We start from the raw sequence: 71,854 nt of genomic DNA on the forward strand, positions 1-71,854 counted from the left end.
GTTTTTCAGCCTGGAGAAGAGGAGGCTCAGGGGTGACCTTATCACACTCCAAAGATACCTGAAGGGAGGCTGTAGCAAGGTGGCGGTTGGTCTGTTCTCCCACGTGCCTGGTGACAGGACAAGGGGGAATGGGCTAAGGTTGCGCCAGGGGAGGTTTAGGTTGGATATTAGGAAGAACTTCTTTACTGAACGGGCTGTTAGTCACTGGAATGGGCTGCCCAGGGAAGTGGTTGAGTCACCATCCCTGGAGGTCTTTAACAGACGTTTAGATGTAGAGCTTAGGGATATGGTTTAGTGGAGGACTTGTTAGTGTTAGGTCAGAGGTTGGACTCGGTGATCTTGGAGGTCTCTTCCAACCTAGATGATTCTGTCATTCTGTGCTTCCCGCTCTCCCCCCGGCGCTCCGGGCCGCGGAGGCCCCGCCGTCCCCCCCCCCCCCCCCCCCCCCCCCAGCGCCTCTCCCCGCTCCGGAGGCGGCGCCACGCCGCAGGGCAGGCGGAAGGAAAGGGCTCGGCGGTGCGGCCTCGGGCTCAGCCTCTCCCCGCCCCGGGGCCCAGCTCCCCCCGCCCCGGCGACGAGCGGCTGCGGCCGGGGCCGCCGGGTGGCTGCCGGGGCCGCCCAGCGCGGCGCAGCCAATGGTGGGCGGTGGGGCGGGCTGCGAGGCGCCGGGCCGCCCGCTGCAGGAGCCCAGCGGCCGGGGGAAGGCAGCCCTCACTCGGCCGCTGCCGCGGAGGGGGGAGCCGGGCACCGGCAGAGCCATGAAGGACCGCCGGGGGGATCCGCGCCGCCGGGCGTGAACCGCAAGCTCGGCTGGCGGAGCCTCGGAGGAGGAGGGGGGGGGGGGAGGAAGGATGAGCCGCATGCTGCAGGAGGCGGCCCGGAGGGTGCAGTGGAGCCGGTCGAGCTCTGCGAAGAGGGCTGCGTGCCTGGTGGCCGCCGCCTACGGGCTCCGGCTCCTCTACCCCGTCATCCGGCGGCGCCTGAGGCGGGCGGGCGGCGGGGCGGGCAAGCAAGATGCCGGCCGGGGGGAGCCGCGGGGCGCCGGCTGCCCGGGCAGAGCCCCCCCGGCGGTGAACGCGGAGTTCTTCAAGCAGCTGTTGGAGCTCCGCAAGCTGTTCTTCCCCAAGCTCGTGAGCGCCGAGCTGGGCTTGCTGTGCCTCCACTCCGTTGCGCTGGTTTCCAGGACCTTCCTCTCCATCTATGTGGCAGCGCTGGATGGGAAGATCGTGAAGAGCATCGTGGAGAAGGAGCCGAAGAGCTTTGTGGTCAAGTTGATCAAATGGCTGATGATCGCCATCCCGGCCACTTTTGTCAACAGCACCATACGGTACCTGGAGTGCAAGCTGGCCCTCGCCTTCCGCACGCGCCTGGTGCACCATGCCTACGAGACCTACTTCACCAACCAGACCTACTACAAGGTGATCAGCATGGACGGGCGGCTGGCCAACCCCGACCAGTCCCTCACCGAGGACATCATGATGTTCTCACAGTCGGTGGCGCATCTCTACTCCAACCTCACCAAGCCCATCCTGGATGTCATGCTCACCTCCTACACCCTCATCCGCACGGCGCGGTCCCGGGGCGCCAACCCCATTGGGCCCACGGTCTTGGCCGGGCTCGTCGTCTATGCCACGGCCCGCGTGCTCAAAGCCTGCTCGCCCAAGTTTGGCAAGCTGGTGGCTGAGGAGGCGCACAAGAAGGGCTACCTGCGCTTCATGCACTCACGCATCATTGCCAATGTGGAAGAGATTGCCTTTTACCGGGGGCACAAGGTAAGGAGGACAGAAATCCAAGGGTGCTGGGCTGACCTGCAGTGCCCGAGCTGACCTGCACTTCCCCTGCCGCCCTATCCAAGCACTTGGAGTCCCTCTGACATTTAAACCTGTTTACAGCTAGCACTTCCCGTTTCCTAGGAAAATGCAGTCTCACAGGCAGTGTCTGGGGGGAGCAGAGCGTAGTTCCCTTATGCTCTGACAGTGTTCCTGTTTTGCAGCTGTACCCTATGTCTTTCTAGAAAGTTGTTAATTGTTTTTCCCCCACCCAGTGCATTCCGCTTAACTCTTCCAGGCTTTTTTTTTTTTTTTTCTTCCCTTCCTTGTTTATGAGCTACCAGATTTAATGCTGCCAAAATCAAAACCAAACCACACCAGAAAGTCTAGGGGAAAACTCTGTGATAGTAGAGATCGCTACAACCTTTGACACTCTTTTACATAGCTAAGCAAAGATGTAGTCATCAGAGTCTTAAAATAGCTTAAGTACAGTACTTCAGCAGTCGCAGTTACATAAACTAGTGGCCTTTTTTAAAGCCACCTTACTAAGAAATTCTTCGTATTTTATTGGAAGTGAATCTTGGCTGTAACAGCTTTCAAACATGATTTGGAAAAACAAGTGGTATCATGTAAAGTGAAAATGAAAACTGGAAACTAGCCTGACGTATTACTAACACTTTCAGTCCTAGCAATGATTATATAATGCAAATGATTTGTTTTGGTAGAAGCAATCATTCTCTAAAGCTGCCCGTAGTAGTGTTTGAAGTGCAGCTAAATTAAACAGTTTCTTCTATTCCCATGTATACTGGCTCAAACAGAACGCATTATGTCACACTGACTTGGAACTATCTTTGACTTGTTAAACCTCTTGGGATAATTCTCTCTTCCTCTAGACTGCTCACAAAAACAAGAAGCATTGCATTTCAGTGATGAGCCCTGCAAGTCAGAGATAATTGATCCCCAAATGCTTTCCAATTTGAGAAGTTTCAGTTGCTGTGAAACTCTACAGCTGCATCTTCATTAAAAGGATGTAGAATCAATCTTAGATTGCTAGAATCAGCTATAGTGACTGCCTGGTATATTGTTCCTGTATATATCAGAGATCTTAAAAGAACTGAAAACTTGCCAGTGGGCCATCCAGGGACAATGATGTAAATAAGAGCCAGGTCTGCTGACTTCCCAGAGCTGTGTACTTTTGCTGTGAGACTGCAGCACTGTGAAGATGAAGTACCACACTGTAGAGGGGATTAAGAAGCCACAGCTCTGGATAATTGATTACTTTGTGCACGTATGTGAATGTACTTGTATGGCACATATGTCTTTGTTGCATTGTATAAATGTTTTATTTATTTATTTTTAACTGTAGGTAGAACTGAAACAACTGCAAAAAAGCTACAAGGCTTTGACAGATCAAATGAATCTCATTTTATCCAAACGCTTGTGGTACATCATGATAGAGCAGTTCCTGATGAAATATGTCTGGAGTAGCTGTGGTATGATTATGGTCGCTGTGCCCATCATCACTGCAACGGGATTTGCGGATGGCGGTAATAGCATTTTTACTTATTTCCAAATGTTTCTTTGATACTTCCTCAAAAGACTATTCTTTCCTTAAACGTTGTTCAGATTTATATACTGTTCACAGACTTTATTACCAGATCCATGTCTCGTGGGTAACTTTCAGGCATAGGAAGTCAGCTGAGGAAGGAGCAATGCAAAAGATACAGCTTCAAACACAGACCCGATAAACAGCATGAATTCAGGACTTAATGGGTGCTGGTGTGACATGAGATTGTAATGACACTTGCAGTCCTATTCAGTAGTTGTTGGGATGGCATGCTGATTCCTGCAACATCTCCCACTATTTTACAAACTGATACTTACTAACATTCCTAGAGAGCTTATCTCCTCATCCCACAAGCCATACTGTAATTACAATTAGTTATTCTATTACACGTTGGCCTGTTAGCAACCACTGTTTTCCCCTGACTCACTGAAGGAAGAGGGATGATGTTCATATTTCAGGCTGGCATGGCATCATTTTTGACATGCTGTCACAACTTTCCAGGAAGTGATACAAGACTCAAGTAATTTGTTATTGCAGATGGTCTAAGAGAAAGATTGCAGAAAAAAGGGTAATTAGGGAGTGGTAATGAAAGACCATTCAGGGAGTTTGTTTCAACAGGTTTCCTTATGCACAACTGGAACCACAGAATATATTACAAATTTTCTGGGATTCATTAAGTGTAGATGATACAGTGTAAGCAGAAGGATGCATTCTGTGTTTGGTACGTTTAACCAGGAATGAATGGATTGTTTTCAGTGGAGGTCTTGGTAATTACATTCCAAATCAGGGCTGTCCAACTGGATAAGCTTGGTTCAGCCTGCCCACTCTTTATTTAGCTGGCTTGCAGTTGTGCCTGCATGTGGCTGGGTGTTCAGCTGCCTGAGCCACTGGCCATCACACGGCTCAGGAGGGCACTATACCAGGACCAAGGCTGGCATCCAGGTAACAGCTTCAAAAATACCAGGAGGTCCTATTCCAAAATAGACCAATTCGTACCAAGGCATTTCACCTCATGCAGCTAGTGAAGGTTTTCAGCACAACAGAGAAGTGATTAATCAGTTTAAGTCTGTCTGCTAGTATGAGAATGAGTACAGTCAAGACCACACATTGTAAGTATCTCCCTGGTATTAACAGCATGAATTGAAAAATGAAAAAGAACGTCCTTTGCAGGGATTAATTCACAGTGAAAATGTATGGAACAAATGAGTGATAATTGATTTGTGTGCATGCTAAACTAAATAACATTCCTGTTACTCGTGGATATTCTTTTGATAAATACTTTTCAAATGTGGGAGAAGAAAAAAGACACAGAGATAGCTCACGTTGTAAAGCAGCAGAATATTTGCTACCAGCAACATGAAATTGTTAAAGGGCAGAACTTATTATCGAGCCCTGAGGCATATCATAACGATGCTTCATAAACACATTATTAATAATGACAAATCAACATTGTCAAGATCAACTAGAAGTATAACAGCTATTCAAATAATTGAGCAGACTTGAACTTTGAACGAACATTGATCTAGCTGGCAAAACAGTGCTTAACGTCTCAGCAGGTCGGAAGCAAGTTGGTTCAAATCTGAAGGACTACATGGGCCGGGTTCATTACTTTAGGACATTCATTACTTTAGAATTGCTATCAAAATACCAATACCAAATATCAAAACCACTATCATGATCAGACCTGAGATTTCAGGTATATATAACCCCTCTGCCCTGTTACAGTGCCCCACTTTTAACACAGGAGGCAAGCCGTATGAAAAATGTCTGGGGAAAAAAGTTAGAGAAAAGTAGTCTCGGTGGGTTAGGCATATAATATTAGAGATTGTATTTGCAGTGAAATGCTTATAAATTCCATGTAGTTTTAATTTGTCAAATACCCCCAGAATTATGCCTGAAATAACTGATGCAGTGGTTTGTAGAGATCTCCAACCTATTGGGAAATGAGCTAGCCTGGGTGCTGGAAGCAGTGTTAAATAAATTCATCCAAGAGGAATACAGCATAAATGTAGTCAAGACATGGACAGTTCCTATATCACGTATTTTTGGTAGTTCTGCATACCTTGCATGGGCTGTGCTCCCAACAAGACCAGTAAAATTTGGTTCTCTGAGAAGGAAGAAACAAATTTCAACTTAGTTTATAGTAATGAATTAACTAAAGGTTACTCTTCTTGGAGTGAAAATGACGTTCCAAATAAGTGAGAACTACATGAGCAAGAAGCAAGAGTTTTGTAATACCTCCTTTCTTTGCAAGAGGTTTCCTGTTTGTTTGTTTGTTTGTTTGTTTTAAAAAACATACCTCTCATTGTGTTCCAGGTGGCTAGATTACATGCAACTAGTTGATGGTGTACTGTTGCTGTATAATTTAATCTAGAAAATAGGAACACATATCTCAGTTACTAAAAAGTTATAAGACCATCTGAGGACAAAAAAGGGAATATATAGTGTATATGAACAAATTAATTAAATGAGAAGTTACAAAGTTTTCCCTAAATGATCTATAGTTTATTTAAGTGATTCAGATGTAATTATGTAGGGATACCTTTTTGAAGTGTGAATGAAAAACAGCAAAACACATTTAGATTGAAATATCTAACGAGGACAGAAAGACACATCTGGCTTTGATACTGCATGCAGATTTCTGGACAGTAGATTTCTATAACCTGATCTTGTCAGTGAAATGAGGCAGTTACCAAGAAAAAGCTATTGTTTGCTATACTCTTGTTCTTGGGTCAGATGAACAGAGAAGCTGTGTTGTTAGAAATACCTTATTTAAACACATGCCTTTAATAATAAAATAAATTACTGCATTCTTAGAGAAATGTTACCAAGTTTGCATCAATATGAATGTTTCTTTTTAAGTGAGTAAACAAGTAAGGCTGAAAAGAAATAATTGCAAAACCAGTAAATGTTCTATCAGAAATCTGCTTCAGATTAGATTTCACTTTTTCATATTTTGAAAAATTTCAGTTGCATCATTATGTATTAAAAGGAAATTATCTAGGTAGACAAACAGTATAAAAAAATAGGATGTTTTGCATAAGAAGATGAATTCCTTATATTCCCACTTAGTTATTGTTCCCAAGCTATCTATGCTAATTGCATTCACCAAATCTTCCCAAAGGGTAGTTTTTGTGGAGTTAGATTTTTCTTAATTTAAAAGCTGCTTTATAATGACTCACATTTTAATCATAATTTATTTTGTAGCGATAATTTTCGGAAGAATATGTAACATAATTTTTTATTTTTTTCCTTTTAGAGATTGAAGATGGCCAGAAACAGGCAGTGGTTAGTGAAAGAACAGAAACTTTTACTACGTCACGAAACCTGCTGATCTCTGCAGCAGATGCTATTGAAAGGATCATGTCTTCATACAAAGAGGTATCATACATCAGTCAAATGCAAACCAGCAAGGAAATTAAACAGGATTTACATCTAATGTAAAATGCAACTAAATCCATGGAGAGCTTTGAAATGATTAAAGTTTGGTATTTAGATTTAGGTCCACAAAAAGTCAAAAGTGCACAGCTGCCAGTATGATGCAACATATAAACGTAACTTGTTGTACCTGTCTTCAGGTGTCATCAGAGTACAGTAGAAGTTCCTGGAATCAGAGTGATAAGGGTTCAGATTCCTCCTCTGTTTGGAGCACAGGCCTGTATTCAGGTTGTCCTCCTCCCAGTGGACAGTGTATTGGGACTCGCATGTAGAAAAATACATGAAATACAAAAAGAATTGAATGCTTGGTTCCTGGCCACCTAAACCATAGAATATTTTTAGTATTTTCTGAACCTGTTAAAATGTATATAATTTTTCAAAGTAGAGAAATTTTAGCAGGAAAAAAATTCCGCCCTAGGAGTGCAGGTAGCCCAGAAATACAGGATTTTCACCTGGAGGATCAGAGATGTTTCAGGACCTCACCCCAACTCTAGTTAAGTTGGACTTTCATCTGTGTTCTCTCTGGGGGATTTCTCTAGGTGCAGACCGTTAAGCAGAGGAAAAGCTCTGTTATTCTCCTAAACATTCCCTTCTAAATTTGGTTCTGTGTTTGTTCAGCTAGTTTTTGCTCATCCTTTTGGTGGGGACCCCTTTTCTGGAAGGAGGCACACATTAGCTGGGCAGCTAATCAAAGACTATGGATTCCATTACTTGGAATCCAGCCATAATAGCTACAGCTTTTTAAATTGGGAGAGGAGAGGTAGTTTGGTGCCTTCAAATACAGTCTCTGAAAAAGCCAGAGCCTGTCTTTTTTTTCTTTTTTTCTTTTTTTTTTTTTCCACAAAGTGTTCTTCTCTAATGGACTGTGATTTTGACCTATGCTGCTTTAGCTGTTTCCCTTCTTGACCTCTGCTCTTATGAGACTGCCAGATAACCTATTATGCACTGATGTTATTCTAATTTATTTTCAATAATTTAGTCATTTATATAATGTACATGGGGACTTACAAACATTGTGGTTACATTTTTTGGAAACAAAAATCCTTGCAAAGTAGTAGCAACAGCTGAACAAACTCATTTGTTTTATCATGTGGTGAAATTTTAATCCAGGCAGTATGTGATCAAAGATCACTTCTTAGAACTTCCATCAGAATTTTACATTAATACTTTTCTTCAAGAAATATTGCAGAAATTTAGGCAGTTTCCAAAAAATGACAGTATACTTCATTCCACTAAAAGTGGTAGTGTAGCTCCAGTTCTTGCCCACCTCATCCACCAGAGCAGCCTTCTTCCAGGCAATGTTGCTCAGTTTGCAGGTGAGGTTGGCTCAGCTTTTGTTTGCAGGTCAATAGTTTTGGTAGTACTTCATGTTTTGACAAAGTGAGTTTGTAGAGTCATGGTTTAGAAACCTACTACAAGTTATATTTCTTCTGGGGTGCTGTTGGTGCACGTTTCATTCATCATATGCAGGATTTTCTCCATCAAGCGTCCCTGCTATTTGCTAGAAGGGTTACCGCTGAATTTGCTAGAAGGGCTGCAGTGTGGAGAACAATGTTACAGCTCCTACAGCCTCAGGTGCTGTTAGCCCAGTACTTTTCCCAGCTGTAAATGCAATTACCAGTAGGGCAAGACAACATCCCCCTGATGGAGTTGAAACACTGGCTGATTACTCTCTTGAAACTGAATTTTTTGAGATATTGTAGCTAGTTAACCTCCAGTGGAGTGATGGCCCTGCCTAGTACTCCTGAATCTTGCACAAACAGTGAAATTTGCACAGGATTGTATCTTGCTCTTCCTATCTTGCTCTTTGCATTTAGTATAAAAATCTGTATGTTTAAAAACATCTAATTGTACCTACATGATAAGATGCTGAGGCCTAATTCTTTGCTGCCGGCAGATGGAGGCAGCTCTTTGGGAGTTCTTGGCGGTGTCAGTGCCTGTGAATAGGAAACCACCAGGACCAGAGATCTGTTCTTTCTGTATTCACCAGGTGGTAACTGAGAAAAAAGGATTTTAAAAATGAGAAAGCCCTTTAAGAGACCTCACAATTTTAAAAATTCCCAGTTGTAATCCAGGGTCTCAGGTTCAGCTCTGGTGCTCTGTTGATAGGAGAGTCATTTCTTTTCTGTACCGTATTTTACATTAGCATGTGCACTGGTGCTACCTGTTTTACACAGGAAAAGCACACCTGTCCCACAGAAGGTTTAGGGAACATAGGGAAATGAATAATTATGGGTGTATATTTTTCTCACTGCTGTTGGCCTTTATTTTCCTGGGAAATGCAGGTATTTTGTTTTTCTTTTGTATGATAGGCTATTTTCAGCTATCTGACATAGCTATTCTCCACAGGCTGAAGACTCTACTGATCAGTGGAAAAGAGCAGTCCCTGCAACCTCCTCATTTACTGGAGCTATAGTAAATTACACTGGCTGAAATCCGTCCCCCTCAAACCATCTGTGTTTGGCTTGTAGGAGCTGTGGTGGCATTTGGGTTACCACAGAATCGCAATGGATGAAAACTGATAGGTGATGAAAGATGCATCATTGATCCTTCCAGAGTAACATCTGAGAAGCAGGGACTTAGAGTAGCTGGAAATGGTTTTCATGAGTCTTTGGATAAGCATCTAATTTACTGAATTTGTGACGTGTAACTGAAATGAGGTATTAATTGTTTTGCAGGTTACTGAGTTAGCAGGATACACAGCCCGTGTCTACAACATGTTTGCTGTTTTCGATGAGGTGAAGAGAGGCATCTACAAAAGAACTGCCGTTATTCAAGAGTCTGAAAACAACAGTAAGAATGGAGATAAAACAGAGTTACACATCAATGGGCCCTTAGAAATCAAGGGTAATTAAGTCACATTTTTATATATTTCTCGGGGGGGAATTCCTGGCTGGTGTAACGGGGCAGTAGTTGAACAGAGGTTTTGTTTCTGCAGCAAGTCAGCCTCCAGAGACCATGTTGCCTTCCATTTTATCTTCCTGCTGTTTTGTAATGCTGTGCTTATTTAGTGCTTTTCTAAAACACTTCCACAAAGATTGTCCAAGTATGTTCTGTGAAAACTTTCAGTGAAAAAGGTATTTTCAACTGTACTATTAGTTGTGGTGGTTGCGGTGGTTGTGGTGGTGGTATTAGTATCTTTACATGGACAGTGCCTGCTTTCCTCTGACATTTTTTTCCCCAGAAAACTGAGACCATAACATTTTCAGCTCCAAACACCACATTGTTTTGTTTGGGATAGGAGAGATAATAATAATTTGTTTTCAGCTGCTATTAGCCTGTGCTCATTTTTTCATCATTTAGTGGGAATTGAAAATGGACTGGCAACTTTACCATTGCCCCCATCTCCCAAATGATCTGATCAATATGCAGTTCCTCCTTACAGTTCTTCCTGTCTGTATCCCGTATCCTTTTCGTGCTACTGTTTTTCTATCTGCACCCCCCTCAAAGCATTTTCTGTGTACCATCTCTCTCCTTTTTTCTCTGAGGTACATCATAGAGGTTTTGCAATGAGCTTTTCCTAATTTTCCCAACAGCCCCCTTCTGCTCCCCATCTCTTCTTTGGTGTTGGAAAGCCTCCTTCCCACCTTCTGGCCTCTGAAAACTAAAATATCAGTTGAGTTGAAGGCACCAAAATGCTTTTTATGAAATATTTTTTTTTACAATTTCAACAGCATTGCCCTTCAGCACAAATTTCTCAATGGTCCTCTGAGAAGGTTCTTCAAAATAAACAGTCTGATGCAGTGTAATAGATAGCTGTGGAAACAGCTGATGTCTTAATCTTGTAAATCTTGGTAATATTTGGCTGGCATTGGAAGAAATGACATCTTATAGAAAAAAGGGTTTTAGTTCATTTGGAACAACAAAATCACTTTGACGCTATTTTAGATAAGTATGTATTTTAAAAACAAATACCTTTTGGTGTGACAGAATGCTGTTTGTGTTCCCTTTTGGTTTTGTACAGTAATACACTGCTCCTTTTTTTTTTTTTTTTTTTTTCTACAGCCTTGTCCTGAGGTTTGATTCATCCACAGAGACACATTTCATCTGGCTTGAATTCCTCCTAAGTCGTGGTGACTAGTGTTTGCTACCGAGTGCTTGCAGGCTCTCAGAGGCAGCTAGCCAATACAAAACATTAGACACAAGGACTTAGACAGAATTTAGGCCAGATGAATCTAGGCCACAGGTTCCATATTATTCTTATGACAAGTTCCATTGTATACTGGTTTTCCTACTGTCTTTCAGTCTTGATATTTCAGAAATCCCTGCAGAGTGGATTTATATGAGGATAAAAGTACACGTGCTCACAGCATCTACGTCTCCAGTGTTAGAAAAGAAAAATTGTAATATTCACCTTCTCCAAAGGCTTTTTCAACACGTATTCTTTTTAAATCATCCAATGTAAACTCATGTACCTAAATAATGCCTGTGCTGTGTGCTTGCATTCACTATTGTCAATAAGGCCAGTGTGAAAATATGAAAAACATCAGAATATTTTAACAGACAATAATATCTCTATATACGTTGTATATCTAACAATTCAGAATTTTAAAGTTGAAATATAATGGTGTACAGCTTGCAAAAGTACTGGCAAATTGTATTTCTGATTACATCCACCAAGCTTTAAAGGCATGTTAAGCTTGCAGTCAAACACTCCAAAGTTGGGAAATGAGAATTAAGTTTTCTTAATATCTACTTGCCTTACTTTTTTTTATTATTATTTACAATTTCTCTTCTGTACCCAAGTGCTTCAAAAATATATGTGGATTTTGCAGAATTTGCTTGAGATTGTCTCCACAGAAAATTATCCTTCAGATAGGCAGATGAATGCTAACTCCAGTGGATTTATGCATGTGGAATGACCAGTATGGCCCGCTTTTATGAAAGTATGTCTTGGCCAAATCTGTCAAAATCTGTGGTGTGGTCAATCTCTCTGTTGCATACCAGGTGCCCTTGAGGAGTCTGAAGGCAGTAGAGCCTGCTATGATAAAGATGCATAATTTTTTTTTCAACAGCAAAACACTTTTGTTTTCCATAATTTCACGTTGAACACCGCAGAACCATTTTAAATAGAACTTACTGGAAAAAAACAACACTTGAGCTGATACATGACAAACAAATTTTTGCCCAGTTTGTTTTAGTTTGACAAAGTTTGAAGAACTTGAACAAAGAGCCTCCTAAAGGAAAATGTAAGACTTTACGTTACCTGGAGGAAATACTACCAGATCCTTTCATAAGAAACTCAACTTTTCTTTAATTCCATTTTTCTTTATTCAGATTAGTCTAAGTTTTAAAATGTGCAGCCTTCTAATTCAGAGGGTGATCTTTGTTCTTTGTATCTTGTGCATAATTTCTGGTACTTGTCTTGGAACCCAGCTGTTGGGTTCCGTTAGACAAGTCCATCTGCAGGCAACCAAGAAGGTAGAGTTGATTTCTTTTTTAATTATTCCCAGGAGAATTTGTTTCCAAGTCCATGTGTTATATACATCCAAATGTCTGATGGGCATTGTATATTTAAATTTACCACTAACCCAGATAGTAAATATAGCTATCGGAGTGAAATAATATTATAGAAGTTTCCACAAATAATACTTAGGATTTTATACTGTCCGTGGCTTCAAAAAGAGATGGAAGCAAGCCATTAAATATTATATCCTTTGCTCTTGTTGCTGGGGGAGGCTGAACTGGGCTTACAATTTCAGAGCAGGTAGCAAAAGGAGATTCCATTTTCCAATGAAATCTCCAGCAGAAAGTATACTAGATTGCCTGTGTCCAAAGCTATCCTTGAACTTTTTTTTACTGATTGATAATGACCATCAATTTAAAAGAAAATACAACAAATACAGGTAGGATATGAATAAATGTCTCTTTTTAGTGCACTATATATTTCTAATGCATGTTGTGCATTATATTTATAATGAAATTTTGGATCCATTACACACTTTTGGCTAATACTGACCGTGTCTTTCTGACCACGTAACATACATTACTCAGATTTATCATTCAAGTTGAAACTCACCAATTTCTACTTCTCAGCTGTGCACAAAGGCTGCAAGATACTGCTTAATGAGAGGTTTCAAAAACATTAAACATTGCTGTTATCTTTTTTTTTTGTTTGTTTCTAGGAAGAGTTATTGATGTTGAACATGGAATTATTTGTGAAAATGTTCCTATTATTACTCCGAATGGCGATGTGGTGGTTTCCAGACTAAACTTCAAAGTAAGATGATATGCAAGAATCTTCTGATTGTTGCCATCCCATTAACATAAACAGCACAGAATTCATGTACCTTATGTTAAGTACTTGGAGGAGCATATGGATAGAAGGGGAAGTCCAGAAAGGTAGGCATAGTAGTTTGACAGAGGCAGACATGTGTAGTTTATCCTGCTCAAAGAAAGAGAAGAGAGGATTTCTGGTGCTGTTTCCAGCTGAAAAAAGAGACCTGGGATTTTTAAGGGCATATATGAGAGTCTGCATCCGTTTTACTTAATCTCGGTGAAATTGGGATGCTTTACTCACATGGCCTCCTTTTAAGGTCTGAGTTCACAGAAACAGTGAAAAAACATAGTATGTAGTTAGCTTTAGCTGATGATCACAAAGAGCAGTACTAATAGTTGACAGTATAGTTCAAAAGTCTTCACTCAGTAAAAGTGGAGTCTTTACTCAGTAAAAACTTGGATTTTTTTAAAAAGCTTTTACACATACCACTCAGCACATGCTTGCGGTTTTAATTGTTGACCTTTACTGAATTACTCCCATGCATATCTTGATGTACCAGTGCAGATGTTACTATTTTTAAAAACAGTTGAAATTACCAGAACACTAACTTGAATAATTCCAGCAGGTCCATTAATTTAGCTAAAGCAGAGTTCCTTTTGTCACCTCTATGCAGTACGGGCATTAGCAACTGGAAGGACAGGGTCCTACTTATAGCAAGGCTTCCTATGGCTCCAGTGTAAGAATTTCAGATTTGTAAAATTGCAACTGTACAGTCAAGGAAACAGTTTTGTTTATTTATTTGTCTCAGAAGATAAAATCAACAAAAAAATATAATGTAACAGTGTATTTATATAAAACATTGACATTGTGATTATGCATAAATATATACCCCTATGTACACATGTTAATATTTAAATGAATAAAACCAAGTGTATTGCACCCAAAATAACACTGGTAATTAAGTAGGGAAAGACAACATGAAGTAATTTTTCCAAATCATTTGATCTGGCTCACGTAGCTTAAATTAGTATTACCAATGGGCTTAAATTAGTATTACCAATTACTGCTCTGTATGCCATTAGTAACTTGGGACCTGATCCACATTAGAATAATTGATTCTGACTGTGATGTATTGATCTTTTGATATAATTAGCATACCGTATAGAAGCACTCAGACATTATAGAAATTATTTTCATTATTATAGCTAATTCCACTGTTTCCAGAATCTGTGCATAAAAAATGTGCGGGTGATTAATGAAAAGGGTTGATAATTTTATATAAATGCTTGCATACCTCCCTCTAGTGTTCTTAGAGCACCCTGTGTCATAGCTACTGCACAGTAACATCTTCTCATTTTCATTATTATTGTAGGTTGAGGAGGGCATGAATCTTTTAATCACTGGTCCTAATGGCTGTGGAAAGAGTTCGCTTTTCAGAATTCTAAGCGGTTTGTGGCCTGTGTATGAAGGAGTGCTCTACAAACCCCCTCCCCAGCACATGTTTTATATACCACAAAGGTATGTGTTCTGCTCAAGGTGATACCCCTTTTTTTTCTGGTTACATGACTTTTGATCCTGCTTCTCTTATTTTCCATCTGTGATATCTAGAGCCCAGTTACAAGGTGGTGAGCACCACCTCAGCTGTACTGAGAGTGCTAAAAGAAGAGATTCGTTTTTGTTGGTGATGCAAATCTTTAGTCATAGAGAAGGGGTAGCTCAAATACCCTTGTGATGGACACTACGCTTCCCTGATGGCTAAGGAGTCCTTTATGATTGGGATCAAAGGGAACTGACTAGAATCTGAAACAATTTTGAAATAGACCTAGTAGATACTAATTCTGATATCTTTTAAAATGAAAGATTAAAATAAGCAAGAGTGTTTTGGTTCCCAAATTTTGAATTGTTCAAAATAATGGTAAAAACTTCAGCTCTTCAGCTTTTACACTGTAATACAAGAATCCAATCCAATATTAACGGCAAATTGCCTTTTTCATAATGCAGGTTCATTTCACTAAGGGGGAACGGCTTTTTTATGCTTCGTTTGTGCTCTGACGTGCTATTGGACTCTCAGAACATAATTTAATGCAGTTGATCTTGAATATCTCCTCAGAGACTTCTAACTAGGTTGTTTTGTGAAAGCAAAATCAAACACTGAGAATCTGTGATTGCTTTCTGTAGTTCATTGCTTCCCATGGGCAAAAGAAGTATTCACGGCACAGTTTGTAGTCTTGTTTAAAAAGTACAAGTTATTAAGCTGAATGGAAAACATTAACTGATGAATAGATTTTCCTTGCTGCAGCTGAAGTTAACGCAGACAATTTATCTATAACTTTTTCAAATTTATGTATAATTTACTGTCATCCCCTGTCATAAAAGTTCTACACAGAGAAAATTTTGAAATCGTGGTACCTCATGTAATGTTCTAGACTCTCCTGGAAAGCATTACGTTATTTGAGTGCTACTGGCTAGAAAAGAAATTTGATTTGCAAGTTAGACAACAAAAGTAAATTATACATATACTTTTACCTACCTACACACAGTCTTCCTAGAAAAAATCAAGAGGACTTGATTGTGAAATAGAGACGTGGAGTTGGAAGGTGAAGTATGTGAGGTTTCTACTTCAGTGCCATTATTTTATGGCTCCCCTCATGTTAGCTCTAAAGCTGTAGTTTTCTACACCTGTGTGTTCATCAAATACAGTATTTCATTAACACCTTTGCAAGAACCACAGCATTCTGAGTTTATGGCAAGTTGTTAAGTGTTTTGCAGTTTAATTCTCAATGTCTCCTCTTTGAGATACGGTGGTATATGTAAATCATGGTTAACAAGAAGTAAAATGTGTGTAGAAAGATACTGCATGGCATATTTCATCATATGTTTGTCTGAGAAAGCTACTTGCATGTTTTAAGTTGATAATTACTGGGTATCTGCCATTCTGAGCTTGCAGTTATAAGGGAGATATAAATAAGATGGTATATAAAATTCTTAACAGGTTAATTAAGTACATAAGTGTCTATAAGGTGCTTACAAAATAGGACTGCTTATTTTTATTCTCTTCCATTAATAGTTATAAGACATTTGGGACATGATTTTTTTATTCTGTTACCTTCGAAATGCCTAGTGTGAAGCAGCTCTGTGTAACAATTAGCAGTATTTTTTAGAGGATAGAATGTTTGTGGAAAACAGTGTTTTTCCTTAGTGTGATATAGCTTCTGAAAACAAAAGTATCAATATATTTGTAAGTAAAACTAGTTTTAGAGACACTCTGCCTCAGTTAGTTAGTAAGTCCTTATTCAGTTTTTCTTCTCTTGTTCTATTGCAGTTCATCAAACTCTGAACTTCATACAGAGTGCTTATTTTTCATATTGTCTTTCCTATCCACAAATCTCAAAGGCTTTATTTTACATCTGTATGGGATCAGGGAAAGAGTTATAATCCCAGTTTTATTTCTGACTGACGAATGCATGCAGAAATCACATTCCATATTATTGAAGTGTCTGTTAATGTTGGATGATCAGTTTGAAATATACAGAGCTTTTGTTTTTGAGAGTATTCAACACTTATAACACATTTTTTATTAAAATCTGATCATTCCAGCTGGATTTGTGAATGCTCAGCTTTTCTGGAAGTCTGGTCCTATGTTTGTCACACACGCTAAAAAAAAGGTTGCAGATAGTGACCAATTGTGGACGTTTTGGTTTAAGTGACCTGACCAGCTTCTACTCTGTAGTCAAATCAGAAATAAAGAGATGTGAAGGGCAACGTTCACTAGCACCACCATTGTGGGACAGACTGAACACTGAGTCATCAGTCTCTGAGCAGCTTGAGGGCTTCATTCAGGTAGTTGGAGCAAAATGCTTTAAGTTTTTCAGAACAGTATTTCAGAATTCCTGTTGTGTGAGATGTTCCTAAAATCATTATTTTTCATAGGTGGAACAAAAAGTATTCTGAATGTTTTTTGTTGCAGAAAATCTTGAATTTCAACCACTTCTGTTCCCTGTGATCCTAGGCCCTTCCCAGAGCAACATCTGAGGCCTTCAGCCCTTCCCACTGATGTCCCCTTTACTCTCGGAGTATCACTAGAGTCTCACAGTGTTTACGCAGATTTGGCGTGGTGCTGGTTGAGGGGATTGAATCCCATCTGTTGGGTTTTGCTTTCCATAAACGTGGTTCATTCTTAGCTGTTTCCTCTAACTTTGGGGTGCTGGAGGAGTTTGCTCCAGCACACCTGTTCATTTCAGACCTCCAAGTCAGAAACCAAGGTTCAGCCAGCATCTGTGCAGCCCTCTGCGACTGAAGCTGTGTAGATACTGGCATATCATCCTAGCAGGGGACCCTGAAGGTGTCAGTCCAGTGCAGTCCATCCCAATACCATCCCCCAGGAGAAAGGGTGCAGTGTGGAGGTCCTGCTGCTGCTGGGTTGTCCCTGGGATACCTGAGTGATGTTGCCATGCCTTGGCTCTGCATGAGCTCTGCACTGCTGGAAGATTTTTTAGGGGTATTCCCTTCTTAGAGAGCAACAGTGAGTGACAGAGAGGGCTCTTCTGACAAGAGTGCTCCATGTTGTGGCTGAATATTTTGAAGTCTGCTTTGGTGGAGAGTTCAGCTGTTCTGGTGGGGGTTCTGTAGGCTCAGAAGCATGGCCCATCACTTTTAAGCGCCTTGTATTTTGAAAGGGACTGTGAGACTTAGTCTTGGAGGGATTTGTGGGTGAGTGTGACTGAGTGCAACAAAGGGGTTGGCAGAGGACAGCCATCAGATTTGTTAGGATGACTGTGAGGATTGTGAGCTGCTTCTTTCTACTCAATGTATTTGCTTGCTGGGCTTTGAGAGTCTTAGATGAGTATCTGATGAAAGGTTTGAGCAGCTAAAGAAGAAGGGCAGGGTCTGGTTCCACCCTCTTTCCAAACAGGTGGAGTTTGTTAAAACATCTGGGAATTATGGACCCGGATTGTGCTCAAGGTCAGGGGGAGGGAAGGAGTACCATTCTTCATGGGGTGCACAAGTCTGAAACTGCTGCTGGAGACCACTGCACAGAGCAGAGACACCAAGAATGACTGGAAGGAGATTCAGTTTTAAACCGAGGTTTATACATTTCAGGAGCAGATGTGGATTGCCTTATGTGGTCCTGGCAATTTTTGTTGCCTTTATTCCACTTCAAAGTGTTTTTTAACAGCTCATCTATTTGTGGCCTAAATAAATTACACATTTAGTTGTTTTTTTTTTGTTTGTTTGTTTTTGTTTGTTTGTTTTTTGTCTGTCCCTGTCTCTAAAATACATGTAGAATTTCTGCAGTGGTTACTAAATCATTCTGAAGTCCTGAAATTAAAGCAGCTTATTATGGAAGTTCACACTGGTGCAACCATTTTGCTTATTAACCCTGTGTACAAATTGCTGCTTGGTCAAAACTTTCTGTTTGCTTGTTTAGAAATAATTCTAAAACTGCAGACTGGAAAAGATGGCGCCCTGCCTCCATTTCATCATCTACATATTGCAGTATTTCTTTAGAGAAAATTTGGGTTCCAGATCAAGAGGATTTGGGAGGTGGTAAGACAGTGTCACCTGGTTTCCATCTACCTCACACGTTCATTTGTTGGGTAAATGGAACTGAGACATAGCAAAAGGCTTTCAAGTTGATGGATGTCTGTTAGAGCAGTGAATGAGGACAACATGTATAATTGTGTATGTCTCTGTTGCAAGGACATGGGAGATGTCCATGAATCAATATCGATACAGCTGAGCCTGGTGAGAGCTTCCTCCTGCGTGCCTGTGGCTGAACATAATTCTGCATCAGCCTTCTTGGCCTCTTCAAGTTGTGTGCACTAACCTCATCTGCTCACGGGGATTGGTGGAGAATACGATGACTGCTGAGTAACAAAATACTCCGCAGTAAATAGGAGCTCACTGAAAAGATTATTTTTTCATCTGTGCTCGAAACGTCAGTGTTTTTATTATTGCAAAAATGCATGGGAAACCATGTCTTTGAGTTCAAAGGCTACGCACAAAAGTATGATTTATTAAAGAGTGAATTATCTCATTGTATGCTCCAAATTTTATCACCAGTGCCAACACTTTGTAGTTAGATTTACTTAGCATTATGTAGGCTTTAAAACAAAGCCTTAAGAGTCCCTATTTTTTTATCTCTCTAGAGTGCTTAGCATCATTATTCTGCTGCTTTTTATTTTACCTCTCTGAAGTCATATTAGATTTTTTTTTCCCCTTACACAGGGACAAGGCCTGTAGAATTTGGCCTTAATCAGTCACAATTCTGATGGATATTGATGGGGCAAACTGCCCTTTTGGGGAGCAGAGAGAGAGAAGCCCAAGGATTTTTGTGAGCATGACCACCACTGCCTGTGATGTGCCTGTAAAAGAGGAGGTGGGCGAAAGGGAGGGAGACTTTCTGTCTTCCCTTTCAGCAGTCCAGCATCATATTGGTGACAAACGCAGCTTGTTCTTGGGAATGGATTAATGTTATGGAATGATAAGAATGGTTTGTCACAGAGTCACAGTCACAGAATGGTTGAGGTTGGATGGGACCACTGGAGGCCCTCTAGCCCAACCCTTCTCCTCAGGCAGGGAGACCCAGAGCACTTTGCACAGGATCACATCCAGGCGGGCTTTGAATATCTGTAGAGAATGAGGTTCCACAGCCTCTCGGGGCAACCTGTGCTCAGTCACCCCATGATAAAGAAGCTTTTCCTCATATTCAGCTGGAACTTCTTGTGTTTCAGTTTGTGCCCATTGCCTCTTGTACTATCAGTGGGCACCAATGAAGAATTCTTTTTTTTTAAATAACATATTTTTTCATAGCACATCTTCAGGATATCTGAAGGTGGTCTGATCTCTCCAGACTCTGCCCTGTTCCTACTCTATTTACCTTAAACACAGGATGACAGGAATTACCATGCTCTAGCACACAGTTCCTCCTAACATACCTCTGCTCTTGCCCTCTAACTAAAACTCTTGGCTTCCTCAGTTGTAAGGAAACACAGATTCTGCATATGTTGGTTCTCATTTTGTTAGTTCTCCTTTTGATATAAATGTCAGCAGAATTTTATACCTACATACTTGCAGGTTACCTTGACAACGCCACAGAAATATTCAGTGTCTCTCCACTGTGAAGCAGCAGTGAAGCTGTAATCACCATTGGGATATTGATATAAATTATTCATTGTTTTCTGCTGTATGAGTCTTATTCGCATTGAGGAATATATCATGCAGTCCCTGTTGGTTCCCTAACCTTTTACCATGACTCCCCAGTCTTCTCAGCACATGCCTAACACATCCATCAGTATTTTTCTCTGTCTTCCTTGAGGATTGATTCACTGATTTGTATTCATAGTAGCAAAATTTGCAGAGTACTCCATTCTCCATGCTCATTTTCATTGGTTTGTCCCTCCATTTTGTTTCTACTGTAATTTGGGTATTTTTTGAGAGTTGTGTTTCTCCAGCAGCAGGTGTAGCTTCCCTCTAATTCCACGTGGTGTTCTGATGGAAGACACAGCCCTGATCACTTTCTCAGCAGTCACCACAACGGTGACGTAGCACAAAAGATCATGGTTTATAGCACCAAAGGACATGGTTTAGTGACGGGACTCGGCAGGTCAGGTTGATGGTTGGACTCGGTGATCTTGCAGGTCTTTCCCAACCTAAATGACCTATGATTCTATGATGACTCTTTGTTTCTAGTTCTGTATTCTCTCTTTCTGTTGCTCATTCTAGTAGAGCTCTAATATTGCTTTCCTTCAATACCTGGCTTGTCAGATGCTAAAAGAGAGGCAACCAAGATGTACCAGTATCAAATGTTGTTTGTTCTACGTCACTTAAGATTCATGTACCTGTATTCACCTGTCTTCATATTAATGCTAGGTCAGGATGGAATGTAACGGACTAAATGTTTCTGTGCCCCTCCTAAGCTGCTTGTTTTTGCACGTCTGCTCTATTTCTGATATTTTATCATGAGATCCTCTGCAAGTCTTTTCCTGTCTGGTGTTTTTCCTTCTCTATTCTAAAAATATCCTCGACTACTAAACAAATCTGCATCAGCTATGAAGATACATTTTCTCTCCTCAGCTCTGTTGAGTAATCCAAATGTCTGAGGTGATTTGCCTCAAGTAGTCCAAGCATATTCATCACATGGGTGAGACCAAACAAGAGTATTTCAGTTCTGGGTGATACAAATAAAAAAAGTGGTAAATTAAGAGTAATTTTTACATTATAAGCACATAAAAGCTTGCAAATTACAATGTAATTCTAGTGTTACCTTAAGCATGGAGGTAGTTAGTAGTGGCCACTGCCATTAGAACACGGTTGTTTTCTAGACAAGTGTTGACTACCTGAACAACATCATCTTGCAGAATTGCTGTGCTCGCTTCCAGGTAGCCTGTATTACATATGAAAGGATTTGCAGATGGACTGTACGTATGTAGTTCTTCTGCATTAGACTACTTTCTCGTTAGCGTGTGGGCTGTTGATAAGAGAAGTCCAAGTGAAGTGCTGCACTAATATGCCTGTTCAAGTCCTGTTGCCTCAACTCATTTAGATAAGCTCAGATGTCTCGGTGCTAAGTTATATTTTACACATCCAGATGTCTCTTGTCAGCTCATACAGCTGTGTCTTTATGATCCCTTTAGTGGAGGTCAGTCAGAGTTACGCTGTACTCTGCACATGCCAACACCACACTAGCAATCTTCATTGCCTATCAGCATTTTGTTGATGTTGTACCACCACGTTGACTTACTGCTTCAGTACTTTGCCATCATTTCCAATCATGCTGTATAGATATCTGCTCCTTTGCGTACTTCATCTCTGTGATACTTACTGTTATCAAGTTCATGGCACTGCTTTTAAATATGCGCATTTCCAAAGTTCACCACTTACCTGACAGATGAGAAAAATTCCTGTGATAGATGGTGTTAACGTAAAACATATGATAATTTACTTCTGTTATGTGTGATAATTTTGATACAGGTTTATTCTAAGGTATTAAATGCTACTTTTTTTTTTTTTTTTTAAGATGAAGCAAGTGAAGGCAGGTTAACTCACTATTCTGCTCTTCGTTAGAATGAGTGGCCTGACATCTGTGAGGACCCTTTGACTATCCCCTTAACCAGGGCACAGCTTCTCCCATTTCATCTTACCATGACTCAGGTAGAAATGCTTGTACTTCTCCACGGTGGTTGGAGGGAGCCCTTTCTTACCTCATGTAGAACAGAAAAGTTCTTGCCTTGCTGCCTGAAGGTTAGCTGAAGCTTTGCCTGGCAGAATCACTAGGAGACATCTCTGTTTCCACTGAAGGCTCACTCACAGCTGTAAAGTTTGAAGGTTTTTAGTTTGCTCTATTCTGACTGATTGCAGGGATATCAGTACAGTACCTTTTCATAGCGCATTGCGTACAAGATTCACCTATGCTAATAGTCAGAGGTGGAAAATGGCTTTATGGATTAACTGCTACTCCCTCTCAAGCCACGCAAGGTGCCTTCCTTACTGGCCAGACACAGCTAGCTAATTAAAGCACAGCTTACAAGTCTTTTCCTTTATTAGGCAAAGAGTTGCAGAAATCCCAGACTGAAGGCTTTAGTCAGCTTGTTGCATTGGGGTTTAGCGTTTAGATTTAAAATGTATTTGCATAAATCCAACATCTGTCTTAGGCCACAACTAAACTGATGTTTGTGAAGGACTTCAGCATGCTGTGGCGTTTTGGTGCCTCAGTCCCTTCAGACAGGAGCATTGTCTGGGGCAAGCTGTGCCTCTGGGAGGTTCCAAAAGACATAAAACATATCTTGGGAATCAAGATAATGTTGATATGTACTCAACTTCTGTTTCATATGGAGACCAACCCATTTCCTAGTGGGCAGTTGTCTGCAGCACAGAAGCCAGCACCACACTTGGTACAAATGAAGGCAGGTTTGAATCGGCAGGGAAGTCCAGACTTGCGTTTTTACAGAGATTCCAGTATCATCTCATGTCTACTGGTGGTCTTTTCTGTTGAAGTAGGTTCTATTACTGCCACCTTTTGTATAGTTGGACGCAGAGGCTTCCTTCTCCAGACTCATGGAGGTGGCTCACTCAACGCACAATGTGATCACTTGAATCTGAGTGCAAGCCAAGTTCCTTTTATTTGTGATCCATGAAAGAAATCAAACATTCAGAGGATTAAGATCCATTCAGTAACTCATTGCGTTTCTGCTACGTGACAGATACACAAAGGTTTAATGTAAAGTGCTGTCAGCTGCAAGGCTGATTAAATACTATGACGTGTATGCAACCTAAAGGTGAAATCCATTCTTGTAGTCAAAGCAATATCCCTCCTATTTTGAGTCTTGCTTCAGTATTAAGCACGTAAATCTTATTTTGGCTCCTGCACAAGAGTGAGTGTCACTAATCTGCAGAACTTCCTCCATTTACATTCTTTTGAAGTGTCTTCCTCAATGTTACAGAGCTGAATTTTTCTCTGTGAGTACACCTATTTGCAGGAATATTTCCACAAGGATCTCTGGCAATCATCTGCTCTGTTTTTCAGAGCTTATTTTGGACACCATGTTCTTGCCAGCATGAGCTTGCAATACCTCCAGCTTCCACCTCCTTCTTTTGATAGGATTTGGAATATCAGAAATTGACATCCAGCACCAGTAATTACATGTTGCTTGCACTTACCAGGCATCCATCTATGTGCTGGACTGTTTATGGAACTTCATTTAAAAACTGGGAACATCAGGTTTTGATTTTTTTAAGTACATTGTCAGGTTAAGCTTGACAAACATTTTATAAATATGAAGTCACGAAACAGATTATAACAACTAAGTACATGGGCGATATTTATAGTCTCAAAGTAGCAAAGCAACCTGTGCTAAGTTCATTTTGGTAAAGTAAACAGTTCACTTTCTTTTAAAATGTAGTTTCAACAGCAGTGCTGTGAGAAAAAGTCACTTACAGGTTATCTGAGCTCGCTGTATAACTTAGGAGTGGTAGGGATGAACTCGTATGTTAGGAAGTAATCTGGTGGTTGCATTTAAACTGAGTAGTTCCTGCAGAGCAGTGCTATTACTGTGTCCAGCTTGGCCAGTTCCCTCCAGCTTAATGCCCTACACTGCAGCTGTTCAATAAGGGATCTTTGATAGATGAACAGAATGAAAAATGGTTAGTATTTCAATAATTTTACCTAGGAATATCACAATGCATGCTTCAAATGCCTGATACTATCAAATTATGAGAGACAGCTTGGCAGCATGCAACTGGGAAGCACAGGGGCAAAACGATCTACACAACTTTGCTTAATTGAAAAAGCTTGATACAAAAAGATGCTGACCTTTTGGGTGGGGAACAGCTGCAAGCCCTAATAACAACTGTATCCTCTCCACTAGGAAGAAGACCTTACCTCTCCTTTTTACTTTAGCACTCAATCAAAAGCTCTCATTACAGAGTCCTGTGCTCTTAAGTGTCCACACAGTAGACACAGCCAGCACCTCTCTCTTGAGGTGGCACTCCTTCCCATGCACTGTAGGCTCTCTTTTGATGGGGCTTCAGAACTGTGTCCCAGTTTCAGTGTGAACTGGGTCTTCAGCCCTCTCCTGGCCTCTCTGTGATCTGCTCATTCAGACACCTTTCTTAGGGTCTGGTTCTGTGTTTGCCTGCTTGCAGGTTGAGGATGTCTCCTTTCGTCCCTCCTCAGTTCACCGTGGTTTCCGAGGTAAAAGTACGTTTTATTCAGACTTCACTAGGAACTACTCACTTTACAAAAGCAGCTCATGCTCTTCCCTCTGGATACAAAAGCACCCCCACCCCAACAAGTTAAAAAGAAGAGTGGTTAACTCATACACCGAAGGTAGAATTTGTCTGAGTTCACTTAGGCAAAAGGTTAGACATCCGTGTGTGAGCTTTACAATGACTGCCTCCAAAGGATGATTCACTGCTGCAATGCACCATTGGAGGTGTTGGTTGTTGATCCCAGTAAGAAAGGCATTCAAACTCTGTTAGGCATTAATTAAAATTCTTTTTATCAGAGATGAGAATGAATAAGCTGATAGCATAGATAATCACGGAAACACAGAATGGTTGAGGTGGTTGAGGTTGGAATGGACCTCCTGAGGTCATCTCATCCACACCCTTCCTCAGGCAGGGCCGTCAGGTTGCCCAGGACCACATCCAGCTGGCTTTTCAGTATCTCTAAGGAAGAGACTCCACCGCCTCTCTGGGCAACCTGTGTCAGTGCTTGGTCACCCGCACAGCATAGAAGTGCTCCTGGTGTTCAGGCAGCACCTCCTGTGTTCAGTTTGTGCCCATAGCCTCATGTTCCGTCACTGGGCACCACTGAAAAGAGCCTGTCTCTTCTTTACACCTTCCCTTCAGGTATTTATAGATACCAATAACATGTGCAAGCCTTCTCTTCTCTAGGCTGGCCAGTCCCAGCTCTTTCAGCCTTTCCCGTATGTGAGAAGCTCCAATTTCCTCATCATCTCAGTGACCACCATGTCCTTCTGGGTGCTCGGAGCCCAGAGTTCTGCAGCATCAGATGGACCTCTAGTCACATACTGCCCTGATCCCATCCCTGCTAAGGTTCGTTGGCGTTACGGTCTCTGGAGTTCTGATAGCACTTTCTTAAAAGTAAGCAATTCCATTTATCATTTCTACTGTCAAGCAAAAGGATGTTGGCATGATAACATGTTGCTTTGCTTCAAGATAAAGACAAGGACGCGCAGGTGGCGTAATTGCCGGTGCCAAGTAGGAGCTGCCTCCAGGCTCCTTTTTTATGATTAGCCAGCAAAGTTTGTGCTGGGGCCAAGTGATAAGTGCAGCGCAGCACAGGCCTGAAGGCCAAGCTGTATCTGCAGCACAGCCCGAGACGGTGCCCACCCACGTCAGCTGTCACTAACTCCTCAACGCACAACACTCCTCTGGTTCAGTCTGCTGCATCTGCTTGTCCTGCATCTTAGGACAAGCATCTAAGACACACTGGACCTGCTGGAGGTATCAGTTCATTTGAGGGCTCCACTGACTACAAGGAGAGCCTAGGATGACTGAGACTTGGATGAGTAACTTCTAGGCGAGATGAGTCTTTTCTGAAAATAATGCTGAGCAGTCCTCAGAACGCTGGATTTTCAGTTCTTTGTTCTCGAGGCTTTATATCGTGGCCTCAGGAGGATGTAGCAGGTGGGTTTCCTTCTGCAGTTGAGGTGTGTGCATTAGCCTAGCTTAGATAGGAGCATATCTTCTCAAACAGGGGAGCTTTTCCAGGCTTGTTCATCTGCCTATAGTTTTGCATTAATTATGCCCTATTGATCTGAGTTTCTGCTAAACATTGCTACAGCTCCCATGTGGCTACTTGAGGTACCCATAAAATGTGTATAAAATGGCTGCAATGGGTTTTGAACTATCTGTATGTCCACATACATGGTGTGAATCTGTGTTAATGTGCTGTCACGTTCTGCCCTGCGTAAAGCAAAGTGTCGCACAGAGGATTAGAGAGCAAAGTTATGGGCAACTAAGGATTGTAGAAACCCAGAGCAAAAGCAGCCTCTGCTATTGCTGCCTCAGTGTCTACACTTGCTCTTCTCTCTGAATTAAGGTGTCACTGGTGATCTGCGAAACCATGGGATCTTCGTAAACGAGGGAAACTGCCTTGCTCATTGTGTTACACTGCTGTGATAAAGGTCAGAAATACCCCTTAGGTGGGGTATGCCTGGTGGGACTGGCATGCCAGACTCTTGTCCAGAGCATATTGTTATTTCTTCAATTTATTGATCTTCCTGATCATCCATCCGGTTGATCGTTTCATCATCAGGACTGCCGAAGGTATGAAAAGACTAGGCCTGCTTCAATGGATTGTTTAAGGAAAGGGGATTTTTTTCCTTCCTTTCTCTGGCTGGCTGATTTGATTCTTTGCAGGAAGTATAATTATCTCAGACTGCATATCTGCTTGTATTTTGTACAAATTGTCGGGGCTTTGTTTTTAATTATACACATGTTCTTGTGTTCTTTCTGTTCTGACTATCAGAAGAAACAAATAAACTGAACAGGAAGATAAATCCGTGAATTGTTCACCATAAACTTTTATGTCATCTGATCAGTTCTAGTTATATTGTTAGGGATCTAAGGTGAGTAAGTAAATCATAGATGGGATGATATCTGAGCATGAATAATGCTTTAAGTTAGAGGCTTCCTTTATCTTTCTGTTTATTATTTTCTCCCAGATTATTTTCTTAAAGACATATACATGGCTTCTTTGCAGAGAAGGCCACAAAGTGGCTAGTGTGATTTTTTTTTGATCCTAATTGCATTGAAAATTCAGTCCTTAATTCTGAGCACTTCATTTTCCGTAAACTATGTTAATGGCTATAGGCTGGTTACATTCCACTCTGGTAACTGACCTATTTGAAATATTTAGAGGATGTTCACGTTAGTTCTGTGTGAGTGGAGAGGAAAGTTCAGTGAAGAGTATATTGCAGAGAGATCAATTATTTATGTCTTCGGAAGGGTTGCTGAAACTTTAGCTGGCCCTAAAATCCCTTAAACTAGACACAATGCAATAAACTGATGCTGTTCCTTTTTGAATATTTGCTAAATATTATATTATTTATTCTCTCTATTTTAACTCTTTAGTGATACCACCTTCTGTGTGAGAGAAAGTGATGGATACAACCCAACTGTAAAACATCCATTTCTCAAAGTAGTAGTGGTGATGCTGTCATTGCCTCTTTGCTGCTTATTTCATTAATGATATCAAAGAACCCGGATCACTTTACTTAGTGGAATCTGGAATTTCTTGAGCATCACCACTGATCAAGCTTTGCTGCTGTTGGAAGTGTGGAGTTTTTACTGTTAACTTAAACCAGGAGCATGGCAAGAGCTGGACTTCTGCAAAGGTGATTCCAGCTGAGGTATTGCAGCACCTAAAAATTAGGATCTTGGCACCAGAAAGGTGAAGGGAAGTTTTAAATACAGGTGGATTCCCTAGGCAGTCAGAGATTTAGAGCTTCAGTAGGATTATCCAGGAAACCTATGTGGTAGGTACAGAGAGCCACCTAGAGTTAAACCGTAGGAATCTCTAAAAATGAATGTATGAACTCCTGCCTCTTAGGGACATTTAGGTGTCAAGCTGAGAGCCAAACATTAAACCCCTTTATCTATAATGAGCCCTCTCCTGAGAGCAGGCACCTAATTAAGGTTAGAACCCCTTTAATATGCGTTTACAATGCTACTGAAGGAGTAGGCCAGTTACTGCATTTTATATTAAAGAGCGCTAAACACAGAAGGAACAACATAGATGGTGTTTCTCATGGGGATTGGTACTAAAGTCTCCCTCTTTCCAGTTGTGGCCTCTGACTGTTATAGTATGTAATTAGGCTCTTTCCAATAATTTTCTCTTTGGACACGATTGCTACCTCTTAGAAGCAATTTCCTTGCTTCATTGGGAAAATGAGAAAGTACCCTCTCTTTGACTCCTCTTTAGCCTGGATGTTAGCCTAGAAAAATGGGAAAATGATTCCCTGCAAACTGAGAACTTAGCCTGAACCCAGTTCTTGGAAGAGGTTTGCTAACCGCTAGCTTGATGTACACTGCCTCATCTTGCATGTCTAGTAGCCATTGTGGTTTGTGTTGAACTTAAAACTGTTTCTTTTCACTGTCCCTGCTGTAGTGAACCTTCTGGGGATCTCAAGAGCATTTGGGCATATCTGTAGGTGTGAGCTGTGCCCTTAGCTTTCTGGAACGAAGATCCTTCAGTGCAAGCACAGGCTTATTATGGTCTTTCAGGTTTCCTAGGAAGACGTCTCCATGGTTGGAGCTTGGGCTCCAGTGTTCTTGAATAGGTATGCCTACATTTGGAATATGTTTTATTTTAGATGTCAAAGCTGTCACTCTGCACTCTGAAACCATCCCAATCTGCTTTGAAAATCCATGCTGATATGGAGAATCTCAGGAGTAGTGTTTCCCTTTCTCTCTCCTCCTTGGGTATGTTAAGGAGGGACCTTGTCACACAGAGACAGAAACAAGAGACAGGTCAGCCAAGAATTTATAATTGTATTACACATTGTTTTCTAGAGGATAAAGCTTTTGAGACATAACTTTGCCCATCTGTGAGAATAATAGTGCAGAATTATGATGCAGAATGTGAGAATAATAACTGCAAACACACTTGGCAAAAATGGCAAGTTAGGTCTTGATTCAGTGGCATGGAGATGGGTTCCAGAATCACAAGCCTCATGTTTTCATCTTCCATGGAGAAAATGTTAATTACTGTCTATGCCAAGGAAGATAAGGTCATCAGACTGTACCTGGAAGCAGTTCCTTGGGCACTTATGTTGTACTAATCCCTTAACATCTGACGCTAGCCACTTAATTGAGATGTATTTTCAGTCCCTTATTTATTTCAGGGTGCTTATAATTTTAAGTCTCTGACCCATTCAGATTGCTTTATAGACTTTCAAAGTATATATTGATTAGTTACTATAATTCTTTGAAGTATTATGGATGCCAGAACAGGTTAGCAGTTTTCTCAGTACAGTTTATATTGTGTAGAAGACCAAAATACTTTTGAATAAGTTCAGGAAGTATTTGTAAATGTTTCATGTGGATATGGCTTGTTCTGATTTTGGAAAAAAAAAATAAAAATAAAAATCCTGGCATCAGAGCAAGACATCTTCCTTGATACCCAAAAGAGTGAAGCTGCCCACTCTTCCAAGACATCAATGAATTAATAGATATTATTACTGCCTGTTTACAACGTGTGCAGTGTTAATCTACCCTTCCTTTGAATTGGTGTTGCTTAACATCTCCTATGCGTTAGTCCTCTGTTTGCAAAGACAAGTGCCTGCTATGTACTCCAAGCTGGTTCATACCACCTCCCCGCCCTCCCTATAAGATTTCTCCAGTATTTAGCCAGTGTCATACACAATGTCATGTGTTAAGAGGGCACTGAGGAATCGTCCACACCACAGGCCTCAGATTGCAGTGTGTGTTGGTATTATCGTTCTTTCAAGCCTGTGCTCCAAGGGAGAATTCCTAAACCTTGGGAATGACAGTTCATTACTAGGAAGATAAGTGCACCAAACTGTTACTTTTGATGCAGTAAAACCATCAAACTGACTGAAGAAGGTCCATTTGTAGGATTTAGAATTGCCTCTTCCAATAAATACATTGACATTCCAGAAAATCAGAAAAAAAATCAGTACATTTTCTCAGCTTACTGAACTTTTGACACCAAAGTTCTAAAAAAGAATTACTGGGCTTAAATCCTCTCTCAAAACCAGCTCAGAGAGCAAAGAAAGATAGCAATTGCAGAGCTATTACTGTCAAAGACATGACCGCACACAGCACAGAAGTTCCTTTTGGAGTCTAATGCTTTCTTTGAGATGGATACCCAGACACTGTCTGAAAGGGAAGACTCCATAAGAAATCAATTATGAATAAAGACTAAACTGGAGGAGAACTTCAGGACAAAAAGACTGGTTTTGTTGTTTGAACTGCTAAAATGAAAACAATATTTTAACAAGGAGCTTACCAGCAAAGATGAGACTTCACTCCTTCTGTATCCAGTTTCTCATACTTCATGATACCTAATGTGTAGCTATCACACACGTATAAGCTCAATTATAATAACATCTGACTTTTAACAGGCTTTGGTGTGTTTGTCTTTGTGGCATCCATGGGTAGGGAAGGAGGTTATTGTCTTCATGTTACGGGTAGGGAAATCGGGTTTGGTATGAAATTAACCTAATCTAACTAGACCCTCAGAAGTTCATTACCCAAGCTAGTTGTCTGGGCACTGTCTCCCCACTGAGGGAGAAAGACAACCCCAGGACAAAATTCATCCCCACCCTAAAATAAATGGGATAAATCAACTACAGAGCTGTCTCTCTTTGTTGTGGAGAGTCAGGGCCCTAAACTAGATGCCAAGCAAGATGAAGTGTGCCCTCAGGGATGTGAGTGGCTCCCTCTGAGATGGGAGAAGCAGAACTTGCTCTCCCGCTTCCAGGGACAGACCCATAACCACAAACTATTTTTCCTCTCTTAGTAATTGATGGATTTCGCTATTCCACTGCAGGCTGGGCTTTTCTTTCAGTTTTACAGACTAGGTGGGGAGAAGTGATCTTGGTAATACTAGTGCATTTAGATGGGAGGCCACAAGGAAAATCCAGTTGTACCAGGAAGCAGTGCTGGTGACACAATAAACATCATGGGAGTGAGTGTCCTAGTGTGGTACTTCTGAGCACTGCCTTCCTGCTTGTGCTGTAGGTTAAATCTTAGAGCTGCTAGTCATTATAGGATCATACTTCACAAGGGTAAGGTGTTAATCCCCAGACAAATTATATGACAGGTAACTCTGTCCTCCTTGCTCTCACCTGCAGCTTCATGTAAATTACAAAACCTTTTGCACATCCTTCATCTAAACTTTTCTGAGCTGAGGTGGAGTTGCTGTCTTCTGTCCCAGAGATGGCAGCAGTCTGGAGCAAATGAAATGATTTCTCCATATGCATATTTCTACATACAGTAACAATTCTGGGATTCTATGCAATAAGTAAAGACTTTGTCATTGTTTTTTTTTGGAGAACACTGTGGAAAAGTATTGTATCATTACTTCATGAAATTACGTAATTTTTATAGTTAAGGTCTTGCAATGTCTCCATCAGCATGAATGGTTCGCTGCTCTTGGTGTTCATACAGCAGCCCAATAAGCACAAAGCAGAACAGAGCAAAGAGGAGCACCAGAGCTTGTATCTGACTTGTGGTTCTGGTTTTGCTCCATCCTGCCCACACCAGGGACATGACTAGATGTTTGAGAGCAGTTCAGATCCCCTGCTCTTCCCACCCTCAGCCAGCTGGTGGTGGAAGCAGCATGACTACAGGTGGGTACAGACTGTGTCTGCAGCACAAACAGCAATCTCCATTCTCTGTGGCAAGAGCTGGCCCAATCTGCTCCTCTGTGTCGTCATCCCCTGGCATCACAGCTTTAGCAAGATGAGTGTTGTTTTGGCAGATGCACCTGGAGGGAATTAGTTTAACTCTTGGTACCAAAAGCAGGATGGGGTCTTAAGCCTGGCTGTTCTTCAGCTCTGACTTTTCCCTCTTAACTCAAAATCCTACAGATCATTCCTTGGAAGCTGGAGTGTTTCCAGCTTTCAAGACAGGATGAATAGTTGTCCTTCCAAGAAATCCTTGGTACACAGCAGGAAAAGAGATGGTCAGGTATCTGTGTCTCAGGCTCTTTATGTGCTCTGGCTAACCACTACACAAGCCAGTTTGTATCAGCACATGGAGCTCAGGTGACTTCCAAGGACTGTAGACACACGAGCCCCCTTTCCTTCAGGACTGACGGAGCTGCCTGTAGAGCTCATTGCAGAGTGGTCTTCCTCCAGTCCACTGGGCCATGATTTCCAGCCTGCTGCTTTTCAGTGCTCTGGTGGCTGATAGAAGCTGCAAGGGCAATCTTCTGTCATGCTACCTCATCTTGCTGCCAGGGCCAGCAATCCTTGGCCTGATTGCTAAAATGATCCCTCAGAGTACATATACCAACATTTTGTCAGGAGGCATTAGAATTCCCTAGGCTAGCCCAAATTTTGGCCTAAAACATCTCAACTGCTTCAGTCAAATCAGCTCCAGGACTTGTAGTGAGTCCTCACGAAGTCTATCTGTGTCACTCACTGTACCAGCATGGTTGATACATGGTGACGTGGTCCAACACAGTGCCACAGTCACTGACTGTGTTTGTGACTGAACGGGACAGTTCAAAACAGGAGTTACCAACATGGGGCCTTTACATTTTGTGCTAACAGGCCTGGCCTTTGCTAACTGAAGCTGGACTTGGATCGCTTGAAGTAGATAGGACTATTTTCACACTTCTTGTTGGCATTTGTGTATTTCTTTCCCTCACTAATTAGGAAATAACTAAAACTAAAAAAAAAAAAAAAGCTGTGTCAGAGGTCCTGCATGTGCTTTGTTGTCCTGGGAGCGAGGCTCACCAAGTGGTGTCATACACGGGTGGGAGGCAGCTGATGTCTTAGGGTGCCTTTGCTATCCTAGCCTGCTTGGCCTGATATCAGCTAAATAGCTGTAAAACTGTTCTTCAGGATGACTTTGTTTAGATACTAGGAGAATTTTTAGGGCCTGGGCTGTACCAGGAGCTGTGCATGGCCCATGACAACGCGAAAACTGCCCATGGCCCAGGGACGGGGCTGTGACTGAGGCCTTGGCTCCGAAGTGGAGACAGCTTATCTTAGGAAGGCAGATGAGATTACCAGGTCAGGGAATGTGGAGGTTCAGAAGAAGCTTCTGATTGCAAGTAAAAACCTTCAAAAAGGGCTCTGAGGTAGATGTTTATTCTGTCATTTTGTTTTCGTGGTAATAATACCCATGTTGCTATGTTGTAATCAGCTGTTATGTAAACAAAATGTTGTCCCTAAGGTAAGTTTAGGAAAACATTCACCCACGATGTACCCACAGATAAATCCAGTTTTAGCAACACGGTGCTTAAAGCATTAAAATGTGCTCACAGATTGTCAGCAAGATGCACTCACCTGGAGCCAGCTCTGGACTACCAGTTTCTCTGTATTATTTTGCAGGCCCTACATGTCCATTGGAACACTACGTGATCAGGTCATCTACCCAGACTCTGTGGAAGACATGCATGAGAAAGGCTACCAGGATCAAGATCTGGAGTGTATCCTGCAAATGGTTCATCTGTACCACATAGTTCAAAGAGAAGGAGGTAAATTGTTTATTTTTGTAAAAAGCTTCACAAAAACAATTATTTGTGTATGTGTATTAGTGAGACTGACTTTTAATTATTCAACATGCAAAACTGGATCCAGACCTGTGTTGTGGGAGCTGCACAACTTCATGTTGCTGCTAATGGAGGGAGAAGAATTAAATTGCTCCTCTCCTCTGCAGCAAATCCATGCCCAGCTGAATGTTCTCGTTCTCTTGTAACATCCAGTCCTTTCATGGTTTTATGAGATCCCCCTTCATATTTGTAGAAATTGTTGTGTCCTAAAACCTTGTAATGCCACTGACTACACCAACTGCAAAGCATGTGAATGAAAGGCGAGTCAGGTCTGCCTTCACCTCCCTGTTTTCTATGATCAGAAGAAGTATGTGCCGTGGGAAAAAGTGTCTGATACCACACCACCATTGTGAATAAGTTAAAAATAACCAAATGACACTGACTGACAGTAGGGCTTTACCATCCACTAGTTGCGATTTAAGTTGCCAATGTGTTCTCAGTGTCGTTTGTCCAAAGAGGAGACAGTGTAAATACACTGGTACAGTAAAAGTTGAAATGCTAAAAGCTTCTGCTGAAGCTTTTCATGGCTTTTCTTCCCCAAGCACAGCATTAATTTTCTTCCTGTTGTTCCCACCAGCAGCCACTAGTATCTAGTTTGAATCTCCCCACCCCCAACATTACACTTTTAAAACAAACATAGGACAAAGTTGGTACCATTTAGACGGAAGGAGGATCTCCAAACCCCCCAGGGTGGTGGCATTGGGAGTGCTGGATGAACCCTGCCAATGATGTACTCTGCCAATCATCAGTGCTCCTTTTTGAGAGAGTCATTTGGGTGCATTGCATTGTAATATGTGTGCTTGGAGTCTCTCAGGATCATTGTGACAACTGAGTAGTGCCTCAGCCACTTAAAGTCCCAAGGCAATGTCTAAATTCCCATTCCTGCGTGGCAGCCTCTTGTTCTGTTCAAAAGGCAGAAGGTGTATTGCATTTTAGAGTGGGGAGTAGTAATCATTTACAGCAGCAATTGTATAACTACAGATATTTCTCCACCTCACAGCCCTGTTGATAGACTCTTATCTTTTTGTAGGTTAATGCTTCTTAGTTAAGAATGTAATAATTACTGTTGACCCTCAAGATAAAATAGAACATAAAAATCTGTCATCATGCTAATCATGCTATTATTCAAGTCTGATACTATGACACAAGGATTGAAAAAAGGGGCAGGGAACTAAACACAGTGATTGGAATAATTGCAGAGAAGGCCTGTAGTCGCTGCGCTGACATTAGAGCTATTACTGTTAGTATTCCTGAGTCATTTACTTCTCTACGTGAAGTGTGCAGATTGCAGAAGAATGAGCAGATGTGTTGGAATGGGGAGCTGGAAGAGGAGAAGCAGTTAAGTTTTAAGTGGCAGGGAGCCGCTGCGGAGTGTGCATTCATGGCCTGTTGGTACTTGTAGGCATACTGAACAGCATGTGGCCCTCAGCAGCCAAAACCATATCCCCAGTGGTCTCTGAATGCACATCATTGTGGTTTATAACCCTGCTGCTGGAGCATGTAAGCGATGATGGGGCAGTTACTGTGCTCCACCTCTCAGATGCCAGTGCCTAGGGTTGGTGTTCTGAGCTGCCAAATTGAAAACCCAGGTTTGGATCAGTCTTGCTCCACTTTCTGTGCCATAGGACAGTGAACGTGTTTTATTGCTGACCCCATTCTTGCTCTTCTGCTTGTTTAACTGCCCAAGTGAGACTTAGGAAGCAATCTATAAAGAGGACAGTGTTAATGTTCATTGGTACTATATCAAAGCTCCAGTCAGGATAAGGGAACATTGTGCAAAAGTTGGCAGAAACAAATGTTACAAAAACTTTCTTAGACTGCAATCTGAAATGACACCAATGGGCAAAGCTGGAAAACAGAGGGAGAGATTACCACATACCAGGAAGTTTTTAAGACCATAATACACTTACTTAGTCACTTTTCTCCTTGGGCACTTGTAGTGCAAAGGGAGGAGAGACAGGAAATCTGTGACATATGATTCGACACGTTACATGGATTTCATATACTTACGTATCCTTCTGAGCTCCCCCGGTCTGGGTCAAAGACTCATATTCAGGGTTTTGAACTAGCAAGCCAGAGGAATGCTTCTTGAGAGTGAACAATTGATTTTTTTTTGTTTGTTTGTTTATACAGAGCTGAATGTTTTGTTTTTATTATTTGTTATTTCAGTCTTTTACTTAAAATTAGATTTTTAAACTAAAATTATTTCTATTAGAAATTGAATATTTTGTTTGCAAAATAATGAAAAGTCCTATGTAAAGGTTGCAGAACAAAGCATTTACTCCAAATTGTCTCTGTTTTTGCAGACTGCTTTGATAGTTAACAAAAAATGATGCTTCCCAATAGAAAAAAAAGTTTTACTGAAAAATTCCCAACTACTTTCTGTTTACATATTGAGCACATTTTGTGAATGTACAGCATCCGGAAGAGAGAAAAAAAAAAAAAGCCAGCAACAAAACCAGTTATAGTTATCCATATTCTTGGGCATTTATGCAATACATCAGTGCTGTTTTCAAACAGTTTCCATAAACTGATCCAAGAACGGAGCTGTCTACCAACCATGTAGTTACAGAAATAAAACATCATTCTTCAATCCTTTTTTCTTTAGATCCTCTTCACCTCCGTAGCCTTTCTGTCTCTTCCCCTTTCACCTATCCCCTGCAGTGCTGTGCCTCTACCAGACGGTAGGTCCTTAGGGCATGACCCCGTTGCTTTAATTGACCACGAATGCCACACATGTATAATATGACGCTTCACAGTTTTGTGTAAGTCTGCTCCCTGTGGGCAGTTAGGAAAAGGCAGATGGAGCCAGAATTACACAGCTCTGGCTCTGAATTTATTTGTCCTGGAGTAACTTCATTGTCTTTGGCTGAGTTACTTGCACATTGCATCAGTTGAAGGGTCACCAAAATGCAAGGGTAAAGTAGCCAAAAAAAGTCTGATATTATTCTTGCTGCCAATGGCATAAATTCTCATTTTTGTAGCAATAGGGTTTGACCTAGTTAGAATAGTCAGAAGTAGGCCAATTTGGCATTTATCTTCAGTGTTACCCTTACGAACCTTTTTCAGTCCATAGCAGCTGAACACACCAAAACCAAACCAAGCAAACAAAAACCCCACCAACAGTACCACCCCCACAACACCACCACCCCTGACATTGCTGAGCCCAAGCCCTAGATAAACTCGGTGCAATTCCCGTGGCAGCAGCACCCCTTGCAGCAGGGGGCAGGATGCCCTTCCTACAGAATCCCACACCGGCGTTAAGAGGAATGCCATTTCCCTGCCTACCTTTGCCCTCCAGCCAGTCTGCACTCCTTAACTTTGTCCTCATGTAAAATACTAGAAAACTTGGCAGAAGCTTGAGCAGAGTGATGCTGTAATTGGTGCAGTGAGTCATCATGAAGAAACTTGTGTGTATCATGTTAATGCTGTTCAGTAATGCTATCAGTAAGGTGCCCCATCAATACCTGCAATGTTGCTAGCTATACCTGAACAACAATTTCATATAAAATGAGGAAAACAAGGTTATATGCAGCATGGGTGAAGAAAAGGCACATCCAGAAGACTGAAGACTATGGAGACATACAGTAGGTATCCATAAGATGTCTTTTTTGACCTGCTGTGAAAATCTGCATATATTTAGCAAGTGTCAACAGCGTTGGAGCCATAGGCTCATGGTAGCCTGTCACATGAGGGAAGCCGTGAGTGCGTGTAGCAGCATGCTGGATGCAGGACCAGGCCTGCCCGCTCAGGGCTGATGACATTACTGAACGGGTTCAGCCTGTTTATGGTTTCTCAGCACCCCAGATTATAATTATTCCTCATTATTTTGCACATTTGTCATTTCTCTGGGTCTTGTCCAGGGAGCCATTATGCTAAGCCACGTATAAGCACACAGACAAGCATATTTCCTCTCGCCGAGATTTTTCCATCTGATCGTTTTAGCCCTGGATTTGTTTTTGTTAATGCCACGGACAGTAACTCTGGCGAGCTCTGCCGGCTTTTCCAGTGGCTCTGAAAGAGCCACAAATCCCTGCAGTGCCACGCTGAGCTGGGCCTCATGCAATTGATCATCTCTTTGTTCATTCCTCGACTAAGGATTTCCCTCACGCATTCATCCTGCGCAGCACCAGGGCTGTCTTTGACAGCTGCCTGGGGACATACATGGTGCACAAGGACTCCGTGTTCAGAAACTCATCAGGAGTGGGCTCCCTGGCTGTAGTTTGCTGCTGTAGCCTCTCTCCTGTCATACTACCGACCTCTAGCCCATGTCTGATGAGCTGCATTGGAAAATGACAAATTGGGAAAAGGAACTTTTTAACTTATTTTTTTTGGCAGCTGGATGTTGTCTTGCATGCAAGTGCAAGGATGCAGGATGCATAGTGCTACAGACCCCAGATGTAACCCTTTTTATAGTCAAATTTAGCTTCTTTTTTTTTTTTTTCCTTCAGAAAACTTAAGAAAAAGAATTGTAAAAGAAACCATGCAAAAAAAATGAGCTGCTGCTCTCGTGAGGCTATCACTAATTTCTCCTGACAGCTGTGTGTGTTTCTGTCACCATTACCCTGCCCCAGCACACTGCGTGTGTTATTTGTCTTATTGGTTGCAGAAGGCGTTTCTGTGGCATCTATTGTTCTTCACATCTGCATTGTATCATGTGTAGTCAAAGGCTGTGTGTACCAAGGAGCTTGGTGAGGAATTTGGGCTCTGAAAGCCAGGATTATGCTGGTACCTCCGAGAGTTTTGTGCAGTGTTCATGGACAAGCCATTTCTTCTCTTTATCTGTAAAATGGCTGTAGCTGTAGGTGCTGAAAGCCCCTGACTCGGCTGGTGTTTTCGGAATGCTGAGGTTCCTTCTTGATCAGCTCCATGCCAGCAGCAAGGAAAGAGGAACAAGCAGTGCATTATTGTTAACGCACAGTAGGAAGTTAGTTTATGGCGAGTTAGATTGCCTTAAGTGTTCAGAGGAAATGGCTCAGACATTAGAGAATAGTTTTTGAAATGGCAAAGGGATAATGCAGAAGTGGATCCTTCCTTGTCTATTGTTTAAGATGTTTCAAGGGGTGAGTAGGGAAGTTGAGGGAGGGAGCGAGGCAGCAGGAGGCAAGATGCACTGCTAATATTAAGTTAGAATATGAGTTGAAGTGACCCCAGAAATGCTGTACACTGGTGAACTGAGGCTAGCTCTTACCCCTCAGGAAAACCAGGAATGAGTTTGCTGGCTCAGGGACATGGGTTAGTGGGTGACATTGGTGGTAGGGGGATGGTTGGAGCAGATGGTCTGGGAGGGCTTTCCAACCTTAATGCTTCTGTGATCCTATGATTTCCTTTCCATTTTGCAGCCCTTTAATGAACCTCCTTCTCTTTCTGTCTATTGCTGATAAACCAGCTGATCTGAACACAGGAGCTGCTGCCATGGGCACACGTGCACACCCACCCACACCCTAGCTCAGATCCAGAGCTCCCATCACAGCTCATCCCTGGAGATCATCTATATTCTCAGCTCTCAGAAAAAATAAACAGTAGTTTGAACATCACCTTCAGAAGTGTAGCTGTTCCTAGGGCTTTCGTGAGGGCTCCAGGCATTTTGTAATCTTTTGGGGAAGCTAAAGGTGTTGGTGGGGCAGCACTGCAGCTTTATTTCTGTGTGGCCCCAGTGCTGGGACTGATCATCAGAAACAGCTAGTGTGTGTATCTGTCCCCTGTTCCAGAGCTGATCTGGGTGGTGATCAGTTAATCGTTACACAGCTCCCCCTCTGCTAGGAGCCAGCTGCTGGGAAGCGCTGTGTGTGCCCCCAGGGGGAGCTCACAGGGATCCTTAAGCAAGAATGGAAGGAAACGAAGCAAAAACTATAGGATAGGTAAAGGTGATGCATTTCTGATGCACACGTGTGCATTTTAAATCTGTGCACACATTTATAAAAAAGTCTTGATACTACTTTACAATTCACAATTTTAATGCAGAGAAAATTCTTGGAGTCCAGTGTCCAGCATTATCAGTCCCTGCTTTCAGCCACGCAAGCAGGTGGCTCACGCCTCGGGTTGGTCTGGGTTTACCTAGGCTGGCAGAGCCCTCCCCAGCCTCCTGCACCGCCACAAACCTCACTTTTCCTCACCTTTGGTCAGGTATCAGCAATGACACAGCCCACCCTGCTTGCTTGGCCTTGTTTGTAGTCTTTTATGGCAAATGTTTGCTTTCAGTTGGGCAGTGGCAGAAAAGGGGTTTTGCTCACATTTTTTTGGTTACAGTGCTACTGGGCTGATTTGGAAAAATGTTTTCTTCCTCACTTGGCCCTCGTCCATTCTCATTAGCGGATGATTTACCAGGAGATATGCCTTATCATATTTTCTCTGTGTCCATGCTCTCCCTTCTCAAAACTCATCTTTGCTTGCTCTTTTGCTATTCTGTCTATCTGGATTGTTTCATCGAAAACTCAGTACTGTGATTTGGTATTTGGAGTTAATTTTATAGGGGTGGGAATGAATTGTGCTGCAGCATGCACAACACAAGCCCCCTGTAAGACTGCAGATACCGTCAGCATCCTGCTGCATGCGTCTGACAGTGGTAAGACAGAAGTCAGTTGGAGGCCTGCAGAATATTAAATAAGAATACCCAGTGTTAGAACAGCTGTGAGTCACTTCTAAATACAAGGTAGCAGGAAGTTGGTATGTAAAAGCCTCCTGTCTGCATGCATGGTTCTGTGCATTAGCTGCTTGTCTGGGCGCACAGAGTGCATCCCTGTGTCTGCATCTGTGCTTCTCTCGAGTCTGCTGACTCACAGCAGTGAGAGGAGTCAGGCACTAAACATTGTGGTCTGATGCTGCTGTTTATGGTTTTTATGTTTATTTCTCTTTACATGCTGAACTTGTTTTTAAATTTCCACTCAAATCCACTTTCCTTTAAGGAGGTATAGCAAATAGTTCCATAAATAGCAAACAGTTCCATAAATAGCAAGTAGTTCCATAAAAAAACATGGCAAAAATGGTTAGTTATACACAAATCAAAGATGTTTGTTCACAGAGATGGTAAGTGAAGTTTTCTGACAGTAAACATATGATGGAGAAAGTTAAATTCCTCTTTCAAAGTTGACATAGTATTTGTGACATTTTTCCAGTTGAGTGCCAGTGGGAAGGCAGTGAAGTATTTCTGAAGATGTGATCCAGAACCCTGGATGTGTCTTCTGCCATGGAAGTGCTCTTTATGGTTTTGGTTGGGGATTGCAGAGATGTTGCAAGTAAAGATGTATTTCCTTCAGCAGCTTACATTGTCCTGACATGTTTTGTTTGCGTTTTTTCTAAGGCTGGGATGCCATCATGGACTGGAAAGATGTCTTATCAGGAGGAGAAAAACAAAGGATGGGCATGGCTCGCATGTTTTATCATAAGTAAGCATTTGGGTTTGTTCTTTAAATAATACTTGAAAGTGAGGAAGAGTTTTGGAGGTTTGCTGTAGTAGATGATGATCTGCATGCAGTGTGCCCTACTGCTAGACTGCTGCGTAGGACTGCAGACCTTGTCATTTATTCATGTAAGCTCTGCTTTTAGTTTGGGCAATGCTTCTTACTTAAGATTTGCTTTTGGCAATGTAGCATTACATTTTCTGGATGTTCTTTTCTTCATCTAATCAGGCACAAATACCTTCCCAACATCTGTCCTACAAATATTGCAGAAATCTGATGGATTGCTTTAGGTCCATGGGAGTTGGAAAGCCAAGCTCCAAAATGTTTTGATTTTGGAGACCACAAACCCTGCAGAGGCAGCCCAGTCCATACACAGCAGTGAACAGAAACTTTCTGAGTTGCCTGTAGTTACAGCATGCCTTGTTGACAGAACAGAGTAATACCAGGTCAAACTAGGGCACAGAAGTTAGATCACTCTGTACTCACAGGGACAAGGAAATAAAGCCCATTTTTCCTGGAAGCCACGTCTGCCCCTAAAAAATGCCTAAGAACTTTGTGTTGGTGCTAGGCAGCTTCCAGCTGCAAATGAGAGGCAGCTGTCTTGTAAAAAACAGCTCTCTACTTCCTGTTGTCTTCTCAATTAAATATCATCTGTGGGAATACTGTCCAAAACCTAGATGGCTGATGTTCTTTATTTACTTTTGCAAGGCCGAAATACGCACTGCTGGATGAATGCACAAGCGCGGTAAGCATTGATGTTGAAGGAACGATATTCCAAGCTGCAAAAGCCGCTGGGATATCCCTGCTTTCTATAACACACAGACCTTCTCTTTGGTAAGTACGTCCAGGAATTTGTCATGGTGCTTGCTCTTATCTTCCTGGCAGACATGGATTGCCCTTTGTTCTATGAACTAGGACAGTTGTTTAATCAATAGCTACTGCACTTTCTAAGATAACCTGTCTAAAATAACAGCAATGTAAATGCATTGAACATTGATTTTTTTTTATTCTTTGACACATACTTACTCCTCCCTCTCATTTTGTTTAAATGTCTGGCAGTTATTAACTATAAATAGCAACATGCAGGTAGCTAAGGGGCAATTAATTAGTCCACTACAGCACCGCCACAATACCTATCACCAGATTATTCTATAAAGATGATGAGATCCATGAGCTGTCTGGGGGAATCCTACTAGTGCTTGGGAGAAGATGGGAAACATGGCAAGTGAATCACCTACATGTTGCTCTTTCATAGGAACTGATGCATCCACATTAAAACTGTGTCATAAAAACTATGTCAAAACTATGATATAACGTCAGTCATGTCCTGTATCTGTAGGGCCCATGAGCTTTCAGAATTTGATTTTCTAGTAAAAAAACGAACAAACATTAGAATTCAGAGCAAAATCATTCGAGTGAGGTAATGCTAAGTATGGACGAGTCTCTCAAAGGAAATAAATACAGTCAGTAAATACATAAAACAACCGAATACTTAAAGGGCAAAAGGAGATGAGACAGTGTAAGCTGACATGAGCAGAGACTATTTGTTCTGAAGTCCTTGACCTCTACTAGTCAGGTTGTTTGCTCTTTTAAGCTGATGACAAAACTGGATCAGAACCTAAATTTTAAGAAAAAAATGATGTTCTAATAGGGAAAAAAGTCATACAGACACTTATTTTTAGAATTATTTAAACTATACTTAAAAGTTAATTTAAAATTTTTAAACATTGGCATTATTTCAAACCACTGCTCAAGAATATAGGTATTTGAGAGCACCCTGCCTAGAAATAGTGATGATGCAGAGGGAAATTCTGCAAAAGAACTTGTGAGAAAGACCTTTGAGTTCATTTTTCCATGGACATTTCTTGTTTTCTATTACTTCTGCTGTTCAGGAAGGTTTGTAGCCTCCACAGTATTAATGAAATTATCAGGAATCTGATAATTCATGGGGGTCGATAATTGATAACAGCAGGTAGATAAGTGGGATGTGATGACTTTGTTCTGGAGAAGTAAAAAACAAGTGCTGAGTATTCAGAAATAAGCATCAAATGCCTTTCATCAGGTATGCTTCAATAGGCACTGCACTGTATAGACAAAGATCAGGGCCACATGCTGCTTTCTCCTTAAGATTATACCAGGAAATATTTGCTCTTTTATTCAAAATATTGGCTGCCTTCCTGGACCACAACTACTAGATGTCTCAGTCATCTACCTTAGCTTCCTGATTTTATTTTTTATGGGTAGAAGAATAGAGGGACAATTTAAGCATTTGGTGTCACAAAGAATAATATGAAAGAAGCGGTGAATGTAAGCCTGACGTTGAATCTCGTTTGAGCCTCATGTCATAAGTTATTGAGTTTATTAAACTGTCACATTCCCCGGATGGAATTTATAATCACTTCTTTATGACGTGTTTCATCTTCTATAATTTATAGTGATAAATTACACAGTCATAACAGCAGCTCTGAGGGAACTCTCTTGCACCTCCTGATAAATGTCCTGTCAGGTCTTGGCAAACTCCACACACACGTACACCTTTGAATATTTTTAGTGCACACACCCTGATACTCAAAAGATCTGTGACTCTTAACACGGACTTTTTTTTTATTTTGTCTCCTTGCAGTGTTTTAGGACTGGAGGTTTATTTATCCAACCTTATAAAATGAAGGGGAACAAACTGGGGTGTCATTTGAACAAGCCACTTTTATCAGTAGCATCAGGTGCATCATGCCTGAATGTATTTTCTGCTAAAGCAGCATAACATCTCTTGGAAAGTTAAGTAAATAAAATGAACTGGGGCACACGTTCCCTTTCCTTACTCTGAAGAGAAGGTAGTATTTGTATGTGCAATGGACTGAAACTGGGAGGAGTGTTGATCAGGGGTTATGATCAGGTATTTGTAATGTCACTAGAGGTGATGGCCTAGGGAAGTCCTGGTGACAGGCTTTGAAATAACCCAAACCCCTTATAGGAGAGTGCCCTGGGTTTAGGAGTCAGTGAAAAGCTTGTGGAAGTCTTACCCAGTGATCCAGGACTGGACAACACTCAACTCCCGGATAGACGCCACTGAAAACAGACACAGACACCCAAACTGTGTGCAAAAACAAGCCACTACTAATGTTTTGATTTCTAACGCAGGAAGTACCACAGTCACTTGCTGCAGTTTGATGGCCAAGGAGGCTGGCGCTTCGAACAGCTGAACACGGCCGTCCGTCTGTCACTGAGTGAGGAGAAACAGAGACTGGAGTCCCAGCTTGCAGGAATTCCCAAAATGCAGCAGAGACTGAATGAACTATGTGAAATGCTGGGAGAAGACTCAGTGCTTAAAAAAATGGACAAAGAGGAATAAATAATTTATGTTTCATGTTTTTAAAAGTATTTTTTTAGTTAAAAGCATTACAAGTTCAGACATTATCCTTTGCATGCATTGTGCTAGAGGCTTAGAGCATAGAGAAACACAGCCAGCAAAAAATAATGCTCTGAATGCTATGTAAGACTTCAGCATTTTAGTATTAAGGAAGAATGCGGTTGAACTGTGAAAAAAAAATAAGCAAGTGCACAGAGTATGAGATTAGTCCTTGCAGCTTATGTTAATTCCTAGTGAAAGCTCAATTCACTGCAAAGAGCTACCAACACTCTTAGGTCTTGTAGGTGAGTTTTGGCCTGAGACTTGGCCTGCAGAATGTGCTCTTGTACCAGGTCACTGTGTGCGTATGATATGCCTGCTACGCAGAGCGAACCTGGCATGAAACTCAGGCATGGAGCACGGCAGAGGCGGCATCTGGGTGAGTATGCGGATGCATGCAAAAATCTCACTTGGGTATAAGAAACATTCTTTCAGCCCATGTAAAACAAAACTCCTGTTCTACTACTGAGTTGCATACACACCTTTACCTGCATTTCCATAGGAAATAACGTAATAGGTGACCAGAAGGTAATTATCTAAGCAACCTACTGCCCTTGCGACAAGAGAAACAGGGATAGAGCTGAATATGTAATATGCAGGTGCTGTACTTCGTGCTGCTGCGCTCAGCTTCGGAAGCTCTTTGCCCTTGGTGATGTATCAGGTCCTTCGGGGAATTATTTGTATCCTGTTCATAACCGCTGGGGAGGGGAATGTAGCACTGAGCCTGGCATCAGGAGACTTTGTTGTGCTTGACTAAGTCTTTCTTCTGCTTCAGGGGCCTGATCCAGCCACCGGAACTCTGACCCATTTCCTCCATTGGTAAAATCACAGTGTAGACACTGAGACACGTTGTGATGGGAAGGACTGCAGGAGAGGAGAACGGTGGTTTCTAACAATACACTGAATTCTCAGGCATGCCACTTAAAATGCTCGGCACTTACAAAGGGCTGTGAAAAGTTAGAACATTTTGTAACCACTAATTGACGCCTGCCATATTTTTTAGAGTGGGTGAGCACTGCGTTCCCCGTGGGCAAGCGAGAGAACATAGCAGTTACAGCTCTGCTTCCAGGTGTGCTCACTGATTGTGCCAGCTACTGCGCAGCTCAGTAGGAACGGTGTCCCCAGTCAGTCGAAAGGGCTCTAAACTGAAACCCCCTGAGACCTCAGAGCTGGCCTGAGTGCCTGGCTGGAGGCCAAACCCATTGAACTGGAAATAAAGATGGGGATGCATTTAAGAGCTCCTGGTCTGCTCTCTCTGACCACAAGCACGCTGCCTTTCTAGATGAAATGCTCACCATGGTCCATTAGCTTCCTTAGCAGCAGCATGTGCTGGGATGGGGAAACCACAGCTGCAAGATGTACAGCTGACCTTTCCTCCTCATTGCTGGAAGCTGTTCAGAGACAGCTCAGGAGTGAAGGGCAAGGCAGGGAAGAGCCTTTGCAGGCATTTCATCTGCTGTGGGTGAATGAGTGAGCCTTACAAGTTTGTTGGTTCCATTTATTCCTAGAAGAAGTGTGATTTCTTAGGAGATTTCTGGTGATTGCTGCTTACTCTGAGGAGGGGTAGTGCACAACTGCTGAGAGAGGAGAAACATGCTGGGGTATTTGCTGAGTTGTATTCAGAACTGATCGCTATAGACAGCTTTTCATATGAGAGCAGGATTCACATCTCAGAGCAGGCTGTCTTCCTTCTCACTGTGCGTGCTAGTCTTGCTGCTTTGGCTGTTCCCCTATGGCTCTTGCACCAGAACCTGGAATAAGTCTGGTCCCTGTCCTGCTCCTCCGGAGTCTGTGACTTGAATGCAACCCTGTACTTGTTCTGGTGACAGCTCTCATTAGTTTTCTCGGCAGAGTCCCCTAGGACATCTCACTGACACAGAAAGGAGTGCTCCTGGGAACCTCTGAAAGGGATGAGAAATTAAGGTTCAAATAATAAGCTGTTGTGCTGCAAAGTACAGGTGAAGTACAAAGCACAGGTCAGCGATGTGGTGGATGACATGTGCGTGCGTTTTAATCTGCGGGTGTCTCTGCTTGTCCCTCTCCCTGAAGGCTAGCTTTCCTCCTTCTCATCTTCAAAGACAAATTTGTAACTGCTGAGGAAAGAAGGAGTCAGCCAAGAATCTGTTCTCGATGAGATGACTGATGATTTTAAGGCCTCTGTGTTCCTGAGTTATGTTTCTCGAATCAGGTGTGCGCCGTGTGCCTGCCCTTGCCGCAGCTGCAGCATACCTTTGTGCTAGCACAACCCAGCCACAAAACCACTTTTCCACAAGGTTCTCCTGAAGCAGGAGCTGAGGTGGAGGAAGGGGAACGACTGTTACGCACTTTACTGTGTGGCTGGGAGCTAAACCAGGGTTGTCCCGTCCCCGAATGAGGAGGGCACTGAGAGGCACCGAACGATTGGCCCAGTAGCTCCCAGTTTCAGCTCCCAGCCTGCCACCGAGCTCAGCACCACGGCACCTGGCTGGCTGGGAGCTGTTACTGGTGAGCACAGCACCCAAAATCTGCTTTACCGCCTTGCAGAGGTCAAGCTGGCCATCTGTTCTGGCCCAACAACAACAACAAAACCTCTGTGGGAACTGCTTAGAAGGAGGAAGTTTTTGGTGGTGGTGGTGGTGGTGTTTTTTAATGAAGTTCTGCATAAAATGTACATCATGACTGATGAAATTTTAATGGAAACTGAAATTGCACTAGAATCAACGTGATAGTATTTTTCTTTGAGTTTGCTATGTATTTCTTGGATCCAGTGATGGAGTTGGCCATCCCCATTCAGTAACGTGGTGTGAAATAACCCAGCGTCCCACTCTGCATTCCTGCAGGAATGAAAAGAACACGAGAGCACTGATAGGAAAATAAAACCCTTCCCTAAATAGGATTTGTCTGAGTAATACCAAGCCAGTTTTAGAAGGATTTTCTGTGCTGGTGATTCATTCTTCTTAAAGTTAGTTTCATGGTTTGAAAAGAAGCTGCCCTGGAGATTTTCTCTGCAAATGTCTGGCTTGTTCCAAATGCTGACTGAGACAGGAGCCTCTGGTTCTGTTTCTAGAGTGTTTTGCCTCTGGTGTGATCGAGGGCAGCTCACTTTGTGCTGCTTTGGACATGGCCAGGGAAGCAAGAGCAGAGCTGCACGCTCTCCGCTCGGGGAATGGCTCAGGTTGATGCACTTCTGCAGCCAGGAATGAGGGAGCACGGTGCTATTGCAGTGCTCCCAGAGAGGGCCAGAGCAGGGCAGGATGCCTTGGTGGAATTATTTTTCTTGGTACAATGAGAGTTATCCATCAGTGTCCATTCTCTTTCTGGCTTCCAGGAGCTGTGGCTCCCCGGGAAGCCAGGGAAGCGACTTCTTGGCTTTCCTTCCAGGTGGTGCATCAAGCTGGAGCTAGGCAGATCCCACTCTCAGCAGGGCTGTGGCATAGTGCTGGGTGTCTCCAGCCTCCCAGGACAGCCTCTCATGCCCCAGCACTCAGGGCAGACTGGGCTTGGCTTGGGTCTTGAACCTGGAAGGGTAAGGTGCTGAGCAAAACTCACACCAGTCTCAATCATGGAGTAACCATACAATAAAAATATTAAATATCCACATCAGTTCGTTCAGATAATGCTGGGATTTTTTTTCTAGTCTTCAGAATGGAAGGAAGCATTTTCTGTGCATGGGATTTCAGTATTTTAACCTAGGAAAAGTTTGTTTTTTGCTTAGTTTTGGGACCAGACTATTTCCTGTTTTAGATTTGGAGGCCCTCCTTCTGCAGGAGTAGAAAAATGTACGAATCTTGAAAGGATTTTTTTAAAACCAGTGAGATCTGTATTGAAGCGAGGAATGAAGGACTGGGTATTCGATGGTGTACATTTAGGGAAAACTGCAATTAAAATTATATTTTAAAGCAAATGAACAAACAAATCTACAGGCCCCTCAGACTGTCAGAATCATCATAATGCATGTCAAAGCCAAGTTTATGAGCCTATGATCAGATTTCAGTCATATATGGAATGAAATCACCCTACTGAGTTGTTCATAAAGCTTGAGAGAACTGAACTGCTAATCGAATGTGTCTTTGTTTTGTTTGTTTGATATAAATGCCTTTTTGAGAGCAGACAATTTATAAAGCAATAAATTATGCTTTCCAGTTGTAATTTATTCCAACTTCAAATAAAACATGTTGCATTTACTTTGCCTTTGCAGTTTTCCTTACAAACTGTGCGCAAAGCAGCCCAGACCCATGCGAGAGCTGTGCCTGTGCGCTCTGGGGACCCCTTCCCATGCCTCATTTCTGTGATGGGGTTGGGAAGCCAGGGTAGGTGTTGTGTCCACCCACCGAGCTGGCTTTTGTCCAGCCAAGTCAGAGAGCACCGAGAGAGCGAAGTCCAGGGCGTGAGCCATGAGAAGCTCATGTTTGGGGGTTTTGGGGGGTTGTAGGGCCATGCTGGGGCTCATTGCAGCACGAGGAGACACGCTGGACTGCGGCGGGAGGTGAGGCCACACGTGGCTTTCATGTTTTTTTTTTTTTGTTTTTTGTTCCTTGTAGAGCATCCCCACTTGGTGGCCAGGCCAGCAGAGAGCTGGTGCCGTGTGCTGGCTGAGTAGAGGTGTTCAAAGGCTTGGTACAGCTGAAAATTTCTGGTCAGTGGGGAATATCTGGAAGAACACCTCACGGGGCCTAACTTCTGATGAGGGCTCATTCTGTGGCACCTGCTTTGAGTGTTTTAAATTAGTGTCTTTAACCCCATGTAAATGAGGCCATCTATGACAGGGCAGCAGCAAAGTATAAGAAACACTGCACCCACCCAGTGCAAGTTTGGTGTGTGTGAAGAATCTGTTTTTAAAGAGAGTAATTAAAAAGGAGAGAGATTGTGGCTGGTGGCTGATCTGGGACTGAGGAGCCAGCCAGGCCCCGGGCTGAGTCCCCGGTAAGAAACCAGGCTGGGAGGAGGTCTGGGAAAAGCCAGTCCGAGGGAGCCCATGGGAAGAGCTTGGCGAAATCCCCCAGGATTGCAGTGCCCTGGTGCAGGCTCAGGGAGCAGACTGTGCTTTGACACCTGTGGGCATGGTTGAAAACCACCAGGAGAGAAGACATGGAGCCACAAAAGCCATGCACAGAGCTGCGGGATCCAGGTTAAACAGGCAAGTGAGGGCAGAGCCTGGCATTAGGGAGGGAGCGAAGGACTGCGCTGGGCTGAACTTGGAGTTTGCAAATGCTGGCATGGGCAGGGATGGGGAGGACATGCAGTCAGCCCGGAGTGTCCCTTCCCAGGAGCTCAGGATGCTGAATCACAGCAAGAACTGGGACGCCAAAAGCCAGCAGGACTTTCGTTATGCTGAGGTCCGTATTTGAGTGTCAGTTTTTGAGTGTAAGTCTCCACCATGTCGCTAAACTTGTCACTAAGAAGAGTCCGAAGTGAGAGAAGGTGGCGGGGGAAAAGTCCCTGAAGAATTTTCTCTGTTGGATAACTCTGTGTTGAGTGTGCAGCTTCAACAACATGAAAAGTTCAGTAAAAAATAAGACTATTTAACATCTTTCAGAAGTTTACACTTCTTACGTGAGAGATCATTTGCAAACTAAAAATGTTGCTTAATTGCCTGGGAGGTTGGGTGGGTTGGGTGTTGATTGTGTTTTGTTTTGTTTTTTTCCTCCTTATTTTCTCTGTTTTTACAGGGGACAAAGGGAATAATTAAACCTACTTTGGGTAGATTAGCTTTCTTGGTGTCTGTTCATTAAATAATCCTAAGCTGGAGGAGAACGGGTTTGGAAAAGATGGAGATGCCACGTATCTGCTGTCATCAATCGTACAGAGACAGGCTGGCCCTGACAGCAGTTGTAGGATAACACAGGTGTCAAGAGAGACAAAAACATTCATTTATTGTTTGATTTTAGTATGAAAATTGTAAAAAAAATAGTAAAAATTGTAAAGTTTAGTTAAATAGAAATGTCTTTGAAATGAAGTTTTATATTTGCTCTGTTTTAGAGCCACGTTTCAAGTAGATCAGATTCATAATGATTTTGCTAAAAATTTGGGTCTTTGGAAACAGAAATTATTTTCACTATAATTGACACCATAATTATTGAAACGACAAAGTAAACACATTCACTAATCCTCCAATATCTTCTCCTTTTTATCTCAGTTAAAATGTTGTTCTCCTCTATAGCCATGCAGTGCCATAAATACATCGGGTTTATTAGAGACCTCTCTCTCAGCTGCTGTGTTTCTGTGCCAGAGGTTTTGGAGGTCTCAATCTTTATCACACGGGTTTCACTGAGCCTTCCCTGCCCACCCTTCCTGCCTGCTTCCCACCCCCTGCTCTTGCCTTGTCCCTAGCCAGCCCGGAGCTGGTGCCCTCCACGCAGGAGACAACAAATACAACAGCCCGAGGTGAGAAGGCCGGGCTTTGGGAGGTGTCTGCTCATAATAAGACATTCTTGCACCGTGCAAACTCTTCCCAGTATCAGTTTCTGCGTGCAATGCCAGAGTGTTATAAAAGTTGTGGAGCTCATCCTCACGAACGAAGCACAACCAATCCTCTCCTAATCCTAGCAAGGGATCATCAAAAGCATGCAACTGCTTTTCATAACGTGCTTCGGAGTATTGTTAGGTAATGCGTAAATATAAGCAGCTCTTAAATAATTACAGGTCTTCAACCAAAAATCCCTTTATATTTTGGATGAAATGGTAGCCACGGAAGCAAAATTATGAAAATCTCCATTTCCTTGCTAGAGCGAAATGAGCATGCGAGGAGGAGCAGTCCCAGTGTCTTGCCAGCCTACTCCTGTGCTGTAATCATGGTGCAGAACTCCAGCCCAGCCTCATCTCTAATCTTCACTTGTGTATGTGCCATACGGCTGATTACTGAGCATCACAGGATAAGGGCTCTGTTTATTAGACATTTGACACATGTTATTATGGGTGGAAAAAAAAAAAAAAAAAGAGTTATTAATGCATTTCATGAAGAGATGAAAGCCGAGGCGAGGTGTGCCTTCCTGGGAGAACGGCTGTGTTTCCTTTGTACAGGCTCACTTCCAGGGACTTCTGAAGGAAAGTTAAATTCCTCCTTCGAGTCATTGGCTAAAAAGTGCTTCTGTCTGAGACAGGTTTTAATTAACAACCAGGAAAAAAAAATAGTGGCATTGTCAATGTTAGAGGTATTCAGGAATCACAGGATCACAGAACTGTAGGGGTTGGAAGGGACCTCCAGAGATCATCGGGTCCAACCCCCTGCCAAAGCAGGTTCCCTAGAGCAGGTTGCCCAGGTAGGCATCCAGATGGGCCTTGAATATCTCCAGAGAAGGAGACTCCAAAATGCCTCCTCAAAAAAGAGTCTGCTAAATGTCCCCTTGAACCACTCCGGGCACGCTTGGTGGCTGTGCCGTGGCCCTGGGGTACAGAGGAGGCAGCTGTGGTGCTGAGGGGACACCACCGAAGCACCCTCGCCTGTGAAATCAGAGGTTACAGCACCACCATGGCCAACCCAGGCTTGTTTCACACAAATTAATCTTCTCGCTCTCGGCTTCATCTCCTGGTCTGCCTATTGAAGTCCCCAGTCAAGGCTGCAGTTGCGGGGGCACGTCGCAGACAAACCCGATCGGGTGGGCCAGGCGTGCTCCTGCCAAGGACACACTTTGGGGGTGCCTCACAAAGGCCTGCTCAGTCTGTCATGAAGTGCAAGGCCATGTTCAAAGCGTGTTGGTTTTGTTAGCACCAAGTCTGAAGACACATGTTTAGTTTGCTAATTCAGGGCCTTACACCACTGCAAAAAGCATAAATGAGGCTCAGAAGATGGAAGCTGCAGCAGCACAGATTTGGGCCAGTACAAAGCCGGGACAGGTTTTGCTTCAGATGGGTGTTGGGGTACAGCAGAAAGAGCTTGTCTGGAGCAGGGCGCTGCTCGGTGGCATCTGTGGCTTGTGTCATGTGGTGCCGGAACAGCCCCTCCTGGCCTACCAGTAATTACAGGAAGGGGAGCAGCCACCCATGCCTTCAGGGATGGTTCGGGCAGTTCCACTGAACCAGGAGCCTGCTGGGGAGTTTGGGAGGAACAGGCTGAAGGACCGGAGCTACAAAGGACCGAGCATCTCCAGCTCTTCTCCTGGCAGAGCACATTCCCCCCTGCCCACACCTTTCCAGCAGTCATCCAGCCACGAGTCCCACGGGATCAGCAGCCCCACAGAAGAGCTGTGCTCCTCACTCTTCCACACAGATTCCCGAATTTTGGAGTAGAGGAGGGTGACCTTGTGGTGGGCAAGCACAGACGGACTCAAGCTGCCCTGCCCTGGCACCCAGCTGGTCCCAAACATGAATGTACATTTAGCCCACCCCAAAGAGGTGTTTTTTCATGCAGGACCTACTGCATGAACTGCTGGGCTGTGCATGGTGCTGGGCTGCCTCCAGAGCAGAGCTGGCTCCTGCTGTGCCAGCCTGGAGCATGGGCAGAAGACCTCTGCTGTTTGTATCCACCTGCCCCAACATGTCTTAAACTGGCCACAATCTAGTTTTCTGCTCTAATCCCAGCTGACTGCTCTGATCTTCTCAAGGTTTTTGGAGTTCTTGTGGGTGGAGGCAGAAGAGGCACAGCCGCACGTCCTCCTAAAGAATGAGGTGTGTGTGCAGAAATGATTTGTGTTGTGCTCGAAGTTGAGTCCTCATCCACGGAGTGCTTGGGTGGGGGCAAGGCACAGCTCTACAGAAACTTGTGCAGTTTTATGGGCTTTAATTTACTGTTTCATGGGTAACGCTAAGCCTCAGGAACCCTCTTTGAAAAATGCTGCTAAAACTCCAGCCCACTGGGCTTCTGGCATGAAAGAAATGCTGGTGTGAACACCACGATGAGCAGTGGAGCCAAATTCCTTCCTGGAGAAGTGCTGGGCATGTCAGAGAACCAAACAAACCAAGTATTTGGTCCATGAAGCTGAGTCACCACCGTTCATCTCCCTTCTTAAAAGGTTTCCTTAATGATGCTGATTAGATTACTAGAGAGGGACTTGCAAGAGCCCATGTTACTGCTGAGCTTGCAGGCTCATATCACGTAGCGCTGCAAAGGTTTGCTCCTCAGCCAAAGACTGGAGCCAGTGGATAACCAGAGTAATTTTATTGGCAAGCATCTCCTGTAAAGCGAGATAGTGTGCTCTGATGACAATGTATGCAACTCCTTTTAGTGTCACTGGACTAAAATTGCCATTACTTTCAGGCACGACACATAAAATGACAGCTCCACGCATGGCCCTCAGCCTTACAAAGGCACGTAGGGGTTTGTTTTGTATGAATATAATTTTAAGTTGCTCAGCAACCTGTGGGAGTGGCTGAATATGTGATGCACCGTGGCATATATAATCGGTGAGAGCTGAAGTCGAAAGTGCTCACAGATCCTAAATTCCTTCCCAAATTCTTTTCCCTGTTGTTTGCCTGCTGCATTACTTAATGGGAGCAGATCTGCGTCCCGATCAGCACAGCTCTGGGTAGGGCTCAGGAACCAGGGCATTTCTCAAGAGTTTCACGGCTCTATCTCTGCCAGGCTGTTGTTCTACTAGCCAAAAACTTGTCTGCCACACTTATGGAGCCTTCAGAGAAGATGACGTAAGCTTCACAGGTGTAGATGAAAGCCAAATTGATTTTGGCCTTTAGTTATTCTTTGTTGTGTAGGACTGACATGACTGATAAGCTGAGGGGGAAAAATATTGGGAAAAAAAAAAAAAATGAAACACATCTCAGCTTCTTTCTAGTCGATCCCAGCACTGAAACCGAAGCTGTCTACCTTTGCAGAAACCAGATGCAGCAGGCAGGGAAGCACTCTCACGTTGCCTAGGGCATGGCTTTGATCAGCCAACCTCAGCTTGCCTCTCACAAAGCTTTCTTCATGCACCTGATAGAGGATCCTGCTGGAGATAATGAATCATGATGCATTTAAAAGAAATTAAAGGATTTGTGTCGAACTCTGCCTCTAGTCCAAGCCAGCAGCTAATCCAAGGACAGCAACAACCCCAGGCGCCCACTCACAGACGGAGCACCCCCAAATTTAGGTCACTGCAATCGGAGAGGCCGAATCGATAGTTCAGGGTGCACTGCTCCCTCTAGCTTATGAGCTTAAATGAAGGGGAAGGAGAGCTGAAATTAATTTTTAAACAACCTGACTGGAGGGCAAAATCATCTTAATTAAATCTCGTTCACTCTTCCTCTGATCCAACAGGCAGATGGTGTTTCCCTCCTGCACTTTGAAGAGGTTAGCCCAGAAAGACTCCCAGAGAAAACAGATCTGGGGCTGTCAGAGCTCACCTGCAGACAGGTTTCCACTGCAGGGATCACCGATGCTGCCTGTCTGTCCGCAGACTGACGAATTTGAAGATGACAGCCAGAATTAGAAGGAAAAGGCTCACTACGCTCCCTGCCCTATCCCTCCATGGTGAAATAAGGGGGTCAGGTACTATGGAAAATCTTGTTTTTCACCTGGTTAATAGCAGTTTGTGCTTCTTTTTATCGACTGAGTTTTGGGCACTCTCACATCCAGGCTGGCTTTCTGGAGAGAAGAGGTGCTGGGGAAGGTGCCCAGGACAGGGGGCTGGCACACAGCGATGGCAATGTGCGCCCACCTCACCACACTCCATGTGGCTCTGCCTGTGGTTCCTGTTTTCAGGCTTTACAGTCTGGATGTGAACCTAGAAATATAAATATTTAATAAAATAAAATGAAAAATAAATAAATAAAATAAAATAATAATAATAAAAAACCAACTAAAATTCCAGGAAAAATATCCAACTGATATGAGATTTGTGATTAAAAAGGGCTGAGGATTGTCTCTGCTGAGTGAACAGCTCAGCCCTCCACCCTTTCAGCCCAGCGAAGGATCAGGGCAGAGGGCAGCAGCAGCAGCTAGGTGTCCTTCTGCAGGGCTTCTGGGCAAGGGCACCCTGCCAATGTACCCTGCCTCTCTGCTAGAGTCCCCTGCCATGGTGGAAACAGCTGGGAAAGGAGAAATATGGGAGTCCTGATTCCATGCTGGTGAAGTTCAGGGAGCAGAGGCTGCCAGGGAAGCAGTGGAGAGAAGAGAAAGAAAAGCAGAGGAAAGGGAAAAGTGAAGAAGGGAAGCCAGGGAATGCTCCCCCTCTGGGGGCAGCAGCAACTTGCTTTTGAAGGCCAGAAGCAGTGCGTCTTTGAAGTTTGTTTCAAGCTGAGCACAGAAGAGCTCTGAGGGTGTTCACATAACAGAGATGCCTGGCAGTATTTCTGGGGCTTGCGCAAGGGCTGCCATGAAGTCAACCAAGAATGAGATTAAGGAGCCGCTCCCCAGCACACAGAGGTGAGACTGCCAGCCAGGGACCCACTCCCTAACCATCTGTGAGGGTGAGGTGGAAAACCACTCCTCCAGCTGCAGGGAGACCACAGGGAGCCTGCACACCTCTTGTGAATTGTTAGAAAATGGCTGGGTTCAAGACCACGGAGTGCTCATCAGCATTGCTTGGGCCAAAGATGGTTCAAATGCTTCTTTTTGAACCCATTTGTAGAGCATTTTTAAACCCCTGGTCCCTATGGGACACAAAAAACCTCCAGGAACCACATCCAGCTCTGACCATGGGAGTGCTATTCTGATGTGCCTCGGTCATGCTCCCAGTGCCCTCACATCATATGAGAAGACATGGCCTTGTTCCAGGCCGACCACCTGGCTTCAGGCACAGGATCCCAGAATCCCCAAATTCCCAAATCTCCAAATCCCAGAATCCCATAATCACAGCAAGGTGAGGCTGGCAGGGCCCTCTGGAGGCCAGCTGCTCCAACCCCTGCCCAAGCAGGGACACCCAGAACAGGCTGCTCAGGACCATGTCTTTCTGCTTCTGAAAGTCTCCAAGGAGAAGACCCCACAGCCTCCCTGTGCGGTTGCAGTCATGAGCACGATGAGTGTATGGGACATGGGGACCAGCTGCAAGAGCCACCCGCAGCAGCCAGCTCCCCTTTGCCTGAGGAGGAGGCTCTGTCCCCAGAGCAGGAGAGCAGCCAAACTAACTGGCTGCCGTGTGGGTGAGACACAAAGAGGTGTGTAAAGGCTGGTGGACTGCCAACTAGCTCGCGCTGATGTGAAATTACTCTTTATTTCCACCATAATAAAGACTTCTGAGAGCTATTGTTGTGCCTCATGAGGACGCAGCACCACTCAGCATTGCCAGCAATTAGTTACACGTGTAAATCTTTAGCGATGTCCTCAGTGGCTATGAAATGTGTGTCCTGAACACGATGGCAAGACAGGAAAGTTCCTAAACTGCAGCCTGGGAAATACACGGTTAATGTTTTTTTGGTGCCTGTGTGTTTTTGGCATAGTCTGCCCTATGCACCCAGGAGGAACAGTCAGAAATGGGACAGTGAAGGGGATAAATGAGCCCTTGGTGTGACTGTTGGGACATGCTGTGTGTACCGTGTCAATAAGTGCTGAAAACGTGTCTCTCAGAGCCCTGCTGTCACACATGCCGCAGCCAGCTGGAGGTGAGACTTATGGGATGTGATGAAATGTTTTCCTGGGTGTCCTTACACAGAGGTATTTCGATGCCATTTCCCTGGTGATCCAAAACCTGTTTCTTCTTGCTTCAAAACGAGGTGCTACTTGCTGAGGACAACTTGCATCATGTTTCCAATGACAGTGCTCAGATACTCAGGTGAAGAGGAATGTGGCAAGATTTCAGATTTGCTCACACCCCACCTCAAGAATCTCTGCATGAATATAGTGATATTTGTGCAAACCAGCAAATATTGGGTATGGTTATCTTTGTATTTTTGATTTCTGAGCCTAGGGGATATGGCTAATCTAAATTTTCCTGTTTTCTTTGTGAGCATGAGTGTGGGTTACTTTCTTTTCAAAAAATGCTGAATGGTTTTATTTATTTTCTTTTATGTGTATATCTTTGAACAGAGCCAACTGGAAAATTTCAGTCCTCCCATTAGAGATTTCACAAGATTTTCTTAGCAACTAAAAGGGGGGTTGCAGCACAGTACATAAATCATAGTACATAAATCATTTTTAGTACCCCAAAAAATAATTTATAAAGCATGTTGGACAGTAGAAGGTAGTTCAGCATGTGGCCAAAGACAGTAACACAGATTAAAGTTCAGATTCATTTGAAAGAACATGATCCATGGGTTAAAAAAAATGCTGTAAGTAGTAGTTCAGTTAGAAAACATACAGGAAGGCCAGACCAAGTAGGGGAGCATCTTGGAAAATTGCATGTGGTTATGCTGAGGACTGAATGGTGAGCTAGGCAGTGGTGAATAATATTGAGGTGTATCGCTGTGTACCCGGGTTCTGGGTCTACGTGCCATAGGCACAATTCTTTGACTATTTTTGCCTCCTAACTTAGAGGTTAGACAGAAAAGGCTATACAAAGGCTTTCATGGCAAACGCATCATCATTCATCATCATTTCATCATTCTGATGAAATGGCTTCCTTGGCCAAGACAAGGCAGGAACAGCCCTCTAAGTGAAAGGCAGTATTACCTCAATTCCTCTGTTTTCACCCAACCTCAGAGCAAGGTTTTTGTGGCTCTCAGAAGAGTTTGCTGGGTGCATGAGGAGCTGCACTGGGTCTGGCTGGTGTCTGACAGACACCCACAGTGGGCAATTACATAAAAATTTCCCCATAGGGGAAGTTTCCTGTAATGCCAGCTGTTCACTATCTATCTTGGACCTTGGCATGCGTACGGTTTATTTATCATTGCCAGTTATTACTTTACACTGCAAAGTACAGGCTGCTAGCACCACTCAGCTACTTGCCCAACCCATCAGGAGCACTGTGCAAAAGGATGTAGAAAGACGTCATTTTCTTCTGAATTTTACTGGGGATTTTGGTCAGAGGGATATTTTACCTCAGGATATAGTTCCAGGCCTCTGTATCCATCATACCCTTCAGCATGGTGAGGCAGGACTTTGTCCCATGGTTCATCAAGCAGCAAAATGTGGGCACAGTTTTTCCAGATAAATAGATTAATTCAGAGCTTAAGCACTAATTTAAGGCCTTCAATCTGGAAACCTTAACTCCAGCAGTGAAAGATACTGGAATTGAAATCAATGTAGAAATATTCTCTATAGAGCCCCAGGGCTTCTTCATGTCCTTCCCCCATCTACCACCCAAGCAAACATCTACATAGATAGCTGGTTTGATATCCTGCAGTTTGCTTTGTCAGCAAGAAGCACAAATAGTCAGAGGTTCTCAGACAAATTTCTATATCTTTGTTGTGTTAGCCTACCTGGGAAATTTGACCAAGTAGGTCTATGTAGAAATAAATTGGAAGACTAAATGTCAACATATATTCCCTACATATTTTCTGTATATAATGGTAATGTACTAAATATTAGTATAATAGTAGTATTATACTAATAATAGTATAATAGTAAATAATAAATGGTAAAAATAATAGTAATGTAATAGCAATAATAGTAATATAATAATAGTATTATAACAATAGCAATATAATGTTAGTAAATAATAAACAGTAAAAAATATTAGTAATGTAAAAAAAAAATATTTCTTCCTATCCAATGATCATAAGTTTTGCTATATTTTGGCTGGAGCAACAGCACTGATTTCCAGTGAGGTGGGCTCAGTGGCTGTCTACCAGTGTGCTCTGATGTGGAGCATTTCAGCCAGCCAAAGATGTGATCTTCACTTTGGTGTTTGGCAGCAGCAGCATTTTAAAACCACCTCGCATGTTGAACCTCTGGGATGCCTTCCTGAAGAATGAGTGAAAGGCTTCTGCAACAGGATGGTCTGAAGCCTAAACCAAAATACAGAAATGGCTCAAAGTCTGAAGATGGGTACTTTTCCCTGACCAAGCATGAAAAGAAGGATTCATCAGACATCTGTTAAAAATGCTTGACAGCAAGGATCTGTATCGCTTTAATACTGTTCTATTTAATACGTGTGCGCTTTCATGTTTCTGTGTTTGCTACAAAGAGGGACAATGGTTAGTTAATTAAAGAGCTACAGGGTGCTCTAACAATGGCACCAGAGGTACTACATATCACTTGGTGAAGCTTTAAAACAAGCCAGTTTTCTGTACAGGCCTCCCAGACTGCGTGTTTGAAGCTGTGCTTGGGAAAGTGCCTTTCTCCAGCCATTGCTCAAGCCAATGGGAACCAGCTTGTTCAAGGTGCGGTTGTACACACCCTGTTCTGCTGTATAATTCATGGTAATTATATGCTAGTTGGAAACACAGAACAAAACCAGGGCTAGAAACAGATAGACAGTCTGGGAAACAAAAAAAAATAAAATAAATAAAATAAAAAAATAAATAAAAGGAAAGAAAATAAAAGAAAAACACCTTTGGTATGTGACAATTTTAAATGGTTGTCGTTCGTTTCCTCCTGCAGCAGCTATCACAGCTGGACTCCTGTTCCTTGCCTGCAGCTGGCCTCACCCTTGCTGAACCTTCCCAAGAGTGGGCACGGTGCTGGGGTGTGGGAAAAGGAAGGTCTCCCAGGGAACCCAACCCTCCCAAACTGCATTAACACAGCCGTATTAATACAGAGGTGGGAAGTTTGCTTCCCCAGACCCTGGCAGTGCATCTGGTTTTACACATGGCTGGACCAGCCACCAGGCAGAGCTGGGCAGGGCTCGCTCCCTCCTGGTGCTGCTGTAAGGGCAGCCCAGGCCCATTTGGTTTGAAGGGCAGGGTCGGTGGCTTTGGCTTCCTTTAGGACCAAAAGCCCTGCAGCCAGGCTGGAGGGCAGCGCAGCAAGCCCTCGGTGCCAGCAGGGATGTCACCTGCTTCTGGCTACGTGCTCTCCTTCCTGCAGGAGGCCATAAAACTGACCTTTATGCAGCTGCCAGTCTCTTATTGCCCCTGGTTTAGTCATAGTGGAGTGTAAATTTGCTTTGAATTGCTGGTTTGGGTTTTATTTCATGGGAGTTTTTTTGATTCCTAAGGAGAGAAAGCGTGAACTCATAACTCTCCCAAATAGAAGTATACAGGCTATTTAATTTGGTGTAGCTGCAATACAGTGTTTTTAACAATTAGTCCCTACTAATTAGCTAATTACACTGTCACTGGTGCAGCTATGAATAGATGCTAAATCTATTGCTTAGTGCCGTAACAGAATCAAACCCACGTGCAATGAGATAACGCTCCCTGCAGACACTCCCAATTTCCCCACGGTCGTTCCTACAGGAAAGGTGCAAAATGAAAGCCAGCCTTTTCCAACTCATTTTGTACTGTGACATCACATCCCTTACCAAGCCCCGGTGATACCCACCAGTGAGCCGCAGGCATCAGTGCAGCCACAGCCACGGCAGTCGGTGTGTTTTGGGCACACGGAGGGCAGAAGCTGTACAGGATTTTTCCTCCTTCACCACAAAGTTCCTGAGACCTGCCCAGTAGGATGGGGAACCAGCACGGTTACAGGTGTCCTGAATCAGGTGGTTTGGTTTTTTTTTTGGCAATCTGCACCTTGATGTCCCACGCAGAAAGCAGGAGTTGAGCATGATCTGGGCACAGACCATCATTATCTCATAATAACCCATACTTTGTACCACCCTTATTCAACAGCCTGTGTATACATCCAAATACACACACTGGCACAGGCAAATTCTGCTGTCACTTCTTAGGAAGGGCATGAATATGCAAGAATAAATCAAGGTTCCATTCATTAAAATTAAAAATAAAATATGAAGAGAAACTTCCTTTTCACATAAAGAAAAACACCCCAAACAAGCAACCTGAAATTTTAGAAAGAAAAATCCTATTCCAAGTAAGAAATGACCATAACTGGTCTCTGTGGGTACCACATGGCAGAAATAGCTGCAGATAACTTGTGTCATTTATTTTCAGGTGAAGAATATGCTTTGCAAAGACTGCCTGATTGGGTAAAAATGAGAAGGATTATAGAACAGAAATAAAAATCTGTCTGGACAAACTGTATTTTGTAAATCAAAGGATGTAGAAGAAATTTGAATAGCTGAGTTTCATCATCTTTCAGCTGAAATGAATGGTGCAATGCTGAATAATTTAAAAAGGAGAAGAAATAATTCCATTGTTAGATAAATTGAATCTAGTCATGGTAGCATGGCTCCTGAAGATCACTTAGGAAACTCAGAAATGTAAATGGAATAAGTCTTTTAAATGACATTTTACTATAGACATCTTTATGTAAATCAGCCCACATAACCAATGCTACATGTATCTTCAAGTCTGGAGATATTTAAATAATGAATAACGATAGCTGATGCAGAATCATTCTGAGTTGATTTACCTGTTTCTTCCCTTCTTCTGAAATTTTAATTACGTTGTGACAGAAAAGCTGGAGCCATGAGACAAAATGGAAGGTTTTCAAAATTAAAAATATGAGTACAAACGTTGTGTGGATCAGCTACCAAAGGAACAAAACAAAGCCAGCAATACTGGATTTTAACAATTAATGCTGAAAAAATAATTAAGTTACATATCATCTATCTTCATGATAGTGAAGGCAATTCTCATGGAAAGCCACGTTTTCTTTGAAGAACTCCCTCCTGGAGATTTTAATAATAATAATTAAAAAAAAGTCAGAGCTTTCACCTTTGTAAAAAGAAGCTTGAAATTATGATCTGAGTGTAGAATCAGAAGGTAAATGCAGAGAATATCACCTGTTTTTTGAAGTGTAAAGGTTTGGTCTTCTGCTTTCTTCAGCCTTAAGTCTTGTGTTTAATGTTTTTTACCTCAGTGAAAGCACCGAGGCTTATCAGTGAGGCACAGATCTCTGCTGGATGAGTAAGGGTAGTAGAATCTGGCCTGAATGAATCAGGCAAATAACCATAATTATGGTAACCCGGTGCCCAAGGCGCTGCCTTATTCAGCGTACACAGCTGAGAGATGTCAAGCTCTGGATGAACCAGCTACTCTCCTGAGCTGGGATGCTCCTTGCTGTTAAGGCTTGGACAAACTGTGGGAAAACACTAAAATCAGGACATGCAGGAGGTAAAGTGTGTGGAGACACTTCAGCATCAAACAGCAAGTAGCACTAGGTGGTGCTCTTTTCTCTAAGAAATTAGTATTCAATGGCTGTGAGAGGAATGGGCTTGCCTTTTTTTCTTTTTTTTTTTTTCTTTTAATGACATTGTGTCCTATTTTCTACAGTAGGACTTGACTTAAAGAGCAGAAAACATGTAAGCAAAAATGTAAAGTGAAACAGAATGCTTTCCTGTGTTGATTAGTCATCTTCTGTAAGCCTGGAGACATACATCAGGTCATGAAGTCCAATTTTGTGAGTGCTCACTGGTATTGCTTCAGGTCCTTTTTTCCCAGGGTTGTTTGCAGAGTCCTGGTGGTGAGGGATTTCTTACTTCCACAAAGACATTCTCCTGCATCTGCACATAGGTTACTGTTGAGAAATCTATTCCCAAGATCCTCTATTTTCCTTTTACTTTTCCATTCTTCTCAGTCATGGTCTGTGTTCCACCCTAACCCATCCTTGGTTCATTCCCTCCAAAGTAGTTGTATTTTTTAGTTATGTTCTCTGTGCTGTTATTTAGCCAAGTATACCTACATATATACCAAGAGATATTTTAAGCCTTTTCCCTTGCACCCATCTATCAGCCATTGCAGTTCTTCCTCATTCCTGCTGTTTTTTTCTATAAACAGCCTCGTATTTTCAATGTACAAATCTGTCAGTGCTTTTATTAGCAGCCTCACAAGAATCTATCTTTGCTGAGATCTCTGTTTTCCATGAAAAGGCAGGCAATAATTTCAGTCCTTATGAAAAGACCTAGAAGGATCTCCTAATACAGAGTGACTCACTGATAGCATGTGCTAAATGAAATTCAGAGCACAAAGACAGAGAGAAAATGGTCTTTCATTTTGGAGGGGAAAAAAAAAGAGTTTTTGTTATGACCACCCAGGAAAAAGATGTTAGATTATGGATAATGCGTGTCAGCTCAGTGTCTGTCAAGCACGCAAACCCAGTCTCAGGACGTAGTTGCAAAAGGACTGGGAAAAACAGAGTAAAAATCCATGGTCCACCTAACTGTGAGTGCAGTTTCCAGTTTCCAGTTTCCAGTCCAGTCCCCTGATTTTGGGCAAGATGTAGGGAGCTGGAAAAGGTCCTGGGAAGGGCCATGGGGATGTTCAGAAATGGTATGAGAAGTTGAATAGTTAGAGGGTTCAGATGGAAGAAGGGACAGCTGCAAAGGTGCCAGCAGGGCCTGTAAGGCCCCAGTGTCCCAGCACTGTGCTGCCTGGACAGAGATGTGGGTTGTAGGGCCCGAGGGGTGGTGGCAGGAGATGCTGTTCAAGGCAAGCATGTGCACCTGGCCTCTTCAACTGGTCCAGTCTGCTGAGATTCCAGCTGTTGGAAATGCCTGCTCCTTTTATTAGCTGGCAATGGAGGTATTGTTCACAAATCTTGTCTAATCCCTTCTTATGCCTTCTAATAGTCTGTTTCCCCAAGCTCCTGTGGCAATGGATTCCGGAAGTTCCTCACCGCTGCGCAAGGCCCTGCCTCGGTTGTTTCGGCAGCAAACTGTTCCCGCATGCCCCGTCCAGAGATGCAAGTTTAAAGAAGATTTGGTCCGCCACTGCTCTGCATGTTATCCTTTGGCCTAAGCATTCCCAAGCAACACGTATACAGTGAGTGGTGTGAGAACTACTTCAAATAAATATTAAGGAAAACAATGCTCAGCGTGTTGCATTTTCCCAGGAGAAGTAGAGGAATGGCTGTTCGGCTGGTGGCTGCTACCTGGATGAGCAAATGCCTCTCCTCTGCCTGCGTGGAGCACAGCACAGACCTGGAAACACAAATTTTCCTGGGCTTCTGGCCTGCTGCAGGGCTTGGAGCAGTGGCTGTGGCTGCTGCTGCCATGGCACAACACGATTCTGATGCAACTGCTTTCTTTTCTATTTCACGAGTCTGTAAGAGTGCCAAGCCAGGCTGCATGCATACAGGGAATAAAGCAACTCGTGCCATGCTTAATCTACAGCTGTCATCCCTTAATTTATAAATTCCATGATGCTATCAAAATAAAGACTCAGTTTTGTCTCGCAAGACCTATTCTTTCCCTGCCCAGCCCTCTGTTGTGCAGGTGACGCTCCACCCACTCGCTCTTCCCCAGGCTCCCCGTGCTGCCTGTGGCTTGTGGTCCCAGTGTTGTGTAGGCAATTAGGCATTTCTTCGCCCACCTTCCGTCCCTAGGTTTTTTGTTATTACTATTTGTTGTTTTTTATTGCGGTAATGCCTAAGGATGCCAATTAGGAAATAGGATTTCATCTTAAAAAACCTGTAAAACAAGTGCAAACCCAATGAACTCACAATCCGGGGCCTAAGCACATTGTGGCTAGTGAGTACCTATGATGGGAGGAGGCTGGGGAGAACAGCACAGGACAGGGCAATCATAAAACTGGCCACTGACCTACCTCTGCTAACAGCCATTAGTCGGATCTGCAGGAAAATGGCAACTTTCCTGACCTCATTGGAACTAATTTCATCTGAGCATTTTCCCAGTGATGGAGAACTTAAAATTAATTTTCTCTGGAATGTGCCAGGTTTTGATGCTTGCTGTTTAAATAAGTGAATTATTTTTTTCTGTCTTGGTTGGCACAGCTGTTGAGAGGAGGTTGCTCTGCCATTGCAAATGCTGTGCTTACCGTGTTCATGTGGGACTCCTGTCTTTTGGTGCCTTCCACAAGTCCAGTCCAAACCAAAAACTGAAAGCATGGTGGTACTGCGGGAAGGGTGAAGGGCAGAGGAAGGATGAGGGTACTGTTGGGAGGGTTGTTATGAAAACCCCATCATGTTGGGTAACTGTATCCTTAAGGCAAAACTGGTGTTGTGCAACTGTGACACATTCAAGTCTGAACAGCTGGCTCTGGTGAGAGGCAGCAGAAATGAATTTCCCGTGCAGCTTTTGTATAAATAATTCATCTCATTAAGGTGTGGTCTAACAGCACTAGCATGGGCTCCAGAATCAGCCCTGATGCTGGTTCTGACAACCATCCCTGCTACAGGCATCTGCAACTCTCTTTTCCTTCTTGCCTTGGTTTCCCCGCACAAGAAAGGGGAAGAGTCAGGCTTGATTTGGCTCACAGTTGGCCTTGTACTCTGTTCCTTTGGAGGTTCTTCAGTCTTTTCCAACAGTATGGAAAAAGTATAAAATCCAGTCATCCTGATCCCGTAGCATTTGGGTTTCTTTCAAGGCGTTAGTGAGAATCAGGTTTAGAAGCAGAGCTTTCTGACCCACAGTACAGAGTCCCTTGTAAAAAAAGTGTAGGAACTGGATGCACCTCAGGAGATGTTTAATAGCTCAAAGCCACAGTAAGGCCTCATCCTGCTAAGACTTGAGTTATATCTTCTATATAATCTTATATATCTATATATTCTACAGACTGTGCTAGATTTGAATGGGGTTATCGTATATTGTTATACTGAATTACATTATTGTGAAGGCTACTGTCTGATCTATTTTTTCTCATCTCCATTGTTTATATTCTTCCTGTAATACCTGAAGGGACTTCCAGTTGGCAGGGTAAATTTACAAAATTTTGCTCTAAGAAAGCTGATCCTAGCTCTCAGTTAAATAACAAATTCTTAAAACACAGTGACAAAAAAGGCCTGTTCATCCTTAATGTAAATCTACTTTTTTGAGTGGTGCCTGTTACGATCACATGCGGGAGGGTTTCCTCAGAGATACATTTTAGCCCTCTTCTTTTTCTTACTTCTTCTTCTAGTCTAGCATTGTTGGTTTGGTAGGGATTTAATGTATATGTGTGCTACAAGGCATACAATGCAATGTGTATATTTATATAAAAATATTTATCTTGGTATAATCATCTGAGTGTAGACAAGGGTTTTACTAGAACAAGTTACAGCAATACTTAGGCCCCGAAGAAAGAGAAAAAAGTGTATGGGTACAAGCACATTTTTGTTATATAGCACAAACACTCTGAGCTGCAAAGAGAAAAACTGTACTGCTTTGTTAACAGTGCTATGGTTAACACAGTGCAATTTTTGTGCATAGAAAGCATTACTACATAAAGAAATTATTATTTCTTCATCAATTGCAATGGTGTAGCAACTCTGTCCCCACTGAATCCTATTCTCAGCTTCAGATATTTTCCCTTAATCATGTTTCTTTCCATTATATTTTCTCTTTTGCAATTCATTCATTTCCTGGAAGGCAGTTGGAAAAGACCCATCTCATTTTTTCTGTCTTTGGAGGTTCCTGGTACTTCTTGATCTCCAGGAACCACCCTACAGAGCTATCACTAGGCTTTGACTCCAGCGATCTCTCTTCCTTCTCCACCCCATTCCTTCTGGTCTCCGTACCATCTTCTCTCCACAGTCATCTATGCTAAACCAGCCTGTTTCCTTGCCTTAGCTGGTGTTATTCTGATTATATAAGCATGTTCTTGCACTCTTTTCTTGCCTCACAGCTTTGAGGTTACCTTCCGTGTCCCATCATGAGCCAAGCAACCGTTGCCTTCAGCAGCCTGTTTTCAACGGTTACTGGAACCAAAGCCCCCCCGTTATACATTTTTAGCTGCCAGTTTAGAGCGGCTTGACTCTTTTTGTTCCTCTTTGTTGTTTGATCAAAAGTCTTGGTGAGTGATGAGAAGAAAATGGAACGCAAATGTTTTCTGTAAGCTTGACTGCTTTCAAAGACCTGCAAGTTGAAACAGAGAAACAATTGCTTCTAGAAAGTGCTTAAAAATCAAGATGTAACCGTTTCTGGAAGTTTAGTTTAGCAAGTAGTGAAGATCTTTCAAAAGCTGACTGTGGAAAAGCCTAAGGTTCACGTAACCCTAAGGCATCACTTGGAAAATGCAAACAAAAGTTTGACTTTGCCAAGAAGAATCCCAGAAGCATTGTGTACTTCAATGCTGAAGCATTTAGTGCTTATTAAATAAAATGGTGTGATTACTGCTGAAGAGTGAATATTGCTGACTTCATTTCAATCAGCAACATCTCATGAAGCCCATTTTCATGGGAGTCCAGTCACCCTTCCTGTGTCAGAAGATGCTGGAATACAAGTAATTACTGGGTCATAGAATTAGTAGAATTATGACAGACTAGAACAAGGAAAAAACTATAGAGAAAATCTATAATCATGTACATGATGAGCAAAAATCTCTGCATTTTTTTCAAACTATCATATGAGTGAATGTGAAAAAAAAATATTAGAATGTACATTTTCTGTCATATTTGCATATACACTTAGGCTTGATAGTGTGTCATGCCAAGACATCAGAATTGGATGGCATGCAGTTAAACAGAGTTTATCATACAGTTTGGAGAAAGCAATAGTCATTAACAAGATGATATCCCAGCTCTTTACTTCACGTGAGAGAATTTGATAAGATAGCATAAACTATGCAGATGATTAGATATATTGGATTTTCAGAACAAGGCATTAGTGCTGTTCTTTTACATCTCACGAACATTTAATTATCCAGATTACCTGACTTTTATAATGGTGGACCTAGTGTTTAACTTGATAAAACCCACACATCTTGCTTGAAGTCTTCTGGCAGTCATAGTGCAGTTGCTCTAGTTAATACAGGGTAACCAGAAATTAGTATTTTCATATGTTAGTGCCTGTCTCAATAAAAGCGTCACCTCTACTACTTAGCAGAAAAAGCACGAGAGAACATCACAGCTATATTATGCATGTCTGGCTGTTATCTGATAAGGTTTTGTATAGTGAAATCTTAAAAAAAAAAAAAAAAACTGTCAAAACATCATGGGATAGATCCTTGAGGTTATGAATCGTCTCAGCATCATTATTCTCTAGCACTTTTCTATTATTTCCATCAATAAAATTTCTTCTCAGAACTAAAGGATATTTCCAGCAGCTCAAAGTCATACTCAATCCCCTTAGCATGGCCTGAACCAGCCAGCTGAACCTTTGATTGAACTGGCTTGGTTGGTACCAGTAAGTTATCACAGTTAAAATATCTGAGGTTAAGGCTCTACTGTTTTAAGTGGTCTTGCAGTACTTTAATTAGGTCTTTTCAAAATCAACCTATACATCATATGCATGACCTACGCAACTTGGCCGCAAACATTACAAGGGCCAAGACTTGGGGCTTGGACATCTAGGTGGAGACCACTGAGCATAAGGGTGACTCATTGCTCTCCACAGACTGCTGAGCTGCTCATCGTGATTGTGTACAGCTCATGATATTAGGCTCTGTAATTTCTGACGCTTGAGGAACAATACGAGGAGCTTCCCCATCTGTGCAGCTGTGCGTGTGCACGCACGTGTGTGTGTTTGTCAGTCAGAGCCCTCGCCTGTCCAAATGCAGATCTTTGTTTGTTTGCCCAGTGGATGAAGCTCGTGGCACTGAGTCACAGAGCAGAATGGAGGGGTGAAAGTGTACCAGCCGTGACATGGGACTGCTGCCAGGGCATGATGCTCCTAGCAGTCCTCAACATGCTGAGCAGCGTTTGGAGCCATAAAGTCCCTGGCTACTCCCCAGTTTTACAGTTTGTCCCCTCTCTTGGAGCCTGTGCAACTGACAGGGGATGACCAGATGTGCCTGGTGCCTGTGCCTAGGAGCCCACAGCAGGGCTCTGCTGCGGGTCCTGCCCGTAGGCCTGCTGAAGAGCATGAGGAGAGGGCACCTTCCCAGCTCATTCTTCAGCTGTGAGATTTCACAAGTCTGTAAGAGTTACAATATAGCTTTATTAAAGATAAACAAGTCACTGGCAGTATAGACAATGAAAGAAAGGGAGTGATTGTGCCCTTATTTATTCAAGCTAATCCTCCAACGAGGTGAATATGATGCTGGAGAGCACAGGCCAACCACATCATAAGAAAGGGAAAGCAGAAGTGATTTAAGTTTCCTGAGCCAACCAGCCTAACAGTATAGCAGAATACATACTTATATGCAAGGAATAGGGAAACCCAAAATAAAACAGTTCATTTAAATAAAAGGATTGTTATTATCTCAAAATGGGGAATACAGAGAAAAATCTACCATTAAAGAAACAGGACCTATGTCTTTTTCCTGGTTTACATCTGAATGGTCACAGAACAAGAAATTTATGTGAAATGCCAAGAAACTAAATATAACTTGCTTTATAATTTTCAGAGGAGTCTCTCATTGGACTGAGATCTTTAGGATAGAAAAGGTGAACAGGATATTGTAAGACCAAAATAACCATAAATGACAAGAGAACAGTTTTACCATGCAAATTAGTTTTTACACCCATACTTATGACTTTCTGTTTAACCCCAATGCAGATAAAAAATCCTTGTCATAAAGGCAAATCTTTTATGAATTAGATGTAAATACCAACCCATCTGTACAAGTGATGATAAGCTCAGGAGGAGTTCTGCCAGACTGACTTTGCTAAAATCATTTTCAACACACATGAGAGAGGGCTGGATGTGATCAGGCTGAGGGAGATGTCTAGGGGCTCAGGAGGGGTAGAAAAGAAATGGCCCTGGCAAGATCTAGAGAGTGATCCTGGGTCTGAGCAGCCGGGAATGTCACAGACAGCTCCTGCAGCTGCTGCTCTCGGCTGGGCATTTAGCACGGCTCACGCTGTGGAGAGCTGGAGGCGCGGACCTGCAGGCTTGTACGCATGCTCAGGGTGAGGTTGATAAGGCTTTGCTCTGCTGGGGCCTACCCAGCTAAAGATGCTGCGTGGAACACATGCAGAGTGATGTGCAAGTACAAATTCAGCTTTAATGTGTTTGTTACATTAGCACTGTAGCTGTGTCTACAGGAAAGAAGTATTGGATACAACTGGATAAGAAAGTATCTACTTTACTAACACTATTACAGCAAAAACATAATAACCTTTGTATTTTCCATGTTTGCTTAAGCTTTATTTTTAGCTCAAGTTATAAATCTGATGTAAATAAATTATGATAACCTAATTATGATATAGGAGGCCGCTCACCACGGAGCCATTGTTAAGTAGCTCAGTATAATACAGGTAAATGCACAACACCGTCATGAGTGTTTAGGCCCCACGAGCTGGAAACGCCCTGAACTATGAGCTTTCTATCACTTTCATTTTGAAGCTATTTTGCACGAATGCTAACACAGTTAATCTGCAAGAACTTTATCTGTTATCTATAAAATATTGTGGAAAAAAAAAAATAGAAGCAAAGTATTTTGCCTATGGCATAAAATAGAGAATCTAGCTGGAAGCCCAGGGAAAATGAGGCTTTATTCTGTGTGTACCGGGTTCCTGAGGCGGCTGCAGGCTGAGCTACCTGTGCCTCCATTTTTCTGCCCTTCCAGTAAATGTTATCTCAGCACACCTCAGTGATATGCTGCGGAGCTTAATCCACCCTGCTTCCCAGCGACATCGGAGCTGTGCGAGGTGGTGCTACGTGATTCAGAGGAGCACAGGAGACCACCATTTTGTACAGCAACCTCCAGGCCAGACGCTTTCTGGAAACGCTCCAATCCCTAAGTGAATCAAGAAAAATAGAGGAGGGTGAGCAAGCAAGGAGCAGAAATATGCAGAGTAATGATGACACGGTGGATTTCTTTTCCTGAGGGGGGCTTGCTTCTGGAAGAGCCGGGCATGGCCAGAAGCCCCATCCCATGGTCAGACCTCACCTGCCCACCTCTGACAGAGGCCGGGGCCTGGCAGCGAGCAGTGTTTGCTACCAAACAACCTGAAGCACAAGGATTTTAGCATATCATTACAATCTCAAAAAACAAAACAAAACAAAACAAAAAAACACGGGCTTATTCTGACAGAAAGCCTCCCTTAGGAATGCAGGTTGTTTTGGGCAAAACAACCAGGCTTGTCTCCTGGCAGGGGGTACCACTGGCATCAGAAATTCCTGTCAGCTGCCCACCGCGTTTCCAACTGCAAACCGGGCGTTTCGGTAGGAGAAGGGGCCAGAGGGCCAGACCTCGGCCTGTGGGCTGACAGCCAGCCAGCCAGCCAGACGGACAGACAGACAGACAGACGGACAGCCAGACAGACTGACTGACTGACTGACTGACTGACTGACTGACTGACTGACAGGCCGGCGGGCGGGCTGACGGCTCTCCCCGCCCAGGGCCGGAGCGGGGTGTGTGTGTGAGGGGAGGAGCGCCGCCACCTAGCGACTCGGGCACCCAAAATGGCTGGAGAGGGGAGGTGGAGGAGGTGAGGTGGGGGAGCTGCTGCCTCCGCCTTCTCCTCCTCCTCCTCTTCGTCCTTCTCCTCCTCGTCGTCTTTCTCCGTCGCCAGGGGACCCTCCCCGGCGCGGCGGGGCCGCTCTCCCGGCCCGCCCGGCACCATGTCGGCCGGCCAGGACGAGAGCTCGGTGCGGGTGGCGGTCAGGTAAGAAGCGGGGTGTGTGTGTGTAGGGGCGAGAGCTGCAAAACCCTACAAA

General features: G+C 43.0%; 2 protein-coding genes across 10 annotated transcripts in view; both read left to right on the plus strand.

The window, feature by feature from the left end:
* The first annotated feature begins 851 nt into the window (after positions 1–851).
* Positions 852–44,548, plus strand: ABCD2 (ATP binding cassette subfamily D member 2). Its single transcript, XM_035323975.1, has 10 exons — positions 852–1,772; positions 3,136–3,316; positions 6,596–6,717; positions 9,453–9,621; positions 12,900–12,994; positions 14,367–14,512; positions 33,553–33,698; positions 41,074–41,158; positions 41,882–42,007; positions 44,312–44,548. The coding sequence occupies exons 1-10, from the start codon at positions 852–854 to the stop codon at positions 44,520–44,522; spliced, it is 2,202 nt and encodes a 733-aa protein (XP_035179866.1). The 3' UTR covers positions 44,523–44,548.
* Positions 44,549–71,571: 27,023 nt separating this feature from the next.
* Positions 71,572–71,854, plus strand: part of KIF21A (kinesin family member 21A) — a 91,181-nt gene continuing 90,898 nt past the window's right edge. For all 9 annotated transcript variants that reach the window (XM_035316063.1, XM_035316065.1, XM_035316071.1 and 6 more), the window contains exon 1: positions 71,572–71,802. In XM_035316063.1, the coding sequence (XP_035171954.1) occupies positions 71,759–71,802 (44 nt within the window). In that variant the 5' untranslated portion in view covers positions 71,572–71,758. The remainder of the gene's footprint in view (positions 71,803–71,854) is intronic.

This window comes from Oxyura jamaicensis, chromosome 1 (assembly GCF_011077185.1).
Source record: "Oxyura jamaicensis isolate SHBP4307 breed ruddy duck chromosome 1, BPBGC_Ojam_1.0, whole genome shotgun sequence".
Lineage (NCBI taxonomy): Eukaryota > Metazoa > Chordata > Aves > Anseriformes > Anatidae > Oxyura > Oxyura jamaicensis.

Coding starts and splice junctions, on each gene's coding strand:
- ABCD2 (XM_035323975.1), top strand. CDS start 852: ATGAGCCGCATGCTGCAGGAGGCGGCCCGGAGGGTGCAGTGGAGCCGG. Junction 6,718..9,452: donor TCATGTCTTCATACAAAGAG/GTATCATACATC, acceptor ATTGTTTTGCAG/GTTACTGAGTTAGCAGGATA. Junction 9,622..12,899: donor TGGGCCCTTAGAAATCAAGG/GTAATTAAGTCA, acceptor GTTTGTTTCTAG/GAAGAGTTATTGATGTTGAA.